The following is a 72,089-nucleotide window of genomic DNA, read 5'->3' as shown; positions in this document are numbered from 1 at the left end:
GAAACCCAAAATCACTTCTCTTCATATGCTTGGCTTCATAAGACAAAGATTAGGGTTTAGGGGTAGATATATACATGTTTTGGGAGGTTTTTGAAATTTCCATGTTTGAAACCCAAATCCACTTCTCTTCATCCTTGACGTCTTCATAAGACAAAAGTATAGGGTTATATATATATGCATGGGTAGATACATGCTTTTTTCTGGTTTGAATATGTATAGACCTTGTTTAAAATTATCAACTTAATTGAATGCTTACTATATATATGACATAAGAAGGCTATATATGTGCTTTGTTTTTTCATTTTTTCATTTTTTCCTGATTTTTTATGCCCATTTGAATCTTGGTCAAATCCTAGGTTTGATCAAGATTTAAACAAGCAGTTTAAAAAATGAAAATGAAAAGGTAAGCCTGGATCCTTTTTAATTAGTCACTGTAAAATGAAGCTTTTGGGAGGTTTGTGAAATTTCCATGTTTGAAACCCAAAAGCACTTCTCTTCATGCTTGACTTCATAAGACAGAGTTTAGGGTTAGGGGTGTAGATACATGATTTGTCTGGTTTGAATATGTACAAATCTTATTTATCAACTTTTGAATGCATGCATGCTACTCTCTCAAAGAAAAACTTTTGAATGCTTACTATATGACATAAGAAGACTATATGCTTTTAAAATTCAAACATATGGTAAGCATTCTTATGTCATATAGTAAGCATTCAAGTTGATAAACAAGCAAGGTTTGGACATATTCAAACCAGACAAATCATGTATCTACCCCTAACCCCTAATTAAATTGTCTTATGAAGTCTAGCATGAAGAGAAGTGGTTTTGGGTTTCAAACATGGAAATTTCAAAAACCTCCCAAAAACTTCATTTTAGAGTGACTAAGAAGGATATACAAGCTTCCCTTTTCATTTTCATGTTTTAAACTTGTTTCAATCTTGGTCAAACCTCTAGGATTTGACCAAAAGATTCAAATGGGCATGGAAATTCATAAAAAATCAAAAGAATGAAAAAACAAAGGACATAACATTCTTATGTCATATATATATAGTAAGCATTCAAGTTGATAAACAAGGCCTAGACATATTCAAACCAGAAAATCATGTATATATCTACCCCTAACCCTAAACTCTGTCTTATGAAGTCAAGCATGCATGAAGAGAAGTGGTTTTGGTTTCAAACATGGAAATTTCGAAAAACCCTCCCAAGAGCTACATTTTGGAGTGAGTAAGAAGGATATATAGATGCTTAATTTTTCATATTCATGATTTAAACTTGTTTAAACCATGTTCAAACCTAGGATTTGACCAAGATTCAAATGGGCATAAAATTTTAAAAAAATCAAAAAATAAAAAACAAGTCACATAGTATTCTTATGTCATATAGTAAGCATTCAATTAAGTTGATAAACAAGGTCTAGACATATTCAAACCAGGAAAATCATGCATCTACCCCTAACCCTAGCTAAACTCTGTCTTATGAAGTCAAGCATGCATGAAGAGAAGTGGTTTTTGGTTTCAAACGTTTAAGCCAAAAGCCCCTTTTCAAATATTTCAAACTTATTCAAATTTGGTTCAAATATGAAAGACATACAAGTTATAGCACACATAGTGCATACATTTTCACACATACTGCACTAGATGCTAACCCTATAGTTTGAGGCCATTTGGGTGACCTAGGTCGAAAAATTCTTGGATTAGAATCGTGTTGTTCGAACCCGTAGTTGGATTTTTTGAACCCTTGATCTGTAGAACTGGGCAAAACCCTAGTTTAACCTATTTAATTACAGATTCATATATCGATTTTTCTACGAGTACTACCTTTTTATTACTCCACTATGCAGCACATGGGTGTTTGTCTGGCCGAGTGAAACTCGGAGGAAGAGGGATCACTCGGAAGGAGAGAAGAAGGGAGAGCATTATGGTGTCTCCCCTTTTCGGGTGATGATGTTGACTTTTGTGCAGGGTTTGTCGCTGAGCAGGAGGTGCGAGCGAGCGAGCGAGCGAGTCGAGCGAGGCCGAGAATGAGAGAGATTTGTTTTTTTGTGAGAGGGACAACGGAAGGATCCAGAAGGACCCACAGACTTCCAATACGCATCCTGATGCGTCTTCTCTTGACAAAGAAGATGGCTGGGAGTTTGCGTACCTATTGCACGTGACTTGTGCTCACTGAAGTGTGGGACCTCAAGCGTGGGCACCACACGTAAGTGACAGACCTGTTGGTGTAAAAACTCGGTTGATTATAATAGTGCATTAGAACAAAGTTTCCTATGGATTCAAGGGTAGGAAATCCAAGTTAACTCATTTACATGTTAAACTTGTCTAAATCTTGGTCAAACCTAGGATTTGACCAAGATTCAAATAAGCGAAAAATAAAAAAAAAGAAAAATGAAAAATCAAATCACATAGTCTTCTTATGTCATATAGTAAGCATTAAAGTTGATAAACAAGGTCTAGACATATTAAACCAGACAAATCATGTATCTATACCCCTAACCCCTAAACTCTGTCTTATGAAGTCAAGCATGTGAAGAGAAGTGGTTTTGGGTTTCAAACATGGAAATTTCAAAAACCTCCCAAAAACTACATTTTAGAGTGACTAAGAAGGATACATGCTCCCTTTTCATATTCATGTTTTAAGCTTGTTTAAATTATCTTGGTCAAACCTAGGATTTGACAAGATTCAAATGGGCATCAAAATTGAAAAAAAGTCAGAAAAAAGAAAACCAAAGCAAATAGTTTTCTTATGTGATATAGTATGCATTAAAGTTGATAAACAAGGTCTAGACATATTCAAACTAGACAAATCATGTATCTATACCCCCTAACCCCTGAACTCTGTCTTATGAAGTCAAGCATATGAAGAGAAGTGGTTTTGGGTTTCAAACATGGAAATTTGAAAAACCTCCCAAAAACTTCATTTTAGAGTGACAAAGAAGGATACATGCTTCCCTTTTCATATTCATGTTTTAAGCTTGTTTAAATTATCTCGGTCAAACCTAGGATTTGACAAGATTCAAATGGGCATCAAAATTGAAAAAAATCAGGAAAAAGAAAAACCAAAGCAAATAGTTTTCTTATGTCATATAGTAAGCCAATTAAGTTGATAAACAAGGTCTAGACATATTCAAACTAGACAAATCATGTATCTATACACCCTAACCCCTAAACTCCGTCTTATGAAGTCAAGCATATGAAGAGAAGTGGTTTTGCTCCCAAAAGCTTCATTTTAGAGTGACTAAGAAGGATCCATGCTTACCTTTGCATTTTCATATTTTAATCTTGTTTAAATCATTATCAAGCCTAGGATTTGACCAAGATACAAATGGGTGGGCACAAAATTCAAAAAAATCAGAATAATGAAAAACAAAAGCACGTAGTCTTCTTATGTCATATCGTATGCATTCAAGTTAAACGAGGTCTAGGTATATCCAAACCAGACAAATCATGTATCTACCCCTGTTGATCTTATGAAGTCTAGCATGAAGAGAAGTCGTTTTGGGTTTCAAACATGGAAATTTCAAGAACATCCCAAAAGCTTCATTTTAGAGTGACTAAGAAGGATACATGCTTCCCTTTTCATTTTCATGTTTTAAACTTGTTTAAATCTTGGTCAAACCTAAGATTTGACCAAGATTCAAATATATGAGCATAAAATTCAAAAAAAACAAAAAAATGAAAACCAAGGCACGTAGTCTTCTTATGTCATATAGTAAGCAATCAATTAAGTTGATAAACAAGGTCTAGACATATTCAAACCAGGAAATCATGTATCTACCCCTAACCCTAGCTAAACTCTGTCTTATGAAGTCAAGCATGCATGAAGAGAAGTGGTTTTTGGTTTCAAACGTTTAATCCAAAAGGTAAGCATGGATCCTCCTTAGTCACTGTAAAATGAAGCTTTTGGGAGGTTTGTGAAATTTCCATGTTTGAAACCCAAAACCACTTAAGACAGAGTTTATGGTTAGGTGTAGATACATGATTTTTCTTGTTTGAATATGTCTAGACCTTGTTTATCAACTTGAATTTTTTACTATATGATATAAGAAGGCTATATATATGTGCTTTGGTTTTTCATTTTTTGATTTCTTTCGATTTTTTTATGCCTATTTAAATCTTGGTCAAATCCTAGGTTTAAAAAAGTTTAAAACATGAAAATGAAACGGTAAGCATGAATCCTTCCTTACTCACTCTAAAATGAAGGTACTTGAAAATTTTATGTTTGAAACCCAAAACCCCAGTTCTCTTCATATGTTTGACTTCATAAGACAGAGTTTAGGGTTAGGGGTAGATATGATACATGATATTTCTGCTTTGAATATGTCTAGACCTTGTTTATCAACTTGAATGCTTACTATATGACATAAGAAGGCTATATATGTGCTTTGGTTTTTCATTTTTTTTGAATTTTTCTGAATTTTTACTCCCATTTGACCAAGGTTAAAACAAGTTTAAAACAAGGCAATGAAAAGGTAAGCATGGATCCTTCTTAGTCACTCTAAAATGAAGCTTTTGGGAGGTTTTTGAAATTTCCATGTTTGAAACCCAAAATCACTTCTCTTCATGCTTGACTTCATAAGGCAGAGTTTAGGGTTAGGGGGTAGATACATGATTTGTTTGGTTTGAATATGTGTAGACCTTGTTTATCAACTTGAATGCTTACTATATGACATCAAAAGACTATGTTCTTTGGTTTTTTTCCGTTTTTTTTTGAATTGTTATACCCATTTGAATCTTGGTCAAATCCTAGGTTTGACCAAGATTTAAACAAGTTAAGAAATTGAAAATGAAAAAGGTAAGCCTGGATCCTTCTTAGTCACTGTAGAATGAAGCTTTTGGGAGGTTTGTGAAATTTCCATGTTTGAAACCCAAAACCAGTTCTCTTCATATGTTTGACTTCATAAGACAGAGTTTTTATCAACTCCAAAGGTTTACTATATGACATAAGAAGGCTATATATGTGCTTTGGTTTTTCATTTTTTGATTTTTTCTGAATTTTTATGCCCATTTAAATCTTGGTCAAATCCTAGGTTTGACCAAGGTTTAAACAAGTTTAAAACATGAAAAGAAAAGGTAAGAATGGATCCTTCTTAGTCATTCTAAAATGAATGAAGCTTTTGGGATGTTCTCACAAATCGATCTAGTCTAGTACATGACTTTGATAAATTTTAATTAAGAAGCAGCAACTTAACAATAATTACCCAAAATCTAACAAATGGTTCGACAACAACCTGGACGTTACGCTAAAATGAAGCTGAAAACAACGAACAAAGACTTTTGTAGTATCACTCGGTACTCCGTACTTGCTCCGAATAATCCCCATTGCTTCACTACTACAAGCAGTACCGTACTACCCTGCTCGCATTCATTGTTTCCCGACTATTCGTGAGCTTTGGACGTCCATCGAGTTGTACTCCGATGAAGTACAAGATCGCTAGCTCGATTAATGGCGTGCTATAAAATTCTATACTAGCCGACAGATGTCCATTCCTCGGGTTGCGCGCCAGATCCTTCGAAGAGAAGGTAGCCGCTCTGTCCCGTTGATTTACGGTGGACGGACAGGATACTCCGGACCGCTCTCGATTCATTTGCTTCGCTCCCGCGTCCGACCCTTCGCGGGATCGAGATCCGATGACTTCACTAAGAGAAGTCACCATGCGACTTACACACGTGAGCCATTCGATCAAGATCCAACGCTCACGGTTGATCCAAATTTCGAACTTAAACTAAACTAATATTTTAAATGGACTGGAACTTTCCGAGAATACGTCTTAATGTAAAGTTTTTCTGTTTTTTAAGCTACATAAATTTTAATTTCAAATTTTAGATCGACCATGTTCGTTGGATCTTAACACGATGGCTCGTATAGGTAAAGTTCATCGTAACTTCGTTGGGTAAAGTCATCGGATCTCAGTTCGCAAAGAGCCCCTCTCGGCCGTTGATTTAGGATGGGCGGACCAGGTTGCTCGAAGCGAGGCGGTAGACGGTTGTCTGGTTTTAATAGGGGGAGTACTTCTTCCATCCCCTTCTTGCTTCACTTCCGGTCTCCTTCCACTTCCGGCGATGCCTCCGAAGTCAAGGCCACCATCTCGCTTGAAGAAGCACCATCTAGTGTTGACCAAGGACGCGGAGAGTTCCCGCGGCGGTCTATCCGAGATGCTGGCCGCGAGAAAGGGCCCGCCGAAAATGAAGGCCCTGCTTCGCGCTCGTCTCGAACGGCGCGTGGTGCGGTCGAAGATTCCTGGTTGGTTTCCATCGCCATGTTTCTTGATTCTTCCTGGCCGGAGGTCCCAACTCTTTATTCCGTATTAATCCTTTTTATACATATCTCGGTGCCCCACGACGCACCACGACATCTTCTCGTGACGACTTCAACCCCTGTCTCCTGCGCTTAGAGGTTACCACTGATTGGACATTTTCGTCTTCCTCTCGTCACTTTGTTTCGATCGATGATATTGCCATGCAGAAGCATCGGCGTGTTTCGTAGATGAGCTTAAAACTCTCGTGGAACTCGCCTCCAACTTTCGCGATGATGTCGATACTTTGAAGGACGAGGTCACCGGCCGGGGCAAGCTGCATGATGTGAGCGTTCCATCAAGTGAGGAAGCGAACTCTGTCATCAAGAAGCTCAAGGGCGAGAATTTGATGCTTAAGATCGAGTGCGGCTTTCTTCGCGAAGAAAATGTCGAGCTATCAAACAGGTGCGTTCAAGCTCTCAACGGGAGCCTCAACACCCAACATGATGCGGTGAAGAAGATGATGGATGACAGCATCTTGAAGAAAAACAATATGGTGGAGGACACGCGCGGGATGATCGATCCAATCCAGGCACCGCAGAAGGAAGTCGATGCGCTCCGAGTCCAGCCACCTTTGCGTAGGTCGCCGAGGCGCCCTCGCGCAGGTCACTGAGGAGCGCACGTCGCCGAGTAGGCTGGGGGATAAGGAATTCCAACGAGAGAAGCGGAATCACCACCTGTACGTCCTGATGGAGGGCCACTCCGCCAAGTAGGTTGGGGGAGAGAAACACTGCCTCTCATTGTTCTTTAGCTAGTCCTCCGATCCATATTACTTGATGTTAAAATGGATGTATCTACAACTGAAATATGTCTAGATACATATATTTTAGTATCACAAAGTAAGTATCAACGTTTATATTGCCCAAGTCTTATTATCCATCCCTAAGGTGGGTCGCTTTTGTAACTATCGATTGCGATTCGACTCTTCTGCATCGAAAGATTTTTAGAGTGACTAAGAATGATTCATGCTTAGCTTTCCATTTTCATGTATTAAACTTGTTTAAATCTTGCTCAAACCTAGGATTTGACCAAGATTCAAATGGGTTTAACAATTAAAAAATCAGAAAAATGAAAAACCAAAGCACATAGTATTCTTATGTCATATAGTAAGCATTCAAGTTGATAAACAAGGTCTAGACATATTCAAACCACACAAAACATGTATCTACCCCTAACCCCAAACTCTGTCTTATGAAGTTAAGTATGAGGAGAAGTGATTTTGGGTTTCAAACATGGAAATTTCACAAACCTCCCAAAAGCTTCATTTTAGAGTGACTAAGAAGGATCAATGCTTACCTTTTCATTGCCATGTTTTAAACTTGTTTTAACCTTGGTCAAACCTAGGATTTGACCAAGATTCAAACGGGCGTAAAAATTCAAAAAAAAATAAAAAAATGAAAAACCAAAGCACATATATAGCCTTCTTATGTCATATAGTAAGCATTCAAGTTGATAAACAAGGTCTAGACATATTCAAACCAGAAATATCATGTATCATATCTACCCCTAACCCTAAACTCTCTCTTATGAAGTCAAATATATGAAGAGAACTGGGGTTTTGTGTTTCAAACATAAAAATTTCAAGTACCTTCATTTTAGAGTGACTAAGAAAGGATTCATGCTTACCTTTTCATTGTCATGTTTTAAACTTGATTAAACCTTGGTCAAACCTAGGATTTGTCCAATATTTAAATGGGCATAAAAATGAAAAAAATGGAAAACCAAAGCACATATATAGCCTTCTTATGTCATAAGCATTCAAGTTGATAAACAAGGTCTAGACATATTCAAACAAGAAAAATCATGTATCTACACCTAACCAAAAACTCTGTCTTAAGTGGTTTTGGGTTTCAAACATGGAAATTTCAAGAACATCCCAAAAGCTTCATTTTAGACTGACTAAGAAGGATACGCACTTCCCATTTCATTTTCATGTTTTAAACTTGTTTAAATCTTGGTCAAACCTAGGATTTGACCAAGATTCAAATAAGTAAAAACATGAAAATGAAAAGGTAAGCATCGATCCTTATTAGTCGCTCTAAAATGAAGCTTTTGGGAGGTTTTTGAAATTTTCATGTTTGAAACCCAAAATCTCTTCTCTTCATGCATGCTTGACTTCATAAGACATAGTTTAGGGTTCGGGGTAGATACATGATTTTTCTGGTTTGAACATGTCTAGACCTTGTTTATCAATTTGAATGCTTACTATATGACATAAGAAGGCTATGTGCTTTGGTTTTTCATTCTTACGATTTTTTTCTTAATTTTTATGCCCATTCGAATCTTGGTCAAATCCCAGGTTTGACCAAGATTTAAACAAGTTTAAAACATGACAATGAAAATGTAATCAATCCTGGATCCTTCATAATTAATAAGTTAGTCTAATTAAAATGAAGCTTTTGGGAGGTTTTTGAAATTTTCGTGTTTGAAACCAAAAACCACTTCTCTTCATGCTTGACTTCATAAGATAGAGTTTAGGGTTAGGGGTAGATACATGATTTGTATTATTTGAATTGTCTAGACCTTATTTATCATCTTTTAAATGCTTACTATATATATGACATAAGAAGACTATGTGCTTTAGTTTTTCATTTTTCTGATTTTTTTAATTTTATGCCCATTTGAATCTTGGTCAAATCCTAGGTTTGACAATGATTTAAACAAGTTTAAAATATGAAAATGAAAAGATAAGCATGGATCCTTCTTAGTCACTCTAAAATAAAGCTTTTGGGTGGTTTTTGAAATTTCCATGTTTGAAACCCAAAAGCACTTCTCTTCATGCTTGACTACATAAGACAGAGTTTAGGGTTAGGGGTAGACACATGATTTTTCTTGTTTGAATATGTCTAGACCTTGTTTATCAACTTTAATGCTTACTATATGACATAAGAAAACTACGTGCTTTGTTTTTTCATTTTTCTGTTTTTTTTTGAAATTTTGATGCACATTTGAATCTTGGTAAAATCCTAGGTTTGACCAAGATTTAAACAAGTATATAACATGAAAATGAAAAGGGAAGCATGTATCCTTCTTAGTCACTGTAAAATGAATTTTTTGGGAGTTTTTTGAAATTTCCATGTTTGAAACCCAAAACCATGCACTTCTCTTCATGCTTGACTTCATAAGATAGAGTTTAGGGGTTTGCGGATAGATACATGATTTGTCTAGTTTGAATAAGTCTAGACCTTGTTTATCAACTTTAATGCTTACTATATGACATAAGAAGACTATGTGCTTTGGTTTTTCATTTTTCTATTTTATGCCCATTTGAATCTTGGTCAAATCCTAGATTTAACCAGGATTTAAACAAGTTTAAAACATGAAAATGAAAAGGTAAGCCTTGATCCTTCTTAGTCACACTAAAATGAAGCTTTTAGGATGTTCTTGAAATTTCCATGTTTGAACCCAAAACGACTTCTCTTCATGCTAGACTTCATAAGACAGAGTTTAGGGGTTAGCGGGTAGATACATGATTTGTCTAGTTTGAATAAGACTAGACCTTGTTTATCAACTTTAATGCTTACTATATGACATAAGAAGACTATGTGCATTGGTTTTTCATTTTTCTATATTTTTATTTTATGCCCATTTGAATCTTGGTCAAACCTATATTTGACCAGGATTTAAACAAGTTTAAAACATGAAAATGAAAAGCTAAGCCTTGATCCTTCTTAGTCACACTAAAATGAAGCTTTTGGGATGTTCTTGAAATTTCCATGTTTGAAACCCAAAACGACTTCTCTTCATGCTAGACTTCATAAGACAGAGTTTAAGGTTTAGGGGTATAGATACATGATTTGTCTGGTTTAAATATGTATAGACCTTGTTTATCACCTTTAATGCTTACTATATGACATAAGAAGACTATGTGCTTTGGTTTTTCATTTTTCTGTTTTTTTTAATTTTGATGCCCATTTGAATCTTGGTCAAATCCTAGGTTTGACCAAGATTTAAACAAGTTTAAAACATGAAAATGAAAAGGGAAGCATGTATCATTCTTAGTCACTCTAAAATGAAGTTTTTGGGAGGTTTTTGAAATTTCCATGTTTGAAACCCAAAACCACTTCTCTTCATGCTTGACTTCATAAGACAGAGTTTAGGGGTTAGGGGTAGATACATGATTTGTATGGTTTGAATATGTCTAGACCTTGTTTATCACCTTTAATGCTTACTATATGACATAAGAAGACTATGTGCTTTGGTTTTTCAGTTTTCTGATTTTTTTTAATTTTCTGCCCATTTGAATCTTGGTCAAATCCTAGGTTTGACCAAGATTTAAACAAGTTTAAAACATGAAAATGAAAAGGGAAGCATGTATCATTCTTAGTCACTCTAAAATGAAGTTTTTGGGAGGTTTTTGAAATTTTCATGTTTGAAACCCAAAACCACTTCTCTTCATGCTTGACTTCATAAGACAGAGTTTAGGGTTAGGGGTAGATACATGATTTGTATGGTTTGAATATGTCTAGACCTTGTTTATCACCTTTAATGCCTACTATATGACATAAGAAGACTATGTGCTTTGGTTTTTCATTTTTCTCTGTTTTTTTTTTTTATTTTCATTTTGAATCTTGGTCAAATCCTAGGTTTGACCAATATTTAGACAAGTTTAACACGTGAAAACGAATCGATAATCCCATTTGTTGACTCATTTAACTAGTTAATCCCATTTGTTGACTCTCTGTTGACCAGGCACTTGAGGTAAAACTGAGTATATTGCACTAGCCGTATTAGTACTCAATGGGAAAACCGAGCACACAAAAAATGCTACGATATAAGACTCGAGAGTATATCTAAATTTCCGAGGGTTAGACTCGAGTACGCGTGTTGCGGTGCGAAGTGGAAGACGTGCAATTGTTGACGGCATCGACGCGAGTCGCGGTGCGAAGTCGAAGACGTGCAATCGTGGACGCGTGTCGCGTTGCGAAGCCCAAGACGTGCGGACGTTAAATGGTGGACGCGTAGGACGCGGGTCACATTAACCACCCTCGCCTTTATAGACGCCTCCTCGCACTCTCTCTGTCTCTCTCACTAGCTGATGCAACGCCTCCTCTCACGTCCCATCATCATCTTCTCCAAAGAGAAAAACCCTCTCCCTCTCTGTCGGCGAGATGATGTGCAAGGAGAATGCGAATCCCATCGTCCATGACGCCGTCGGCTCCAAGCGCGACGCCTCCCTCTTCGATGCCGTCCCCTCAACGGCCGTCGCCGCCGCCGGTGGCGGTCGGATCCCGCCGGGATGGGACCCCTATGAGGAGGTGCCGTACATCCCGCCTCCGAACCCCTACGACACTCGCATGGACGACCCATGGAACGAGGTAACTATGGTTTGCTCCCTTTTTTGTTCCCCATTCCTCTTTGAACCCTATTTTTGCTGGTTCCCTAGTAACTATTAGTGCCGATCTGTAGATGGATGAGTATTGGGTTAATATTTGCGCCGATTTTATTCCATTTTGCTTTGACCCCTTCTTGATTTCGTCAAAGATTTGGAGTTCGGCCGTTCGGTTAATTTATGCAAGTAATAATGAGATCTCAATCAGTTAATTTATGCAAGTAATCATGGGATCTCAATCAGTTATTTTATGCACGAGTCAAAAGATATAAACCGTTTAATTTTGCAAATAATCTGGAATCTGTTCAAATTCAGATCTGAATCTGTTTCTTTGCCTATGATGAATCGTTGGGCACAAATTTTTACAGAGTGGGTTCAGCGAACCATTGCTGTGTACAAATCTGTTGTGCATGAGCTTTGGTTCGCTAACACCATCCTGTAGACATATAATCGTCTCCACTCTAACCGAGGCTGGCTCTGCTTTTCCTTACTTTGTTATCATGCACGTTAGACATCGTTGCAACTCCTTCACTCAAGTTCCGATTTGATATGGATCAGGTGTACGGCAGCGACGTCGGTAGCGACGACGAGGACCATCACACCAAGACTCGCCAGTGCTGCGGAGGCTGCAGGTCGGCCAAGATCGTCTCCTACCTCGACGTCGCCAAGGGTGTCTACAGGTGCCCCTTCTGCACTAGGAGACTCGGCGGCACTGACTTCAACTGCCTCCTCACGCATGCCGAGAACATCGGCAACATCTTCCCCAAGGTCGGCGCGTCGGTGAACCCCTACTCCTTCCGCGCCAAGCACAAGGCGCTCGGCATGCACCTCCGCAGCGTCCAGCGGGTGGAGATCTCCGCCGGGCGCATGCCTCCACTCAAGCCCAAGGCTCCCAAGGGGAGCAACAAGTGGAGGCAGAGGCAGATGGGGTCGGCGGAGTCCCGGACGTGTCTTTGCTGCTGCAAAGCAGCTTCTATTTTGTTGTTAGCTAGGGATCCCTTGTTGTTATGTTGTTAGTATGATGATGTTGTGAAGAACCTCGAACCTGTTACTATGTTGGCTGCTGTGTATGCGGCTTATTATCTAGGGAGGGATCCCTATTCTACTATATTTTGTTGGCCCTACTATGTTTTCTAGATTTACTATGACTGTGAATTTGGCGTACATTACCCTGGAGATTTGCTTCTAGATTTAACTACATACATATGGACCAGAGGGAGTACTAGATTTGCTGCCATATTGGGCAAACAACGAGGGCCAAAAGGCACAAATAATTGAAGAAAGACATAAATGCAAGCTTCTCTAGATTTGATACTAATTTGGTTAATAAAGACAAAGAGACAGAGGGGGAAAAGGTGCTCTTAAAAATGCCAATTCGCGCCGAGAGAGACAGAACCCAGCTCCTGCTCACGTACAACCAAACGCGGTCTCGTCTCGTCCCACGCGGTCCCTTTCTACTAGCCCCACACGTCAGCACGGAACGGTCAACTAAACCGGAATCCTCCCGTCGAGCTCCTTCTGCGGGTTACAAATAAGGGCTTGGCGAAAACTGAGGAAAAACATAAGGCAATCTTATTGACTAATATAGCTGCTTATAATTAATAAAAGGATTAGCTACAACGTGCTCGGTTGCCCATTTATTAAGGTATAAGGACTGCGTGAGAGAAAGTAATCGCTAGTTTCCTCATTTTGCCCCTGCATGCTCGCACGATTAAAGCTCCTTCCGCACGCGCTGGACTCCTCGTTTCCTTAAACCTCCTCGTTTCTCGGGATAGACCAACAGCTTTTTCAGGATCTTGGTTTTTTTTGACAATCAATACCACATATATTCATAGCAACAAATAGTACATGGTAGAGATACATGAACTGACTCCAACGATTACAAAATAAAGTCTAAAAGATAGAAACAAATCTTCGAGGTCTTCAATTTTTTTCTTCTTCCAGAACATAATCTTGTACTTTTCTGAAGGCAGCCAAAAATAGATAACTAACCATAGACCTGTAGATACCGATGAAAGTTCTCCCATGATTTTTTGAGCCGCAATGCCAAAGCTGCGTGCACGCACGCAACCATTAAAGCAGTCATACAACATCGGCAAGAGTACCAACACCAGTATATCAGGGAATAATAACCGACTAGCTTTGTCATCGTCGATGGAGAGCCGAGAGTACGAATCACCATTGTCGAGGACGTAGCAGCCGGGACAAAAACTGCGAGGATAATCCTCCCCACGGCAACAAAGACAAAAGATCCAAAATCGATCTGGCGAAGCAAGATCCAAAGGCCCATACCTAGAAAATTGTGATCGTTCAAGACCACCATTGACGCCGGGAAGAAGATCTCGTCGCCGAACGAAAGGCCGAAGATCACTTATTGCAGACGATGCCATCTCCATTGAGGGGAAACCAACAAGAAGGCGGCTACCAAAATCCTAACATAATCTAATATAATCTAATGAAAACAATACTTTTATTCGAAACTCCACGCATAGATCGGGTTCCCCACTCCTCCTGACGCCGGCGAAGCCAACCGGAGGAGGGGGAACCAATCTATGGAGGAGGAAGAACTGGAGGCGGCTAGGGTTGAGGCGGCGGCTTCAGGATCTTGGGTTAATGTGGCCAGGTTTCGACTTTCGACTAGTGGAAACGGGAAAGCAGGTGCAAATAAGGGAGATAACTGAACCACAACCACCCGCGCCTTAAGCATCGAGTAATATCGGGAAAAAATGCGCCTTTTGGCTATGATTACGATTTGACAAGGGCTCCCATCAGTATGGGGTGAACAACCCCTCCCATCAGTATATCAGAGGAATTTGACAAGGGCTACATGACGACTAGATACATCACCAAAAAAGGTGATGCATGTCTCCTTCACCAAAACAGCTGAAACAAGTACATGAACGCAAGTACACCACCATAATAATACTACTACATTAACACAAGTACGAGTAATAAAGTAAGAGTACTACTCCCTCTAATCTAATTTAAACCAAAATAAAACTTAAACTTCATCCTAAATTTGAACTAGTGCCTCGTCCTCGTTCTTCGCTCATTTTCGATCCAAGACGGCGCGAGTGCCGTAGTGCATGGCACGGAACTCTTCATCGGTGGCATGCCATGGGCATGTCACCGGATGCATGATTTTTTTCGCAATGTTTTAAATTTGAATTTAGGCCGCATGTCACACGGTGACATGCAAAAGGTGCATGTCACCTGGTGGCGTAGGCGACTGGACGCCGCGTGGCCAGCCGCTGCCTCGTCGCCGCCTCGGTTTCCACGCGGGAGACCATTAAACGCCGACGACCAACCTTCCCGCGTCACGGTTAGCGACTATGACTATAAGGGCAAAACGCTAAACTCTCTCGTTCCATTCACTTTCTTCCTCTCTCCACCTAACAAACATTTGTTCGTCGCTCTCTCCTCCAGCAATGTCTTCAAAATTCAGGTCGTCGGCGGTCAAGTACGCGGAGAAAAAACGCCGGCTCGAAATTTCGAGAGACGCTTCCAGAAACCAAGTGGGCTCGCCGTCGCCGCCGAAACGCGTCCGTGCTGTGCTCACCGGGTTAGTTTCCTTCGCCATGTACTTTCGTTTCTTTCGTCGCTCTCTCCTCCAGCAATTAATGTGTTCAAACTTCAGGTCGCCGGCGGTCAAGTACGCGGATAAAAAACGCCGGCTCGAAATTTCGAGAGATGGTTCCAGAAACCAAGTGGGCTCACCGTCGCCGCCGCTGCCGCCGTCGCCGAAACGCGTCCGTGCTGTGCTCACCGGGTTAGTTTCCTTCGCCATGTACTTTCGTTTCTTCTTGTCCGGGCTCAAGCTCTTTAAGAGTCTCTATGGTTATACATCTTAAAGGGTTGGAAGTTCCAACGACGCCCGTACTGCACCAACTTCCACGACCAAGGAATCATCGTCGTCCGATGATTTCAACCCGGCCCTACCCCGGCGAAATGAGGTAACACCAAGCACTGTGTAGTTATCTTCTTCTTCTTCTTCTTCTTCTTCTTCTTCTTCCTTTGCGCTTACTTGCTACCGATGATTTCGCCCTGAAGGAAGCGGCACCGACTATCGACACCACTGTCGCCATCTTGATGGAAAAAAACGAGGAGCTCAGCTTAGAGTGTGATCGCCTCCGAGACGATTTGGCTGCCAAGAAGAAGAATTCGAAAACTCTTGTGGAGCTCATTTGCAGCCTTCGCAATGAGCGCGATATGTTGAAGAACGAGCTGATTAAGCGAGAAAGAGAGGAACATTGCATCAGCGGAGAAAGCCGACAGCATACTCAAGACTGTGTGCCTCGAAAGAGACAAGTCTGATATAGAGTACAAAATCCTTCTTCGGGATAAAGTACAGCTCCAAAAGTTGAACCTTGAATATCTCGACAACGCCATCCTTGCCCTTCTCGAGAGGCAGAAGGCACAAGATAAGTTGATGCACCTGATATTGGAGAGCTGCAGTGAAAGAGAAGAGACATTGAAAGAAGTGAGCAGTTTGGTGGGATACATGAGTGACGTCGGGCGAACTTCGCAGAATTCGCCCCGGCTGAGCTCAAATTCCAGCGGAACCAGCTTTCAGCAATGCATGTTATGCGCACCTACAACTTCTACTCATTGATTAGAGGTCGCACGACATGGCATTTTCCCTCGAAATAGTAGTCTTTATTACTAATAGTTGTACTACTTAATATGTACCTTTTTGTAAAATAATTTCTTACATGTATTAGAAACTACCCCTCTCGTTTCGGATGCACCGGGATATTGTCATCCGGCCCTCTTCTGGACAAACCCCCTCGGGAAGGACGGTATATTTTGCACATTTCGCTACTAGTACTTCTAATTCCATCGCTTATTTTTCTAATCCGTTAAATCGTTAATTGGATGACCAACTGATGGAAGCTGCGATAGATTAGACCAACAAGTGGTGAATTGTGCAAAAGATATGTCCGTGTTTTATGCAAAAGAGTGATATGGGGATCTGGTGGAATCTTGAATTTCCTCTTCAGTGGTAGGCATGCTTCACTTATATAGCTGGAGTACATTGCGGACCTGGTGCATTTCGTCGCATGCCGATCAGCTATTTTTGCTTATCCGGGAAGAAAAGGTAGTACTAGCCTTTTACGTGAGATGTCTTTCGGTGCTACGGAGTTGTGCATTCCTTTGCTTGCTTTGTCTGTCGGTGACTTTGCCAAGCTGACTTTGCCATGACTTTGGGTGACTGATATGTGGACCACAGTTGTAAGTGACTCAAAGTCACTGACTTTGGGGACTCCTGAATGCTTCGTATATTTCTGACGGTTTCTGAATTATGTACTCCGTACAACTTTTGTAATATTGGTCAAACTAGTTTTGACCAGGGTTTGTGTAGGATGGTTTTTTTTTGGTTGGTCCAAATGGTGTTGTGTGGTCCAAATGTGATGTATCATCACACCACCATGTGCCCCCCGCCCCCCACCCCACCCCTAGGTTTTGGTAATGCCATTCTGATACATGCTTCTTAGAAGGAGTACATTTTTTCCGTTAGGGCATGACAATTTTGAAAAATTCAAAAAAAATGGGAAGACAGAATGGTAACATCATTTTCCATGTGATGATGCACCCATGTGCCAAATTTTGGTTCATTTTAAGAATGTAAGGTGACAAATTACTCGAGGAAGCTAGTTGGAGTAGACGGGCATGATCGGATTGGCATAGGGGATTTACTTTTTGAAGGATGTTATTTTTCATAGACAATATCTGACACAAAAAATAAAATGTTAAGGTCTCATATTATTCTGAATGATTTTTAATTACTTATGACGTTTGGAAGTATTGGTATACATGAGTCCCACATGAAGTTAAATGGTCCCAAAAAAAAGTTTCGTACACGTCTCCCAGAAAGTGGAAAGTCGAGTACATGCATGACTTCACGCGTCCACTACTGGATACAGAGAGTCAGAGGCTATAACATAATCGGCCTCATCATCTCTCGCGAGCTCGTCCTCTCCACTCCCCCAACTTGCCTCCCCCACACTGTGAAAACCCCCCATCCACTCACCGCACCTCTGAGGCATCGACTTTCCCGTTTCCAACCGCACCAGCATGAAGATAGGTATTGCATACGAGGCGGAGCAATAGGCGACCGCCCACGCAGAGGATGCCTCTACGGTAGTGGCCGTCGCGGTGGGTGAGGCTTCACCGGGCACCCAGGCCGCTCGTCTCCTCTGCTTGTCGGATTCTTCGACCTCGGTCGAAATGGGCGTCCTGGCCGTCACGATGGGTGAGGCTTCACCGGGCACCCATGCCGCTCGTCTCCTCTGCTTGTCTGGTTCTTCGACCTCGGTCGAAACGGGCGTCCTGGCCGTCGAGCAGAAGGTGGATACCAATGTTGTTTATCCCGCCGAAGATGTGCACGGTGTTGCAGGCCACCACGGCGAGGTCTTCCTAGGCCCGATGCTGGACGCGAACCTCGACCCCTTCGACGATTTCGGCCCAAACGTTCAGTTCCAGGAGGATGTTGAGGGTGATGACGAGGAGGTACTTCTCTTTTACCGAAACTGTCCCAACCCTCTTTGTGTCATATTGCTGTTCACATGGTTTGCACGAGCCTGGTTCTTGATTGATTTGATATCCTACCTTGTTCTTGTAGATGTAATTGATTCTACGATTCGTAAGATCAGATTCTAGTTTAATTTCGACTAATCTGCCATGTAGTCATATAATCAATTTATGTGTTCATACTTAGTGGACTTGCAATTGTTGTGGCTTATGTTCATGGTTGTTCATCGGGTTTCTCATGATTTATTACGATTTCTTCTGCCATTTACTTGTTCTACACATTTAATTTTAGGGTTTCTAAGGTTTGATTATGTTAGTGGAGTATTTATTCGATCTGTCATAAAAAACCTGATTATGTAGTACTTAATAATTCATAGGAGTATTCTCGATGACATGGACAACAACAAGGTGCGCGGGGACCGGAAAAGCCGCTATGTTCTCAAGCGGGTGAAGGGTGGTGAAATTCGTTTACGCATGCGCGGGGAGCTATTTTGCCCATTATGTGGCAAATTTCTCTAGAAGGACATCCACAGCCTGATCCAACATGCGATGGGTGTAGGCCTAAGTACATAGGGGGAAACACCGCCACGCAACCAAGGCCAAGCACGCATCATATGGCCTCTTCCTCCAGAATTACGTCTTGCCTAGCTTGCTCCACGTCAACGCCCCTGCGCCTGGCCCTCATGCTCCTGGTCATGTTTAAAGTTCATATGTGTAATCTTAATCCCTTTGGAAGTTCAGCATTAAACTCTACTAGTACAACCGTGGTGGTCTTGTGATGTAGTACTCTTTTGATGCATTTGTGATGTAGTAGTACTTTTTTTGAAATGATATAGTACTATCTAAGAAAAGTACTCCCTCCGATTCACATTCATTTCACATCAAGAAATATGGATCAGAGCGAGGGAGTAAATTAAACATGGCATCTCGTGCATGAAGCTTGACATATCGATCAGGTTGGCTAGAATAGCAATACAATGCTGCTCATTAGGCAAATGCATGCCATGTACGATAGTATACATCCGATAAGAAGTCTATCTTGACATAAAAAAACTACTTTGGGGATGAGAGTCAATTGGGGCATCTACAATATAGAAAATCTTTCTCGTAGATGATTTTTGCTTAGATTATTTTAATCACATTACACGTGCCACTTTCCTTGTCTGCAAAACAAGTTCCAATAAAGGGAGAGGAAAGAAGAGGGTATTGTGGGCGAGATTGAACACCTTTTTTATGTGTTAAGCTGAGGCCTCGTTTAGATGAGGATTTCGACTTATGCCTAATAGCTCAACACACCCACAAATAATTCTGCTTGCGCGCACCACCGTTCATTAAAATAACAATATTAGCTCGCAAGATTAAGAACGAAGTGAATTTAAGTAACTTGGTAAGCTTTTCAAGCAATATATTCAGAGAAAGAGCACACATGTTCGGCTCAAAATAATCATAAGAGAAGAACAATAAATCTAAGGCACCACATGGATTCATACCTTGAGTCGACGCTGGCTCGTAGAAGGGCGGCCGCGCCTCGAGGATGCCGGGGACGTCTCCACCTCGGTCTCACATGTGACTGCTTATCGGCGGGTGGTGCGCCGCGCCATGTAGAAGATCTATCAAGAGAGGAGAGCCCGATGACGCTACCGACGCCTCAACCTTGATAGCACCGACCTGTTGCTCCGCACCGAGATGCGCCACGTGCAAGATTTAGCGGATGCATCAATTTTAGAGATATGTCATGATCATTGTAACAAATTTCAACGTGATGATGATTTGATCTTGTACTCGGCCTTGAACATAAGAACTAGTACAATCTCACATTTTTTTATCATTATCCTTTGCGAGATTTAGCGGATGCGCCAAATTCAGAGAAATATCATGATCATGGTAACACAATTTTCAATATAATGATGATTTGATGTTGCACTCGACCTTGAACATAAGTACTAGTACGGTCTCACAAATTTGTATCATTATACTTTGCAAGTTTTAGTGGATGTGCCCATTTTCAGAGGTAGATCATGATCATGGTAAGTTGGTAACAAATTTTCAACGTGATGATGATTTGATTTTGCACTCGGCCTTGAACAGAGGTACTAGTACGGTCTCACAATTTTTTATCATTATACTTGGACGGTGGCCAAATTCAAAATCTCATAGTGGCAAAACTTCCCGCCCACAAAATACAAAAATTTCACACGCTTCCAAATTCCCATTCTACCCCTGTGGAGATGGCAGCAAAGTCGGTTGGTGGGGGGGTCTGCCCGTCATTTTTTGGATCACCACCTCCCTAGCCCGGAAACCCTCCCAAAAAAATACATTTCCTTCAGACCACCCACCGGAACTTCCCAAGTCCCTCTCTCCCACCTCCACGACCACCGCACCGGAACATCCCCGCCGGACTTCCCTGGCCTACCCGAGCCCTCGCGATCCTCGTCATCCGGCTGCCTGCCGGAGCTGCTTCATCGACGCCGTCATCAACCGGACCGGATCATCCCCGCCGAACCTCGAAACCATATGCTCATCCAGCCAGTCTACCGCGATCGCTTCAGCTGCGGTATCGTCCACCACCGGAGCCGCTTCGCCGGATCCGTCGTCCACCGCATCGTATCTTGCTCACCGACACCGCTGTGCATGAACCGGATCCTTCACCGGCGCCTTGCATGATCTAAACTCTTCTACTGTCGCTTTTCTATTGCTTGCCTGCAAGTTCTTGTTTAATCTTGGGGGAACCTGTTTGTGCTAACGACGCGCCGTTACGTTTTTGCAGATGAGATGAGTAATCATGAAGTGTAATGGTCGTCTCTCCAACCCCAAGTAGCACATGTAGCGTACTTCATCACCGGATCTATCAACCCCAGGAAGATCTGCTGTGACTCCCACAGAGTGCTTCTCCTAATGTAAGTCCCTTGTTTTAGCGCCATGTTAAGGTTCGAGATGCTTGTTTGTCTGAAGCTCTTTTAGTTCATTCCTAGCTATGACCGTAACACGTTGCTATTTTCTACTTCATTGCTAACTTTAAGCGATTGAACATTTTGGTTTGCATTCCCTGCTCTGTAGATGTAGCCATCATAACTTCTATCTTGCTCAGTCGTTGTTACAAAAATTATAGGTATTATAGTAACATCCTGCTATTATTTAGTTCATGGCCAATTTTAAGTAATTGCACATGTTGGTTCGCATTCCCTGCTCTATAGCTTTTGGCATCGTAACTTCTATATTTGGTTTACATTCCCTGCTCTGTAGATCTAGCCATCATAACTTTATCTTGCTCAGTCGTTGTTACCAAAATTATGGCCTGCTACTACGTTGTTTGTGCCAATTTTTTACTCCATGAACATGTTGGCTTGCATTCCCTGTACTACAGGTGATGCCATTGTTTTGTATCTAGTTCATTGTAAGCTAACAAAGTAAGGACTTAGTTTGGCATGCTATCACTCGCTATCTAGCACTTTGTAGTACAAATAAACTTGTCATACTACTAGATAATAATTTTGCGTGCCATCTTGTTCTTCAAAAGCTGCATTATTGACTTGTTTCTCTGACTTGGCATGACGCTCAAATATGGAAAGCTGAACATATTGGTTTGCATTCCCTCTTATACAAGTTCACAGGTGATCCCACTATATTCTGTATCTGGTCCATCCTAAGCTCCAGCATTAACTATCCTCTATGTGTTGCTCATTACAAGTTTATATCCCGAAACATCTTGATTTGCATCCCCTTCACTATAAGTTCAGGAGTATTATTTAGTTCATGGCCAAAATGAAGTAATTGCACTTGGCACATGTTGGTTCACATTCCCTCCTCTTTAGCTTTTGCCATCGTAACATCTATTTTTGGTTTACATTCCCTGCTCTGTAGATGTAGCCATCATAACTTCATCTTGCTCAGTCGTTGTTACAAAATTTATAGCCTGCTACTATGTTGTTCATGCCAATTTTGTACTCCCTGAACATGTTGGTTTGCATGGGACTCGACAGTAGTAAGTCTATTTGTTTCATTCTAACATGCTCTGTTATATTGGCTGTTGGTATGCGGCATGCACTCTTTGTTTGCTTATTGTGCGCATTACAATGATCTTGTTATAACGACGAAATGATGAGTTCCAAATTCTTTGGCAAACAATATTGCAGTGTCTTTGCGTTTCCATTGTTGCTGTCTTAACTTGTAATGTCTTTGTTTCAGATATAGGTGCTGCATGGACAACTTAAAAGATTGCCGGATCGCTTCATTGTATTGCTAGGTTTAATTACCATTCAATTTCTCTGGGTTCTGTAATATTTTTTCAAAGCCTTGCAGCTGATGTAATATTTAGTTAGTTTTTATAGTTCTTTCGCGCATTTTTTCTTTGGTGCTTGTGGTAAGTGAGGCTATCCGACAGAAATCAATGCTGCGTAAATATTCTCAGTATCTAAATCACGAATTCCTATGCCTTAGACGGCCCAATTAAGCGAAATCACATACGTGCCGGCCCGCAAAATCCTAAAGAGCCTTTTACGCCGGCATATAAACAGCAACTAAACGGGCAGGCCCACTTACTTATTGGGCCAGCCCACTTGATTTACTGTGGACCCCACACTTTTATTGGGCCGGCCCACTTGCTTTAAGGTGGACCCCACCCACTACTAGGCCCACTAACTAGTTGGGCCAGCCCTATTGCTTTTGTGGTGGTCCCCACATACTAAACGGGCCGGCCCTTTAAGACGAAAGTGGGACCCACCTGTGTTTTTGGCCCGGCCCACTAGCGTGGTGGGCCGGCCCACTTGCTATATGGTGGACCCCACATACTAAATGGGCCGGACCCTTAACAGGAAAGTGGGACCCACCTGTGTTTTGGCCCGGCCCACTAGCATGTTGGGCCGGCCCACTTGCTATACGGTGGACCCCACATACTAAATGGGCCGGCCCTTTAACAGGAAAGTGGGACCCACCAGTGTTTTGGCCTGGCCCACTATCTTCTTGGGCCGGCCCACTTGCTATATGGTGGACCCCACATACTAAATGGGCCAGCCCTTTAACAGGAAAGTGGGACCCACCTGTGTTTTTGGCCCGGCCCACTATCTTGTTGGGCCGGCCCACTTGCTATATGGTGGACCCCACATACTAAATGGGCTGGCCCTTTAACAGAAAGTGGGACCCAGGTGCTTTTGGCCGACCATCGGCTTGTTGGGCCAGCCCATTTGATCAAATGTGGACCCCACGTACTAAATGGGCCGGCCCTTTAACAGGAAAGTGGGACCCACATGCTAATTGGGCCGGCCCAATAACTTCTTGGGCCGGCCCAGTTGCCTTAATGTGGACCCCACTTTGTAAATGGGCCGGCCCGATACCAGGAAAGTGGGTCCCACATGTCTTGTGGGCCGGCCCTTTTGCCTGTTGACCGGTCAAACGAGTGCATTCGGCCCAGCCCACATGCTTAGTGGGCCGGCCCATTAAAGTTTTGACCGATCAACTTTAGAGGTTAGGCCCGCCCACTTAACTAATGGACCAGCCCAACTATATAGTTGACCGGTCAAACTAAGTCACTGGCCCGGCCCAGAACTTAATGGGCCGGCCCGCTTAAGACGTGGCAGCCTCGTGTGGGCCTACCATCTACCACGGGGTTTCAGCCGTTAACGCCGTGCTTGCGATTAACGGCGTCTGCCACGTGTCAGTTTGCATGACGTCAGCAGTCAACGGGCTCCCTGAAACACTTGGGCAACGGTCCGATTTTCCGTGGCGGAAGGGCGCCCAAGCGCGACGGACCGAAAAAATCGTCGTAGGACTTTGCCTGACGCAGTTTCCACAACAGAACCCATATCGTCGGGTTAGGCCCATAGGCGACGAAAAATACCCCTTAGCGGACGATTTTAAGACGTTGTCTATCAGAACTTTTCTTGTAGTGCGCCCGCCCGGCGAGGAAGGGAGGAAAGGGCCGCGCCACCAGGTTCCAGTGCAGCACCGCCGCCCCCATCACCGCCCGCCCGACGAAGCTGTGTCGAAGAAGGGATGAGAGGGCCGCGCCCCCATTGTCCGCCAGGTGCCGGGGTCACCCCCCCAGTGCGGAGGCGGGCCTCCATACCACCGCACCAGGGGACCACGCGCGGAACCCCGCCACCCCCATCACCGGCCGCGCCAGGCTTCACCGGCGGCAGCCTCATGGGACGGCGAGGAGGGGGGAGGGGAAGGCGGCGGCGGGGAAGGTTAGGGTTTCCGCCCCGAGTCGCCCTGGAGGAGATGACCCGAGCGGTCTTATTTGTACATGAGAGTGTAGGGATTCGTAGCATAGAAAACAAAAAAATTCCTACCGCAAGAACGCAATCCAAACCAAGATGCAATCTAGAAGATGGTAGCAACGAGGGGATGAACGAGACTAACCCTTGAAGAGTTCCAAAGCCTACGAGAGTAGACTCTCGTTGCTGCGGTAGACGATCACTTGCCGCTTTCAAAAGCGCGTAGAAGATCTTGACGGTGCCACAATCGGGCAGCACCTCCGTACTCGGTCACACGTTCGGTGTTGATGACGACGTCCTTCTCCCCGTTCCAGCGGGCAGCAGAAGTAGTAGATCCTCCTCGGAATCCCGGCAGCACGACGGCATGGTGACGGTGGTGGTGGAGAACTCCGGCAGGGCTTCGCCTATGCGCTGCGGGAGTATTATGTGGAGGAGGAGAGGCTAGGGTTTGGGGAGAGGGGGTGGCTAGGGCGCCGGCCATGGGCAGCCCTAGGTGGTGCGGCCAAGAGTGGCTGCCCCCCTCCCTCTCCTCCTCATTATATAGGTGGAAATCCCCAAGAGTTGTAGTCCAAGTCTTCGAATAAGACCCCAACAACAAAACCTCCCATAGGTGGGAAACCTACTCAAGGGGGGAGTCCTACCCAAGGTGGGACTCCCACCTTTCCCTTAGGTGGGGTGGCCGGCCACCTATGGTGGAGTCCACCTGGGACTCCACCCCTTAGGGTTTGGCTGGCCATGCAAGGTGGAGTCCTTCCATGGTGATTTCTTCCGGACTTTTCTAGAACCTTCTAGAACCTGCCATAAATGCACCGGATCATTTCCAAACTTGGAATATGACTTCCTATATATGAATCTTATTCTCCGGACCATTCCGGACCTCCTCGTGATGTCCTAGATCCCATCCGAGACTCCGAACAAAACTTCGAACTCCATTCCATATTCCATATCTACTTAAACGACATCAAACCTTAAGTGTGTCACCCTACGGTTCGCGAACTATGTAGACATGGTTGAGACTTCTCTCCGACCAATAACCAATAGCGGGATCTAGATATCCATAATGGCTCCCACATATTCAACGATGACTTTAGTGATCGAATGAACCATTCACATACGATACCAATTCCCTTTGTCACGCGATATTTTACTTGTCCGAGGTTTGATCATCGGTATCACTCTATACCTTGTTCAACCTCGTCTCCTGACAAGTACTCTTTACTCGTACCGTGGTATGTGGTCTCTTATGAACCATTCATATGCTTGCAAGCTATTAGACGACATTCCACCGAGAGGGCCCAGAGTATATCTATCCGTCATCGGGATGGACAAATCCCACTGTTGATCCATATGCCTCAACTCATACTTTTCGGATACTTAATCCCACCTTTATAACCACCCATTTATGCAGTGGCGTTTGATGTAATCAAAGTACCTTTATGATATAAGTGATTTACATGATCTCATGGTCGAAAGGACTAGGTAACTATGTATCGAAAGCTTATAGCAAATAACTTAATGACGTGATCTTATGCTACGCTTAATTGGGTGTGTCCATTACATCATTCATATAATGACATAACCTTGTTATTAATAACATCCAATGTTCATGATCACGAAACCATGATCATCTATTAATCAACAAGCTAGTTTATACAAGAGGCTTACTAGGGACTCCTTGTTGTTTACATAACACACATGTATCAATGTTTCGGTTAATACAATTATAGCATGGTATGTAAACATTATCATAAACTCAAAGATATTATAATAACCATTTTATTATTGCCTCTTGGGCATATCTCCAACAGTCTCCCACTTGCACTAGAGTCAATAATCTAGTTTACATTTATAAAGATATAACACCTTGGCCTTCCGGTACTTTATCATGTTTTGCTTACAGGAGAGGTTTTATTCAATGGATCTGACATGCTCAGAAACGTATGTATTTTGTAATTCATTTGCGTCTTAACGCATCACTCATTTCCAAATGAGTCGGCATTAATATGTTTGGTCTTCTGGTGGAACCTTAATTCCGCGGTCTGAAATATGTCACTAATATTGTCACACACAATATAGCTTCAAAGTTCTGACTCTGTCGGAACTACACCAAGTTCTCAAAGAACCTCTTGACTTATCATCCTATGTCATTGTCAAAACAATGACATACTCTGCCTTCTTTTGTAGAATCCGTCACAATATTTAGAACTCTTCTAAATCTAGCATAGACAACTTCTATCTCATTGTGCTACCTTTTAAATAACACTTAGCCTAATTCGAGATTTGAATTTTATTTTTATATGTGATCAAACTAATATCGGTGCAACACTTTACAGCGATTTGTTTGTCATTACCCCATACAAAACTATATATATATATATCCTTAGTTCTTCTAAAGTACTCAAGGATATTCTTACTGTCGTCCAATGATCATCATATGAATCATTCTGCTATATGCTCATAACACTTTATAGCACAGGACATCTGATTGTGTACATATTATTTGTGATCTATAATCACTCATGTGTTTTCACTCATTGAGTGTCAGATACACTCAAGTCTTGTTAAACTTTCACATGACAAGAATATTTTCTTAATTTTTCTATATTGAACTATTTCAATATCTATTTTATGTACTTTGACTTAAACTTATTATGTGTTTCAATCTATCTTTATAGATATTGACACAAAATTTGTTCCAGTCCATATCCTTTCATTAAAGTTAATTCTCAATGAAACCTTTTAATCAAGTATATAATTACATTATTTATAACCAACTATATGTCATCTACATAAAGTATTATAAATATGTCTCAGCGCTCCCACTTAATTTCTTGCAAATGCAAGCCTCTTCATCGTCTCTGATGAAATCAAAACTCTTTGACTATTTCATCTGGTGAAGATTCCAACTCCGTGCTACTCACTTCATCCAATTGAAGTTTGTATACCTATCTAGTATTCCACGGACCAACAAAACTCTTGGTTGTATCTTGTATACACCTTTAATACACACTTCTGATAAGTAATGTATTTTGCCATCCTACTAGCATATCTCATAAAAGAAATATGTAGTGATTACTAGAATAATCCACATAGACTATAAGCATTGCTACGGAAGATCTAATCTTATCGTAGTCAACTCTTTGAACTTTGTCGTAAACAACTTTTCAACAGGTCAAGCTTTTTCAAGGATACTCCATCCAAGTCCATCAATTTTATAGATCCATTTACTTTCAAAAAGTATTCATCTATTTTGGATTTCATGGCGTATAGCCATTTTAACGGAGTCAGTGCCCATCATAACTTCTTTGTTTGTAGTTGATTTATCATTGTTCAAAATCAATCCTTTGTCCACAAATCATTTATTTGATCACAAAGTAAACCATACCTACAAGGTTCAATATGTATTTCGATCTCCATGGCTAAAACACTTTGTAGTCATGGGAGCCATGATTGTCGTGACCGCTTCCGGAACCAATTTCCGATGCTGCGCTACTCTGATCATTATGCTCAGGTTCATAAACCTTATCAAGTTCTATTGTCCTCCCACTCAAATATTTCGCTAGAAAACAATTTCTTGGAAATAAGCAAGTAACATTAACAAACACTTTTGTCGTTTACTTCATAGTGGAAAGAATTTCCAATCAATTCTTTGGGATAACCAACAAAGACATTCATCCGATTTTGGTTGTAAACTCTTTAGACCAAAATTTAAAGAAAGGACTATTAGGGTTTATACCCATGCCATAACTTGTATGGTGTCATTTCAACGGATCATGATGATGCTCTATTTAGTGTGAAAGCGGTAGTCTCTAAAGCATAATCCACAAAAATATAATGGCATTAATATTTTATCTCATCATTGACCCAACAAGGTTTGGATACATCTCTTGGATACTTCATCATCACTATGATACTTCAAGAAATGTGAGTTGTAGAACAATTTCATAACTCTCTTAGATGTTCGCTAAAACTCGTAATTTAAATATTTCCACTATGATCCAATCATAGATATTTGACTTTTCTATTACGATGATTTCCACTTCATGCTGAAATTTATTTGAATCCATCCAAATGTTTCAAACTTCTTCCTTATCGAATATATCCACATATATATACTCAATTCATTGTTTGAAATTTTCATGAAGTAAAAGAATCTCCCGCACACAACTATGCCCAGTGAACCATATACATCATCATGTATGTTTCCACTAAGTTAGTTGCCCGTTCAAATCTTGGCCTATGAACGGTATTTTAGTCATTTCTTTTAGAAGAGATTTGCAAGCGCCAAATGATTCATAAATCAAATGACTCCAATAATCCATTTGCATGGAGTTTCTTCATGCGTTCCTTTCCAACATGACCTAAATGGCGGTTCCACAAATAAGTGGAATTCAAATCATTTGCCTTACGGCATTTTAGCGTCAGTGTTATGTATGTGTGTTTCACCATTAAAATGTATAATAACTTATCCATCGTACATGGAGTAATGTCATAATTTGAAAAACTCATTGTTTCTATTTGACAAGAGCAAAATAACAATTATTAAGTTCTTTATTATAAATTCTAAGGGCTAGATAGAATGCCAACGATGAACATAATAACACTTTATTTTTGTTCCAGATGTGCATTCCTATCATATTCCTTGTCAGTCACTAAGGCCATTGTATTCTTGTATTGTGTTATTTTGTATGACACTTCATACCAACCAATATGGTACAAATACCCAAGAATTTCATTGTGTGACCAAACGAGGAATACATCCATAACATGTATATCATTTATATACACATGAGCTAGACTTTCTAGTCTTTTCTTTTCTTTCTGCCAAAATATCTTTTGTAATTTCTCTTTTAGCTTTCCTCATTATTCAGAAAACATTTCTTCTACAATAACTTCTAGGTTAGTTGGTCAAATACCAATAACCTTGAGGTTCTTATTTTGAAGTTGATCATCATATGACAAGTGTTTCAGATTTCACTATTAGTAACTTTGTAATATGATGAACAATTTCACTCATAATTTTATCCATCAATTCATGACAACTTTCTGAGACCATGTCTGCACATGCTAGGCTCATAAAGTTTAACCTTAGTATTCGTATGTGCAAATCTGGCTTGCACCCGTTGTATGCACACGTAGAATCTATGACACCCGATCATCACGTGATGCTTCGAAACTACGAGTCATAGCAACGGTGCATACTAAGGACGATTACTTCATGGATATGCGAATATTGTTAGTGCCCCAATAGTTGGAGGATTGGGACGCCTTGCGTCTTCAACCTTCGTACATTCCCATAAAACTTATGAGTTTATGTAGTCTCACCAAATTATATTCTATCATCTTACAATAAGGTCTTAAATATCACATATATCTCATACCTTGATTATTTCTGAAAACTAAATTTTCAGCTCCTTACTTTTCAAACAGACTTGAACTTCAAGTTTCACGGAGACAAGATGACTTTAGGTACTAATTGAAACCATAGCTCTTTGAATCAACAATGTGAGGTTTACTAAAAGTTTGCAATAGGACTTAATCATTTCTTGATTCATTAACAATACAGTACCAGTCCGTAAAGTTTATTGTCAGATTTTAACAGTATTTCAATCTCAACAACAAGACTAGCGCTTGGTAGAAAAACGGATGCCAATACTACAAATTAATTCAAAATACTACTCAGACTATGTTTATGATAATTAGTTCATGTTTTAATCTAATTACTAATGAACTCCCACTTAATACAACATCCCTCATAGTTGTTAAGTGGTACACGATCCAAATCCACTACACCAAAACCGATCATCACGTGAGATGATGTAGCTTCAATGGTGAACATCAACATGTTGATCATATCATCCATATGACTCGTGTTCAACCTTTCAGTTTCCGTTGTCCCGAGGCCATGTCTGTACATGCTAGGCTCGTCAAGCAAACCCAAGTATTCCGCGTGTGCAACATGGCTTACACCCGTTGTTTGTGAACGTTGAGTCTATCACATCCGATCATCACGAGATGCTTCAAAACGACGAACTGTTGCAACGGTGCATACGAGGGGAGAACACTTTATTATCTTGATATTAATGTGAGGGATCATCTTATAATGCTACCGCCGCGTTCTAAGCAAAATAAGATGCATAAAGGATTAACATCACATGCAATTCATATGTGATATGATATGGCCCTTTAGTCTTTGCGCCTTCGATCTTCATCTCCAAAGCACGGACATGATCTCCATCATCAACGAGCATGATCTCCATCATCGTCGGCGTAGCGTCAAGGTCCATGGTGCCGTCTTCATGGTTGTTCACCTCATGTAGCAACTATTACAACTACTTTGAAATACTACTCAACATGAAAATTAAAGACAACCATAAGGCTCCTGCCGGTTGCCACAATACAATAATGATCATCTCATACATATTCATCATCACATCATGGCCATATCACATCACCAAACCCTGCAAAAACAAGTTAGACGTCTCTAATTTGGTTTGCATATTTTACGTGGTTTAGGGTTTTCGACTAAGATCTAATCTACCTACGAACATGAACCACAACGGTGATACTAGTATTGTCAATAGAAAGAGTAAATTGAATCTTCACTACGGTGGGAGAGACAGACACCCGCAAAGCCACTTATGCAATACAAGTTGCATGTCGAACGTGGAGCAAGTCTCATGAACGCGATCATGTAAAGTTAGCCCGAGCCGCTTCATCCCACCATGCCACAAAGATGCAAAGTACTCGAACTAAAGAAAACATAAGCATCAACGCCCACAAAACAATTGTGTTCTACTCGTGCAACCATCTATGCATAGACACGGCTCTGATACCACTGTAGGGATTCGTAGCATAGAAAACAAAAATTTTCCTACCGCAAGAACGCAATCCAAGCCAAGATGCAATCTAGAAGATGGTAGCAACGAGGGGATGAACAAGACTAACCCTTGAAGAGTTCCAAAGCCTACGAGAGTAGACTCTCGTTGCTGCGGTAGACGATCACTTGCCGCTTTCAAAAGCGCGTAGAAGATCTTGACGGTGCCACAATCGGGCAGCACCTCCGTACTCGGTCACACGTTCGGTGTTGATGACGACGTCCTTCTCCCCGTTCCAGCGGGCAGCAGAAGTAGTAGATCCTCCTCGGAATCCCGGCAGCACGACGACGTGGTGACGGTGGTGGTGGAGAACTCCGGCAGGGCTTCGCCTATGCGCTGCGGGAGTATTATGTGGAGGAGGAGAGGCTAGGGTTTGGGGAGAGGGGGTGGCTAGGGCGCCGGCCATGGGCAGCCCTAGGTGGTGCGGCCAAGAGTGGCTGCCCCCCTCCCTCTCCTCCTCATTATATAGGTGGAAATCCCCAAGAGTTTTAGTCCAAGTCTTCGAATAAGACCCCAACAACAAAACCTCCCATAGGTGGGAAACCTACTCAAGGGGGGAGTCCTACCCAAGTTGGGACTCCCACCTTTCCCTTAGGTGGGGTGGCCGGCCACCTATGGTGGAGTCCACCTGGGACTCCACCCCTTAGGGTTTGGCTGGCCATGCAAGGCGGGACTCCACTTTCCATGGTGATTTCTTCCGGACTTTTCTAGAACCTTCTAGAACCTGCCATAAATGAACCGGATCATTTCCAAACTTGGAATATGACTTCCTATATATGGATCTTATTCTTCGGACCATTCCGGACCTCCTCGTGATGTCCTGGATCCCATCCGAGACTCCGAACAAAACTTCAAACTCCATTCCATATTCCATATCTACTTAAACGACATCAAACCTTAAGTGTGTCACCCTACGGTTCGCGAACTATGTAGACATGGTTGAGACTTCTCTCCGACCAATAACCAATAGCGGGATCTGGAGATCCATAATGGCTCCCACATATTCAACGATGACTTTAGTGATCGAATGAACCATTCACATACGATACCAATTCCCTTTGTCACGCGATATTTTACTTGTCCGAGGTTTGATCAACGGTATCACTCTATACCTTGTTCAACCTCGTCTCCTGACAAGTACTCTTTACTCGTACCGTGGTATGTGGTCTCTTATGAACCATTCATATGCTTGCAAGCTATTAGACGATGATACGTCTCCGACGTATCGATAATTTCTTATGTTCCATGCCACATTATTGATGATATCTACATGTTTTATGCACACTTTATGTCATATTCGTGCATTTTCTAGAACTAACCTATTAACAAGATGCCGAAGTGCCGATTCTTTGTTTTCTGTTGTTTTTGGTTTCAGAAATCCTAGTAAGGAAATATTCTCGGAATTGGACGAAATCAACGCCCAGGGTCCTATTTTGCCACGAAGCTTCCAGAAGACCGAAGAGTCAACGAAGTGGGGCCACGAGGTGGCCAGGAGGGCAGGCGGCGCGGCCCCACCCTTGGCCGCGCCGCCCTGTCTCCCTGGGCCCTCGCGTCGCCCCGACCTACCCTTCCGCCTACTTAAAGCCTTCGTCGCGAAACCCCCGATCGAGAGCCACGATACGGAAAACCTTCCAGAGACGCCGCCGCCGCCAATCCCATCTCGGGGGATTCAGGAGATCACCTCCGGCACCCTGCCGGAGAGGGGAATCATCTCCCGGAGGACTCTACGCCGCCATGGTCGCCTCCGGAGTGATGTGTGAGTAGTTCACCCCTGGACTATGGGTCCATAGCAGTAGCTAGATGGTTGTCTTCTCCTCATTGTGCTTAATTGTCGGGTCTTGTGAGCTGCCGAACATGATCAAGATCATCTATCTGTAATTCTATATGTTGTGTTTGTTGGGATCCGATGAATAGAGAATACCATGTTATGTTGATTATCAATTTATATCTATGTGTTGTTTATGATCTTGCATGCTCTCCGTTATTAGTAGAGGCTCTGGCCAAGTTTTTACTCTTAACTCCAAGAGGGGGTATTTATGCTCGATAGTGGGTTCATGTCTCCGTGAATCTGGGGAAGTGACAGAAATCTCTAAGATTATGGATGTGCTGTTGCCACTAGGGATAAAACATTGATACTATGTCCGAGGATGTAGTTATTGATTACATTACGCACAATACTTAATGCAATTGTCTGTTGTTAGCAACTTAATACTGGAGGGGGTTCGGATGATAACCTGAAGGTGGACTTTTTAGGCATAGATGCATGCTGGATAGCGGTCTATGTACTTTGTCGTAATGCCCAATTAAATCTCACTATACTCATCATAATATGTATGTGCATGGTCATGCCCTCTTTATTTGTCAATTGCCCAACTGTAATTTGTTCACCCAACATGCTGTTTATCTTATGGGAGAGACACCTCTAGTGAACTGTGGACCCCGGTCCAATTCTCTATACTGAAATACAATCTCTTGCCAATCTTTGTTCTCTTGTTTTTATGCAAACAATCATCTTCCACACTATACATCTAATCCTTTGTTACAGCAAGCCAGTGAGATTGACAACCTCGCTGTTTCGTTGGGGCAAAGTACTTGGTTTGTGTTGTGCAGGTTCCACGTTGGCGCCGGAATCCCTGGTGTTGCGCCGCACTACATCTCGCCGCCATCAACCTTCAACGTGCTTCTTGGCTCCTACTGGTTCGATTAAACCTTGGTTTCATACTGAGGGAAAACTTGCCGCTGTACGCATCACACCTTCCTCTTGGGGTTCCCAACGGTCGCGTGCTGTACGCGTATCAAGACTGTTTTCTGGCGCCGTTGCCGGGGATCTGAAGAAAAGTTACATCACAAAGATCTCTGACTCCCACGTCAACTACACGCCATCAACTGTTTTCTGGCGCCGTTGCCGGGGAGGTCAAGACACGCTGCAAGGGGAGTCTCCACATCCCAATCTCTTTACTTTGTTTTTGTCTTGCTTAGTTTTATTTACTACTTTGTTTGCTGCACTAAATCAAAATACAAAAAAATTAGTTGCTAGTTTTACTTTATTTGCTATCTTGTTTGCTAAATTAAAAACACAAAAAAATTAGTTACTCGCATTTACTTTATCTAGTTTGCTTTATTTACTGTTGCTAAAATGGGTACTTCTGAAAATACTAAGTTGCGTGACTTCACAACCACAAATAATAATGATTTCTTATGCACACCTATTGCTCCACCTGCTACTACAGCAGAATTCTTTGAAATTAAACCTGCTTTACTAAATCTTGTTATGCGAGAGCAATTTTCTAGTGTTAGTTCTGATGATGCTGCTGCCCATCTCAATAATTTTGTTGAACTATGTGAAATGCAAAAGTATAAAGATGTAGATGGTGACATTATAAAATTAAAATTGTTCCCTTTCTCATTAAGAGGAAGAGCTAAAGATTGGTTGCTATCTCTGCCTAAGAATAGTATTGATTCATGGACTAAATGCAAGGATGCTTTTATTGGTAGATATTATCCCCCTGCTAAAATTATATCTTTGAGGAGTAGCATAATGAATTTTAAACAATTGGATACTGAGCATGTTGCACAAGCATGGGAAAGAATGAAATCTTTGGTTAAAAATTGCCCAACCCATGGACTGACTACTTGGATGATCATCCAAACCTTTTATGCAGGACTGAATTTTTCTTCGCGGAACCTATTGGATTCAGCTGCTGGAGGTACCTTTATGTCCATCACTCTTGGTGAGGCAACAAAGCTTCTTGATAATATGATGATCAATTACTCTGAATGGCACACGGAAAGAGCTCCACAAGGTAAGAAGGTAAATTCTGTCGAAGAAACCTCTTCCTTGAGTGATAAGATTGATGCTATTATGTCTATGCTTGTGAATGATAGGACTAATGTTGATCCTAATAATGTTCCGTTAGCTTTATTGGTTGCTCAAGAAGAACATGTTGATGTAAACTTCATTAAAAATAATAATTTCAACAACAATGCTTACCGGAACAATTCTAGTAACAACTATAGGCCATATCCTTATAATAATGGCAACGGCTATGGTAATTCTTATGGGAATTCTTACAACAATAATAGGAACACACCCCCTGGACTTGAAGCCATGCTTAAAGAATTTATTAGTACACAAACTGCTTTTAACAAATCTGTTGAAGAAAAGCTTGGGAAAATTGATATACTTGTTTCTAAAGTTGATAGTCTTGCTGCTGATGTTGATCTTTTGAAATCGAAAGTTATGCCTAATGAAAATCATCATAATAAAATTACTACTACAGCAAATGCCATACAAGTTAGAATTAATGAGAATATAAGATTGATGGCCGAATTGCGTGCTAGGTGGGAAAGAGAAGAAAAAGAAAAAGAAGATAATATAGCTAAAGTTTGGACTATTACCACCACTAGTAATGCTAATGCTACACATGTTGCTGCACCTCCTACTATTAATGGTAAAATAATTGGTGTTGGCAATGTTTCCACTTCAAATGCAAAGCGCGAGAAACTGCCTCGAAATCGCTAAAATCTGAAATCGCTCGTGATAAAACTGCTGAAATTTTTTCCAACATTGGGGATGATGATCCCATTGCTTTAGATTATAATGGTTTGAATTTTGATGATTGCCACATCTCTGAAGTTATAAAGTTCTTCAAAAACTTGCTAAGAGTCCTAATGCTAGTGCTATAAACTTGGCTTTCACAAAACACATTACAAATGCTCTCATAAAAGCTAGAGAAGAGAAATTAGAATGCGAAGCTTCTATTCCTAGAAAGCTAGAGGATGGTTGGGAGCCCATCATTAAGATGAAGGTCAATGATTTTGATTGTAATGCTTTATGTGATCTTGGTGCAAGTATTTCTGTTATGCCTAAGAAAATCTATAATATGCTTAACTTGCCACCATTGAAAAATTGTTATTTGGATGTTAATCTTGCTGATCATTCTACAAAGAAACCTTTGGGGAAAGTTGATAATGTTCGCATTACCGTTAACAATAACCTTGTCCCCGTTGATTTTGTTGTCTTGGATATTGAATGCAATGCATCTTGTCCCATCATATTGGGAAGACCTTTTCTTCGAACTGTTGGTGCTATCATTGATATGAAGGAAGGTAATATTAAATATCAATTTCCTCTCAAGAAAGGTATGGAACACTTCCCTAGAAAGAGAATGAAGTTACCTTATGATTCTATTATTAGAACAAATTATGATGTTGACACTTCGTCTCTTGATAACACTTGATACACACTTTCTGCGCCTAGCTGAAAGGCGTTAAAGAAAAGCGCTTATGGGAGACAACCCATGTTTTTACTACAGTACTTTGTTTTTATTTTGAGTCTTGGAAGTTGTTTACTACTGTAGCAACCTCTCCTTATCTTAGTTTAGTGTTTTGTTGTGCCAAGTAAAGTCGTTGATAGTAAGGTTCATACTAGATTTGGATTACTGCGCAGAAACAGATTTCTTTGCTGTCACGAATCTGGGCCAAATTCTCTGTAGGTAACTCAGAAAATTATGCCAATTTACGTGAGTGATCCTCAGATATGTACGCAACTTTCATTCAATTTGAGCATTTTCATTTGAGCAAGTTTGGTGCCTCAATAAAATTCGTCAATACGAACTGTTCTGTTTTGACAGATTCTACCTTTTATTTCGCATTGCCTGTTTTGTTATGTTCGATGGATATTTCGATTCCATTGACTTTCAGTAGCTTTGTGCAATGTCCAGAAGTGTTAAGAATGATTATATCACCTCTGAACATGTATATTTTGATTGTGCACTAACTCTCTAATGAGTTGTTTTGAGTTTGGTGTGGAGGAAGTTTTCAAGGATCAAGAGAGGGAGATGATACAACATGATCAAGGAGAGTGAAAGCTCTAAGCTTGGGGATGCCCCGGTTGTTCACCTCTGCATATATCAAGAAGACTCAAGCGTCTAAGCTTGGGGATGCCCAAGGCATCCCCTTCTTCATCGACAACATTATCAGGTTCCTCCCCTGAAACTATATTTTTATTCCGTCACATCTTATGTGCTTTGCTTGGAGCGTCGGTTTATTTTGTTTGAATAAAATGGATCCTAGCATTTTTTGTGTGGGAGAGAGACACGCTCCGCTGTTGCATATGGACAAGTATGTCCTTAGGCTTTACTCATAATATTCATGGCGAAGTTTCTTCTTCGTTAAATTGTTGTATGGTTGGAAACGGGAAATGTTGCTTGTGGTAGTATATAATTAAATACTTATAGAACATTGAGTTTTGATAACTTGTTTCTTTGCAAATGTTTTGAGGTATTTAGATGGTAAGGCTTGCTGGATAAATAAGTTAAAATTAGTAGTGGATTGTTGTCTTTAAGCTTGTGCCGTACTACAAACTCTATTTAAATAGTTGAAGGCGTAGTTGGACTTGATAGCTTTCCATGTCTGAGAGTTCATCGTAATAACTAAGTTGTGCTGAAGGTCGAGGGAGCTAGCGGGGTACTTGTGCCACCGTGAACGGCTCTCCTTGGAGTAAATTTTAATCATGCTCTTAATGATGAACCTGCTAGTTGTTTGCAATAAGCTTGTGAGTTCTTTTTGACTAATGTTAAGCTACGGTTTTTGGCACTTCCACCATCTAAATTTGCTAGCCTCTTCGGTACTGTGCATTGCCTTTTGCTCACATTGAGAATTGTGCATACTTCGCCGGTACATCCAAACCCGTGGGGGAACTTTCTCTTGTTCTCCTACACATAAGCCCATACATCTCCTCAAAACAGCCACCATACCTACCTACCACAGCATTTCCATAGCTGTTCCGAGATATATTGCCATGCAACATCCATTTTACATTACATGCCATGTTGTCATTTATTATTTATATATTGCTTTGCATGATCATATACAGCTGATGTGTGGTTTACCCATGTTACGCTAGATCATTGCACATCCTGCTACACTGGCAGAGGCATACATTTTCATACATCATGTTTCATTCATTATGAGTTATTTGTACCAAAAAGTGTGTTGTCATATTAGGATGTTGCCCCTAAAAATGAAAAGAGCCGTGGAGGCCATCAAAAAGAAAAGAAAAAAAAGAAGAAAGAAAGAAAGAAAAAAAATGAAAAGAAAGAAAAAAAGAAGAAAAAAGAAAAAAGAAAAAAAAAGAGAATAAAGAAAAAGGGGGCAGCATTACTATCTTTTATCCACACTTGTGCTCATGTTTTAGCACCCGCATTATTCATAGTCATTATTTGTGCTCATGTTTAGCACCTACATTCATATGAGAGAGTTTTCATGTTTTACTAGTATAACTATGTGGGAAATTTACACTATAGAACTTGGGTTGTATATTCCAATGATGAGCCTCCTCAAAAGTGCTCTAGGTCTTCGTGAGCAACAATGTTGGATGCACCTCCACTAGTTCCATTGGAGAGCTTTCATACACATATAGCTCTATGTGCATCCGTTGCATGGCAATCACTACTCCTTGCATAGCATCGATCATAAGGCTTCCTCTTGTCTAATGGTCATTTACAGATTTGCAAGCCTTTCTTTCATTTGGCCTTCCAAACCCCCATTAACGTTCTTTATGCCGTAACATCCTGGTGCTAATACCAAATGCTTGCGCTCACCGGTTGAGTAGACTTCGAAACAGTTGATTCATGACGTTCATGTTTATGTTTACTTGACTGAATCCTTCTTATGTTGTGAAAATTTACTTGATGCTTGGAATGAAGGATAGAACTTCTATGCTGAATACTTAATACATCTTTAATGAACTTTGTACGGTTGCATGTCTTTAAAGCAATACTTCATGAAAACTTCTAGCTTGTCTAACTCTTGCATTATCATCTCTTATATCAATATAGACACTTGCTTTGAATGATTTGATCTCAGCTCATATGCTTTACAATAGTATGATCAAGGTTATGATGGCATGTCACTCCAGAAATTATCTTTGTTTATCGTTTATCTGCTCGGGACGAGCAGAAACTAAGCTTGGGGATGCTGATACGTCTCCGACGTATCGATAATTTCTTATGTTCCATGCCACATTATTGATGATATCTACATGTTTTATGCACACTTTATGTCATATTCGTGCATTTTCTGGAACTAACCTATTAACAAGATGCCGAAGTGCCGATTCTTTGTCATTGTTTTTGGTTTCAGAAATCCTACTAAGGAAATATTCTCGGAATTGGACGAAATCAACGCCCAGGGTCCTATTTTGCCACGAAGCTTCCAGAAGACCGAAGAGTCAACGAAGTGGGGCCACGAGGTGGCCAGGAGGGCAGGCGGCTCGGCCCCACCCTTGGCCGCGCCGCCCTGTCTCCTGGGCCCCTCGCGTCGCCCCCTGACCTACCCTTCCGCCTACTTAAAGCCTTCGTCGCGAAACCCCCAGTACCGAGAGCCACGATACGGAAAACCTTCCAGAGACGCCGCCGCCGCCAATCCCATCTCGGGGGATTCAGGAGATCGCCTCCGGCACCCTGCCGGAGAGGCGAATCATCTCCCGGAGGACTCTACGCCGCCATGGTCGCCTCCGGAGTGATGTGTGAGTAGTTCACCCCTAGACTATGGGTCCATAGCAGTAGCTAGATGATTGTCTTCTCCTCATTGTGCTTAATTGTCGGGTCTTGTGAGCTGCCGAACATGATCAAGATCATCTATCTGTAATTCTATATGTTGTGTTTGTTGGGATCCGATGAATAGAGAATACCATGTTATGTTGATTATCAATTTATATCTATGTGTTGTTTATGATCTTGCATGCTCTCCGTTATTAGTAGAGGCTCTGGCCAAGTTTTTACTCTTAACTCCAAGAGGGGGTATTTATGCTCGATAGTGGGTTGATGTCTCCGTGAATCTGGGGAAGTGACAGAAATCTCTAAGATTATGGATGTGCTGTTGCCACTAGGGATAAAACATTGATGCTATGTCTGAGGATGTAGTTATTGATTACATTACGCGCAATACTTAATGCAATTGTCTGTTGTTAGCAACTTAATACTGGAGGGGGTTCGGATGATAACCTGAAGGTGGACTTTTTAGGCATAGATGCATGCTGGATAGCGGTCTATGTACTTTGTCGTAATGCCCAATTAAATCTCACTATACTCATCATAATATGTATGTGCATGGTCATGTCCTCTTTATTTGTCAATTGCCCAACTGTAATTTGTTCACCCAACATGCTGTTTATCTTATGGGAGAGACACCTCTAGTGAACTGTGGACCCCAGTCCAATTCTCTATACTGAAATACAATCTACTGCAATCTTGTTCTCTTTTGTTTCTGCAAACAATCATCTTCCACACTATACATCTAATCCTTTGTTACAGCAAGCCAGTGAGATTGACAACCTCGCTGTTTCGTTGGGGCAAAGTACTTGGTTTGTGTTGTGCAGGTTCCACGTTGGCGCCGGAATCCCTGGTGTTGCGCCGCACTACATCTCGCCGCCATCAACCTTCAACGTGCTTCTTGGCTCCTACTGGTTCGATTAAACCTTGGTTTCATACTGAGTGAAAACTTGCCGCTGTACGCATCACACCTTCCTCTTGGGGTTCCCAACGGTCGCGTGCTGTACGCGTATCAGACGACATTCCACCGAGAGGGCCCAGAGTATATCTATCCGTCATCGGGATGGACAAATCCCACTGTTGATCCATATGCCTCAACTCATACTTTTCGGATACTTAATCCCACCTTTATAACCACCCATTTACGCAGTGGCATTTGATGTAATCAAAGTACCTTTCCGATATAAGTGATTTACATGATCTCATGGTCGAAAGGACTAGGTAACTATGTATCGAAAGCTTATAGCAAATAACTTAATGACGTGATCTTATGCTACGCTTAATTGGGTGTGTCCATTACATCATTCATATAATGACATAACCTTGTTATTAATAACATCCAATGTTCATGATCACGAAACCATGATCATCTATTAATCAACAAGCTAGTTTATACAAGAGGCTTACTAGGGACTCCTTGTTGTTTACATAACACACATGTATCAATGTTTCGGTTAATACAATTATAGCATGGTATGTAAACATTATCATAAACTCAAAGATATTATAATAACCATTTTATTATTGCCTCTTGGGCATATCTCCAACAGAGAGGTGCCTAGTTTGGCACATGTCTAGTACACGAGAGGTGCTTAAAAAAGGTCCAATTTTGTAAGCACTTCTTTGAACACCTTCCTTGTACATGCCCATGGTGAGGGTGTCGCTGAGGGCATCTCCAACCACGCGACCCAAATGGACGCGCTGGGCCGTCCGGTTTGGGCCGTTTGGGTGGCCAAGCGGACACGCGGACAGCGGCCCGCCTCCGCGTCCGCGTGTCCGTTTGGATCGCGCGCTGCGCCCAACGCGCGGACGCAACACATAATCAAGGAAATAGAAAAACATTTGAAAAAATGCGATTTTAAATGAAATTTCATTGAACATATGCCCTATTTTGGAAAAATTTGTACATAGCCCTATTTTGGGCAAATAAAACTAACAAAAGAAGCCCCTATATGGGCTTTTAAATTTAAACTAATATAAAAAAACCCTCTATTAGGGTTTGGTCGGCGGCGCGGTGGCCGCCGGTGCGCCGCCTAGCCCCTGTGGGCGTCGTCGGCGACGTCGTCGTCGTGGACGACGTCCCCGGGCGGCGACGCGCTGTTGTGGCTGGACCGCGCCGGGACTCCGGCCACGGAGACCATAGGGCCTCCTCCCAGGCCGAGTGGGGGCCGGAGCCACCCGAGGCTGCGGCGGCGCACGGAGCGGCCGCCTCCTCCCCGAGGCGCCGTTGCGTCTCTGCCAGCGCGGCGCCTGGCCTCCCCGGCGCCGCCGCTGCTCCACACGGCGCCTGTCCTCCTGCCGCCGCTGCTCTGGCGGCGCTCCTCGTCGGCGCGGCGCCTGGCCTCCTCCCGCCGCGCCGCCTCCTCCTCCTCCCGTCGCGCACGGCGGGCTGGGCGTAGAGCTCCCAGCCTCCGCCTCCTCGACCTCCCGCCGGGCCGCCTCCTCCATCTCGGAGGTGCGAATGGCCGCATGGAGGTGCGGCCATTTCGCCTCCTCCTCCGCCGCCGAGATCATCATCGCGGCGCGGAGGTCTGGGTCCTCCTCCGAGGACTCGAGCTTTGGCTCGAGCAGGAGAGGCGGCGGTTGCGGCAATGCCGCACCGCCGCGGGCGGCCTCTCCGATGTGGAGGCCGCCTCGGTTTCTTCCCGCAGCCCGCAGCGCCGACGGGCGACGGTGGCTGCTGCTCGCCTCGTCGTCGTTGGCGAACCGTCGCTTGGCCATGGCGGCGGTTTCGCTACGGGGAGTGGAGTGGGGACTGGAGTGGAGGGCCAGATCCCCTCCAGTCCCCATTTAATAGACTCCCTGGTCACCGACAGGTGGGCCCCAGGGAGACGAGGCGACCAGCGCCCGGACGCGAGCGGACGGCGCGTGCCATCCGCGGCCACGCAAACCTAGCCCAGATTTTGGCCGGGTTTGCGTCGTTCCGGACGCCGCGGCCGTCCGCTTTTGCGGTGCGTCCCCGCGCTGGGCCGCATTTTTGTCCGGCTCGACCCATCCGGACGCGCGGGCGCGGTTTGGGTCGCGCGGTTGGAGATGCCCTGATAGGGTTGTCGTGCACGGGGATCCGAAGGTTTCTTTATATCATTCTGCTCTCCAAGTTGCTTGTGCAAATGGCTTGGAAAGTTCATGTGTATATTTTATCTTTATCGAAAAAAATGTGTATATTTTATGCACATGAAGTATCTAAAAATGGAGTGAAATATATTGATCAATGTGTTTCTAGGATAATGCATAGTATTTCGCAAGAAAGTTACTCTCTTACACCAAGACTTTCTCGACAAATTGATATGTTAAGACGATGGTATTTTTTCATGGTACATTTATGGTTTCAAATTTGATTTCATTGATCGGCTAACTATTTCTCCAACTATTATATTAACTGATTTTCTTTTGTGGGAGCTGATATGAATTGTTTCTTGCAGATTTTTGTATCTATGTTTTTGCAGGCTTCATGTTTGATCCTTCTAACCCACGAGCGAACTTTAAATTCAGAGGATAGAATCGCTTGCCAAAAGTGAAAAACGACATTTGTGGCATGTAACAAAAAAGGTACTAAATAAATACGGTATTACCGTGCGACTTTATACCTTTTGTGGAAAAAAACGAAAAGCTTTTATATAGCGTCACGTCTCTTCTTCCTTCCCCCCCCCATAACATACGCCATCGCGCAGAGGCCACTGCGCTCGCTCGCACGCTCGCTTGCTTTCCTCGCCGTCTCCCTCCCACCCCTCGATTCCCCGGCGTCGTCAGCGATGGGCGGCGCGGCGGCGGCCAGGTGGATCCAGCGGCTGAGCGCGGCCAGGATCTCGACGGAGGCGCTGCAGCGGGGCCAGAGCCGCGTCATCGACGCCTCCCTCACCCTCATCCGCGAGCGCGCCAAGCTCAAGGTCACCCCCTTGTTTTCGTACATCTCTCCTCCCTATCTGCCGCCGCCACCGTGCTGTAAATTCCATTTCTTTCTGCATATTCCATTCCGTTCCACTCGATCCGATTCGAATTGCATGCGTGTCACTCACTGACGAGATGGAATGGAAGACGAGCTACAAAGACACGTCTTTTCTGGGGTGGAGAATCAGTGTCGGTGTCAGCGCAAACGAATCACCCCATGTTCTCTTAATAAATGTGCTCTAATTATTAATTTATTATTTCGCATTACCTGCTGAGATTGCCAGCTCTTATTCTCTCACAGCATGTGATTGCAAGGATATTAGTATTATGTACCAATGTGTTGAAGCATGTGATTGTGAATAGATACTCCCAATAATAGTGCAGAAAGAAACAGTGGGGGACACTCGTATCATCTGCTCTGGAATGGGGGGAAAGACACACGCTCATACAGTTCCCACATCAGGAACAACTGGATTGGACTGTTTTCAGGCTTTCAGCATTAGGAGATACAGTCTGCTACATTTCCTTTGAGTGTTCCGCTACCTTGTAATGAAGTGTTTTCAGGGACTGTTTGTGACTGATGTAGTCTTGTAAGAGATTAAACACAACTGCTGTATTTGTATTGAGACTAGGACACGGGGTAAGATGTATCATCAAAGGTGATCACCTGCAGACTGGCTTGCTCAAGCTTGTCTAAGCTGGAATCTGAGGTGCTCTTTCTTTGAAACGGCTAACAAATTAGTGGTATATGTCATGTACCATGCGACATATGAAGAAAGGGAGTAGGCAACAAATTATATTTTCCTTGTCTTCCTTTAGGAGTGCTTAATTTTTCCATATCTACAATTAAAACTGCAGGCTCATATTTCATTGTAACAACAATCATACATACCCTACCATTGATCGAAGGGAACAGTGAAATTTCTGACCAGGTTCTGCATTCTAGGATGTAGCATTACTTTCAGTTATATAACACCTGTGCCAATTCTACTACTCCTGATTTTGCTTATACTTGGACTCAGGGAGAGCTGCTGCGTGCTATGGGTGGCGTAAAAGCTTCTGCATCTCTCCTAGGAGTACCACTAGGGCACAACTCATCGTTTCTGCAGGGGCCTGCATTTGCTCCTCCCCGCATAAGAGAGGCCATTTGGTGTGGAAGCACCAATTCTAGCACCGAAGAAGGTATACTTAGCATCATCGAAATGCTTAGTAGGTATGTTGGATGTAAGAAATGTTATTCGGAAATCATGCCTTTCGTGCTATGCAGGCAAGGAATTAAATGACCCAAGAGTGCTAACAGATGTTGGTGATGTCCCTATACAAGAGATTCGTGACTGCGGTGTTGAAGATGACAGATTAATGAATGTAATCAGCGAGTCTGTCAAAACAGTCATGGAGGAAGTAAGTATATTATCCCACAATGATTGATTCAGGAACTTATTTCAGAAAAACCAAGGCATCTTATTTCTGAATCCAATGAAATTTGAAGTTTGCAACAATTGTTTACATAAACTAGCCAGGGACTTGCTACAACAATGCTGAAAGCTATTTAAGCAGAATAATATTTGAACGTTATTTTCACATATTTAACAACAGTGGCACACCGTTGTATAGGATCCTCTTCGGCCGTTGGTATTAGGAGGCGATCACTCAATATCTTATCCAGTTGTTAGGGCTGTGTCCGAAAAGCTTGGTGGACCTGTTGACATTCTTCATCTTGACGCACATCCAGATATCTATGATTGTTTTGAAGGGAACACTTACTCACATGCTTCCTCCTTCGCAAGAATAATGGAAGGAGGTTATGCTAGGAGACTTCTACAGGTAATCCTAATTGTTCATCATGTCTTAGTTCTGCATTTCACATGAGCCATTCGGCTACTACTCAAAGAAGATATTAAGTTTAAACATGATGGTGTTGTAACCACTCTTTGTAAAAACAAATTATGAGGACTTAGCATCAGTTGGCTATGAATGTTGAAGTACGGGCTACAGGATATCTACTACATTGGGACTGTTAAAAGAATCTTTTTTCCCTGTCCATTAGTGTAAGGGACCAGTGAGATATCCTGGACTAACCTCTTTCTGTTCACAATTGCCAAGTGGACAAATAACAGGAATTTTCAGAACATGGATATTCCGGATCCCGCATGAACATAAATTAAAAAAATACTAAATGAAATCAGAAAAATACAAAAACTTTTTTGTGAAAAGAAATAATTTTGCATGTAGAGGATGTATGCAAAGTATGTACGTGCCAAGTTTGAAACTTAAATTCGAAAGTATGTAACTTGGGTAAAAAAGACAAAGTACCAGATGAATAGTATAAGTATTGGGATTTCACTGTGCAAGTTGCATATTTCTCTTTCTAGTGGAGGCCACATATGTACATATTTTTCCTTGAAAATTGGTAAGCATGAGTATCAAGCGCTCAAGGCCATATGTACGTGCATGATTTATGTCAAAATTTTCTAAGACTTATAAATACGAATTTTGGTCTGTTTGAAAATCGGGATCATGAGTACCTATGAACCAGACACATATTTTTGAGTGGACAAACCTGGTTTTATCTGGCTTCTGTATCTTTACGTTTACATTGTATCTGATGGATTTCAGGTTGGACTTAGATCAATTACTAAAGAAGGACGTGAACAAGGGAAGAGATTTGGTGTGGAACAGTATGAGATGCGTACCTTCTCCAAAGATCGGGAGAAGCTTGAGAATCTGGTAACATGTGAACCACATCATTGCATGTTTGTTTTACTTTATCAGTTGTTCATTTTAACATGAGGACAGTTGATATATGTGTTATATGGTGCTGTTCTGCCTATCAGGTCTTCAGTTCGTAATTATTAATTTTGCCTGACATTCAGAAATCACAATATACCATTCATCCGTCTTAACTCAAAACTCATGCGGCAGCCCTGTTTGCCCCTGGACCTCCTTTAATTTTCAGATTGCTTTATAACCAAAGTAATGAAAACTTGCAACCAACCTTGTTTATTCTTATTGTTTTTTCAGAAACTTGGGGAAGGTGTAAAGGGAGTGTACGTCTCTGTCGACGTGGACTGCCTCGACCCGGCATTCGCTCCTGGTGTCTCTCACATCGAGCCGGGAGGCCTCTCGTTCCGTGACGTGCTCAACATCCTCCAGAATCTGCAAGGCGACGTTGTGGCGGCAGATGTGGTGGAGTTCAACCCACAGCGTGACACAGTGGATGGGATGACGGCTATGGTCGCCGCGAAGCTGGTCCGGGAGCTCAGCGCCAAGATCTCCAAGTGAGGGTCTGTGAGGCAGCCATAGAATTTTCCAGGCTTGTTGGTCGTCAATCTTGTTTCATATATGTATGTATGTATCAGTCGTGTCACATTTTGTTATGTGACTTAACTTCTATAAATAATGATAAAGTCTTGCGGCCAAAATGTTGCAAAACTTGCCTTTATTTGGCGCTGTGTGCTCTCACTGTTCTTGTTGGTAGAATGCCATAGTGTTTTTTTTTGATAAATAGAAAAAATCATAGTCAAAGGTTATGTATTGGTCTGTTTCAACAAAAAGTTGTACGGAGTAGACCCTAAGAAAAGTTGTTGAGACAACGTTGTGAAGTTGTTAGTTGTTGAGAATATTTACTGCTTCTTTCCAGCAGAAGGAAAGAGCAACAGAAATCACCTGAGAGCAGAACAACTATGGGATCGACCGGCGGCGATCGGGCCATCCTCCCGACCGTCCTGCTCTTCCGTCGGCCGGACGGAGCCTTCTCCGCCGCGCTGCGCGAGCGCTACCGCATCCTCGACTTCCGCGCGTCCGGCGAGACCCTCCCGGCCTTCCTGGCGGCGGCCGCGGCCGCGGCGGAGCCGGAGCCCCCGCGCGCCGCGGTCGTCGTGGGCGGCGGCTCCGTGCTCGTGGACGTCTCGTTCCTCGACGCCGTACCATCCCTCCGCTGCGTCGTCAGCACGGGCGCCGGCGTCGACCACATCGACCTCGCCGAGTGCGCGCGCCGCGGCGTCGCCGTCGGCAACTCCGGCGAGGTCTACTCCACCGACGTCGCCGACTACGCCGTCGGCCTGCTGATCGACGTGCTCCGGCAGGTGTCGGTGGCGGAGCGGTACGTGCGGCGTGGGTCCTGGCCGGTGCTGGGCGACTATCCTCTCGGATCCAAGGTTCTATTCCCGATTTCCTGGATTGTTCTGTGCTTACTAAATTAACTCGCTTCAGTTCAAGTTTCCTGACTGCGCAAGCAAATCCGATTATTTGATCACAGCCAGATTATGTGATGCGCTCTTTGGGAGTGACTATTATGTTAGTAGGAAAGAGTGATTGTGAGGAATGTGGAGACTGCTCCATTTCTCTTATGATAAATGATCTTGTGGTAGCAGTAGCACAACTACATGATTGTGAGAATGATTGTTCTGAAAGCGATGCTGATTTAGTAACATTTAATTAATTCGGCAAAATGAACTATTCGTCTCCCTTTCCATGATTTCGGCACGCAAAGTAATAAAATAATGTGCAATTGTACCCAGGTCATCTCAGAAAATCTGTGAAGGGAACTTCCTTTTGCAAGATTCTCAAATATATCAAATTAACCATGTGGCTATTCACACGTCTACAACATTACCCTTGCTTGTACTCATCATATCTCAACATGTAGTTCCATTGGTATGGAATAAAACAAGCATTGTTTTCTGAAGGTTAACATAGTATCACAGACCCAACAGTTTAGCTGTCCTGTTCTCCATTGCCTATCAACCCAAATCCACTATTTTATGCAACTACATAGATCTGTAACATATCATCATTAGTCCATGAACCAATATGTCAACGACGGAAGTTTAATTTTTTACATAATGAACAGCTTCTATCCAAATTCTGCTTGCAAATGCACTCGTTGCAGACTCTGAATAGAATGATTTAGGAAAGCATGATTGATGGCTATCCTCTTTTGTCATTCTTACATTTAAGAAACTCTACATGGAACTTGAGGGAAATTACCTGTAAATAGAGGAAGGGTCAGGGTAGGGGGAACGTCTGTACAAGTTTAATTAGCAAATGTAATGCTACAAGCGTCATGCAAGTCTATCGGTTGGAGTATGCAATACACAAACTCCTAGTCATATATATACTTAAGCGGGATTAACCGACACATCAGTCCTTGTATGAATTGACGGTTGCATTCTTCTCTATGTCAGAAATTCTCTGTTCTATAATTGGAGGTTTGATTCATCTTATTTAGATCTTGTAGTCTGCACCTATTTTTAGTGCTACCCCGTAATTTCATATGTTGGATTAATTGCATCCACAGTTTGCGCACTTCTTATACTCTAGTCATACAATAATTTCCACCATATTTGGTTATGGCACAAGACATCTATCTTCTTCCTTTCGCAGTAAAGATTAAATGAACTTTTGTTGGTCTCAGCTTGGTGGCAAGCGTGTTGGCATCATCGGCTTGGGGAACATTGGCTCACGGATTGCAAAGAGACTTGAAGCTTTTGGCTGTGTCATCCACTACAACTCCAGAAAACCAAAGGATTCAGTCTCTTACAAGTACTTCCCAAATGTCCACAACCTTGCTGCTGAATCCGACATTCTCATTGTCGCGTGCGCGCTAACCAAGGCGACGTGGCACATTGTGAACAAGGATGTGCTGGAGGCCCTCGGAAAGGATGGTGTGATCATCAACGTCGGGCGAGGAGCACACGTTGATGAGGCGGAACTGCTCGTGGCACTCAAGGAAGGAAAGATCGCAGGCGCGGGGCTTGACGTCTACGAGCACGAACCCAAGGTGCCGGCGGAGCTGTTCTCCATGGACAATGTGGTTCTGACGGCCCATGCGGCGGTGTTCACGGAGGAGTCCAGGTCGGACCTATGGGCATATACCATCGGCAATCTTGAAGCCTTCTTCTCTGGTCAGCCATTGCTCTCTCCAGTGCATGCTGATTCTCTAGGTTAGTGAGTGCAAGTCAGGTCACTCAAATCAGATCTGTTGAAAGTTGGGTTGGATTTGTAACATTGTTGCTCTTCCGGAGAGAACATCTCAATAATATACATCATTATCATGGTTCCAGTTATGTTCATTTGCAGATATGTAAACCTAGGAAATAAACCAAATAATACGAATATATGATTAACGCTACACAAGCTTCCTGGTAACTTTCAGAACTACTAAATCTATGGAAGTGAACCAGATGCTTAGAAATATTATTTGTAGCAACTAACCCCGGAGAGGCACATTACACTTGTACAGCTCTTAGTCTTTGGCAGTTAATAAGCTAGAACCAGGAAATGGAATAGTAGAGACAGTGGCAAAATCTAATCGAAAAAACCAGGAGCTAGCTATCTTGTCCAACACTAGCCAAATTTATTTACTGAAACTAGGAAACACCATGCAACAGCACATTGATTATTATTCTGGGATACAGTCAACAGCTAGTTTTGTTGTCGTGGAACTAAATACAGCTACAACCAAGTTTTTCTATGTGCTTGTTACTCTTCTCAGAGGAAGAACAGACAATTTGGCCCTACAAATTGCTGCTTAGGCTCACTTTGGTCCCTTAAATTTTCAACCGTCGATCATTTGCTATTCTCGCCCTTCGTATGTACTTTTTTTTTTTTTTGAGAAACCACATCATATCATTAGTTAAACCTTGGAGAGTACAACAAACGTGGCCAAATCTGGAAAGATCCAGAAAAAGAGCATACACAGGAAACTTGCACAAAGACCCCAATAAAAAGATAAAATTACAAAGAAAGCCCTACAGGTCCTTGAACACATCCAGATCAAGTCCAGTCGCCGCCGCCGGCGGCACTGCCGCCGGAGAAGAAGACGGACAGACCTCACTCCCAACTCAGAGGAGATACCATCGGAGTCAAGCTCCTTTGTGGACCTCAAAAGCCGTCCGCTGCAAGCAGCAGAACCCTCATCTTTGGGGCTCGTCGGCCGGGGAGGAACCCCGTCACTCCTCAGAGCATGGCACCGCCGCATCCCATCGAAAGCATCGAGGAAGAGCGCCAGAACCACAACCTTCAAGCCTCGCGACCCGCTCCAGTGCAGCACCCCTCTGGACGAAGCCGGCGCACGCCGCCGACCAACTCCAAGACGCTTCCCACCTGATTCCCGACAGGATCCGGAGCCAATCCACCACGGGAGCAGCAGATCAGGGGGAACAAAATACCTCCGCGACCTCGCCGTAGCTGCACCGACGCCGTCGCCAGGTAGACAAGCTCGCGCGCCTTGACAGAGAATCAAGACCACGAGCACTTTATTCGCCGCCGCCGATACATCGACGGCACGCACACCTAATCCACACCTATTTACACGCCGAGGTCGAAGATCCGAGGTTCCCCCCCTCTCCCGCCGCCGAAGCGGCCGACGGAGAGAAAGGGAACCCGCGGCCTCGCCGGCGGTAAGCGGGGGAAAGTGTTTCGCCTCCGGGTCGCCTCCCTTAGTACTGTAGAGATAAGGGAGATGAGAAGGGGGCAAGTGGGCACGTCATCTTTCGTATGTACTTCAGTCCAAATCAACAAGCATGCCAATTGTCAAAACTTTTTGTTGAGGTGGAAGTTTATAGCTCGGTCGCTCGGTACGGTATCGAATATTATTTTGCCGTCACTTTTCTGTTAGCAATATCCTTTTGCCTGACACTCCCTTTGTCTCATCGTCTGGCACAAGCCGAAGGAATGGACTATATTTTCAGTATACGAATAAATGATTTATCATAAATAATGTTTTTCAAGAGTTATAAATTATGTATTTGTTCCACCCACCTTTTGCCAGTATTCTTCAAACTGAATGTTAATCCGTTCGAGGCAAACGCCAAACAGACGCAAATCAACAGATTTGGACTGCATATATGTGGGACATGAACAAACAATTTGACGTGATGTAGTACAAATTGCCGCAAGTCCCTAGCTAAACAGAACACCCAGATCAGGGAGAAGACATTCCACGAAAAGTACAAATGATTCAGCACCAGCAAACTAAACAAGAAACAATATCTTCCTATGTGTGTGGGTGGTGTTGTGTTGTACCGAACCTTATGCTGTGTGGCTTTATCTATAAAGCTGGGCCGATGGGCCTTCTATTTAAAAAAAAATGGGTATTTTACTCTACAGTCAGATTTTTTTTCTATAGCCCAAAAAAGAACGAGTTTTCTACCGAAATTTTGCACGGTTATACGGACCATCTATACATATTCCCAAAGAACTTTGAATTTTTTTTTGCAAATCAAAAAGTATACTTTTCAATTTTTTCAACAGAAGGGCACCATGCACCAGTGAGCGAGTGCTCCAAATCACAGAGCATATCTGAATGAGGAACTTTTCCCAGCTTTCAACTGGTCAAGCATGGCATCGGCCGGCTGCATGCCGGCCATCTTGCTCTGCCGCCGGCCTGAAGCGTCCTTCTCCGCCGCGCTTCGCGAGCGCTTCCGCGTTCTCGACTTCCTCGCGTCCGGCGAGCCCCTCCCTACCTTCCTCGCGGCGGCCGCGGCCGCGCCGGAGCCCCCGCGCGCTGCAGTCGTGACGGGCGGCTGCTCCGTGCGCGTTGACGCCTGGTTCCTCGACGCCGCCCCCTCCATCCGATGCGTCGTCAGCACGGGCGCCGGCGTCGACCACATCGACCTCGCCGAGTGCGCGCGCCGCGGCGTCGCCGTCGGCAACTCCGGGGATGTCTACTCCACCGACGTTGCCGACTACGCCGTCGGCTTGCTGCTCGACGTGCTCCGGCAGCTTTCGGCGGCGGGGCGGTACGTCCGGCGCGGGTCCTGGCCGGTGCAGGGCGACTACCCTCTCGGATCCAAGGTCCGGTACTCCTTGTTTGTTTACTTAGCACATTCCTTTAGTTTATTTTTCTTGTTTCTGATTGTTGAACTATTTGTAGGCAAGATTATATTACTAGGAATATGATTGAGAGAAATTTAGAGACAATAAAGTACTACTGTTTTTGATCCAATAACTTATATTGGTAAATGATCTGTTAAGAGAAGCACATCTCTAACTGGATCCTCATTTAGGAACATTTGCCTTATGATATGTTAATTCGACAACATCAACTGTTACATTGGAATTATCCTTATCCATGAGGCAACGGCATAATGTGCAACTATATCCAAGTCACCTCATAAAATTACCTCCTTTTACCATCAATTGCTGAAGGATCAAAGAAGCTTTGTCTTTGAGGAGTTTACATATTGCTATTCATATTTGTAAAATATCTCCCTCCCTTGCTTGTACTCATCATATCTCAAGATGTAATTAGGTAGGTAGGGTTTCACTCAAGCATCATTCTGAGCTTAAACAGCACATTCACAAAGCTAGCGGTTGAGGATGGGTCTTTCTAGTTAGTCCCCAACTCCCCATGTGTCTGTTCACACCCTAATATTTGCAATACCTATTAACCCAAATCCATTTCTTTATGCAACTATATAGATCTCTCGGATCCAAGGTCTGGTACTCGTTGACATTGTGGCTTCTTCTATTGTTTGCTTTGCTAAATACTCCGGAGTACTAAATTTCTACAACAAAGTAACTCGGCGTGATTCTATTGTTAGCTTCGACATTCCTTTAGTTTATTTTTTTTTCTGATTGTTGAATTTTTTTAGGCAAGATTATATTACCAGTAAATGATTGAGAGGAATTTGGATACAGTATACTGTATTTGACTCACTAATTGATCGCTAAATGATTGAGAGGAATTTGGAGACAGTATACTGTATTTGATTCACTAATTGATCGCTAAATGATCGAACTGGAAGGGGTCCTTAATCTTTGTTGAGTTTACACATAGCTGTTCAGACTTCTAAAATATCTCCCTCCCTTGCTTGTACTCATCATATCTGAAGATGTGATTAGGTAGGGAGGGTCTAAATCAAGCATCATTCTGAGCTTAAACAGCACCGTCACAAAGCTAGGGGTTGAGGATGGGTCTTTCTAGTTAGTCCCCACGCTTGTCTGTTGACACCCTAATATTTGCAATACCTTTTAACCCAAACCCATTGCTTTATGCAACTATATAGACCTGTAACATATCATAGACAGTACATAAACCAATATATCAACAACGGCAGTTTAATTTTGTGAAGCGAACAGCTTCTATCCAAATTTGCTGTTTGCAAATGTACTTGTTGCAGACTCTGAATAGAATGATACCAGAAAGCGGTGGCAGCAGGATCATTGCTGGTTAACCTCTTCTATCATTATTCCATTTAAGAAGCTCAGGATGGAAATTGAGGGCAATTACCTGCAGATAGAGGAAATGTCACGTTAGAGTGAATCTCTGTTCAGGTTTAATTATCAATTGTGTTGCTACAAGCGTCATACAAGTATAAGGAATCGAGTTTAAATTTCACAAATTCCTCGTTATATACAAGTCTGGAAATAACCAGCAAATCGAGGGTCGATCTTTATAATATATTAAAGGTTAAAAATCCTCTTTTTTTTCTTCTTTTCATTAGAGGTGCTATTGATCTTATTCAGTTTTTTCTTACAGTCTGTACCTAGCCCATTATTCTGTATGTTTGAATGATTGCATTCACAGTCTGCCAACTAATTTATACTCTAGTCGTCCAATAAATTGCATCATTTGGTAATGAACAAAGACATTATTCTTTGTTCTGCAATACAAATTTATAATTTATTTGTTTCATTGGTCTCAGCTTGGTGGCAAGCGTGTTGGCATCATTGGCTTGGGAAACATTGGCTCTCGGGTTGCAAAGAGGCTTGAAGCTTTTGGCTGTGTCATCCAGTACAACTCGAGAAAACCGAAGGATTCAGTCCCCTACAAGTACTTCCCAAACGTTCACGATCTTGCTGTAGAATCCGACATGCTCATTGTCGCATGCGCGCTGAATAAGGAGACCCGGCATATTGTGAACAAGAATGTGCTGGAGGCCCTTGGAAAGAGCGGTGTGATCGTCAACATTGGGCGAGGATCGAACATCGATGAGGAGGAACTGGTCTTGGCACTCAAGGAGGGCAAGATCGCAGGCGCAGGCCTTGACGTCTTCGAGCATGAACCCAAGGTGCCGGCAGAGCTGTTCTCCATGGACAATGTGGTTTTATCACGCCACATAGCGGTGTTTACGAAGGAGTCCAGGTCGGATCTCCACGCGCACACCATCGGCAATCTTGAAGCTTTCTTCTCCGGTCAGCCATTGCTCTCTCCAGTGCAAGCTGATTCTGTAGTGCAGTGAATGCAATTCAGGCCACTCAAAGTAGCTTGCATTTTAATGTTGTTGCTACCACATTGAGTTCTTGCACTCTTCCTCAGAGAGCAGTGCACAATATACTCTCCGTCGTAATAAATTTTTATATTATGGAACGGATTGAGTACATCATTATCATGTTTTTAGTCATGATCACTTGCAGATATCTAAACCTACCTTGTGTGGTTGCACAGAAAGAGCAATGAACAGATTGTGTGGTTGCAAAGAAAGAGCAATGAATCAAATAATATGAATCTTAAATTTGAAAACCTTCATAACTAGATCTCTGGAAGTTGAACCATATTCTTTAAGAAAATATTTGTAGCAACTAGCCCAGGAGAGACCCATCACACTGCTACAGCTCTTAGTCTTGGGCAATTAAGAAGCTAGATCAGTAAAGGAGTAGTTGAGAGAACGACAAAACCTCATGGGAAAAACCTGGAGCTAGCTATGTTGTCCAACACTGAAATTAGAAACAAAGATTTTTATTTTATTTTTCACCAATGGCAACAGAACATTGATTATTATCACGGAGTACTGTCAACAGCTAGTTGTGTAGTCGTGGAAGTGAATACAGGTATAATCAGGTAATTCAATATACTTGTTACTATTCTACAAAGGAAAAAAATAAGGACAATTTGACCCTACAAATTACTACTTAGGCTCACTTTGGTCCCTTAACTTTTGAACCATGGACCATTTTCTTACTCCGACCTTCGTAGTTCAGTGCAAGTTAAAAAGTGTGTCAACTGTCAAGTAAACTCGTTGAGATGGAACTTTAGAACTTGGTTGATGAGCATATTTTCCAATCAGTTTTCTTTTAGCAATAATTTCCTTTTTCTTGGCAAAACGAAGGGCCCAATTATTTTTCATAACGATAAATTCCATTTTATATAATCTGATTTGCGCCCTACTTTCATTAATATTTTTGAAACAGAATGGTAATCACGTGGATGAACATTGTGAACCGGTCGAGGCAAACGCCAAAGAGATGCAAAACAACAAATTACTATGTGGGACAGGAACAAACAATGTGACACGATGTGGTACAAAATTGCCACAAGTCCCCAGCTAAACAGAACACCCAGATCAGGGAGAAGACATTCCACGAAAAGTACAAATGATTCAGCACCAGCAAACTAAACAAGAAACAATATCTCTGCTTTTCACACGGTCCTTGAATTTGACGATATGTTTAATTAATTAAGGCTAATACCATTTCCCCACAAAGATGCTAACCCCTTTCTCCCTCTAGATCTCCTTTCTTGACAACTAAAGAAAATGTACCGCTGGTACTGATGAGATAGTTAATACACTGCTGCGGATCGATTCTAGTACACCGGTTCAAAAGCGAGTATGTTAATTTAGTTGCCCTGGTACTAATGTTGACAGTATCTCCATCTGCCTCATTTGTCCCTACCACAAGGTACTGCTGCTGCACATTATGATGTCCAATGCTGGCCGTTGAGATCTACATTCAAAACGATCTAATTGCATTCAGGCTGAAGCATATGCCGTCCCATCGGCAAAAAATAATTATGTCGACATTCTTGACGATGTGAACAAGTTAAAAAGAACATACTTTTCGGGTCCAAAGTATTGGTTGTTTTAGTATTTTCAGCTTCATCTATAAAATTGATATCTTCTTACAATTTCAGCTCGGAATGCAGCTTCAAAGCCTATGAATTTCCTTATTTTACGCCAAATTAGTCAAAAAATAGTCTTATAAGCTTAGTGCATATTGTATTTGAGAGGAAAAGAGAAATTATTTGATATTAGAGTCCACCTACATCTAAATCAACATTTTTTTTTATGTTAACATGATTTTGAAAGGTCCAACTTTATCTTAGTGAAAAGTGCAACTTCAGCTGACTCAAAAGCATGGACAAAAATAGTGCTCTATTTTAGAATTAGTAGCATATCTGGAGAGTCCACGGATTTTTTTGTTTTGCTCGCTATGGCACTATTTACGAAATAGCATGCTATATCGCACTCAAACTTCATGGTGTGAAGAAGTGAGCCTAGCTTACTTGGTTAGGAAGTGGATCTACAACCCAACCAGATTTAATTCCCAAGGATGAAGTTTTGGATTCTTATTATTATTTCAAAAATATTAATTTGGTTTCTTTTCCGAATAAAAAAATTACATCGACAATGGTGATCCTATGCTATGTTATTGCCCAATGAGATGTTTGATGTTAGGCTTCTAGAAAATTGGCTGTTTTTGATGAAAGGAGTATATTTTTGGACTATATCATTTATTTTACTAAACTAGAGTTGTACTCTCTGGAAATCAGTTTGGGCAAAAGGAAAACTATAGATGATTTAGGAATTAGGAAAATCATCGAGTACATTACCAATTTGCTAGGCATTTGTGTGAGACTTTTAAATTGCATGCATTTTGAAACCGAGGCACAACACAATTTCTTCGTAACTAATACTCTCATACTAATTTTCAATATTTGCGAAAAGTTCGAAAGGCGGTAGTAAAAAGATATATGTTGTTGCTAAAATTACATGGATGATCCATATATATACACCCCAAATGCCCAAGTAAAAAAAGGAAAAAAGTAAAATGTGGCAGAAGACAAACTGTGGTCATGTTCTACCAGGAGTAGTAAACACCAACAGGGATTTGAATGCACCCTTCCTGACACCTGTCGTCATCAAGGCCGTTGAACAGGGATCTGACGGTCCACAGTGGCGGTCGGTTGGTACCGCTCTGCCCACTGCATGGGTGTCAGCGCCCCCGCTGTTTCCGTTGGGATCAGCCGACGTCACCCGGCGTCACCTGCATGGCCGCCCCAACGGCCGGCTACCTCGATGCACGTGACGGCGACCACGACCAGGACGACGGGAGAGATTCCCGGAGGAGCGCGTCCAGGACCCACTCCGCCACGTCGTCGGCCACGTCGCCGGCCTCCTCCGCCACCGCCGGCTGGTGTACCAGCCCGCGCACGCTCCCGGCCGCTCGGAGGTCGGCCTCCACCAGCGCGTCGATGTCGCCCACCACCCTGCAGTCCGCCGCCGGGAAGGACCTCACCTTCTCCCACACCTTCTCCAGCAGCGCCGGCCCGTGCAGCCTAGGTGCGGAGGCGCCGTCGGGGAGGAGGAGGTCCGCGAGGATTTCTTGCGTGAGGTGGAAGATGAGCTTCCGGTTCCAGCGGTGCCGCAGTGCGCCGAGTTTGGGGCTGTCGTCCGTCGGGAGGTCCAGCTCCAGCAGGTGGAACACGATCGGGTCCACTGGCGATGACGGAGAATGGCCCTTGAATGACCGGGGAGACGGCAACGGCGTTGTGCGCATGAACCCGCCCCGCTCCAGCACGGAACGCAGGTAGCCGTACTCGGGGTTCTCCTCCAGCGGCACCGGCGCTGTAGACGACGACGATGTGGAGGCGACGCCGGGTTGGTTGCGCTGGTTGTGACGGTGGCCGACGGAAAAGCTCACGGGCGCGGCGGGGGCGGGACACGGTGGTGCCGCTACCGGAGACACCTGTTGGATTGTTGCTGCACTTGTGGCACCGGGCTTCTTGATCCGCGTGGCGAAGCGCTCGCACCCGTCCGGAGGTCTCTTGCACTTGACGGCCTGCGGCGACAGCGGCGCCGCTCTGACCGGTGCCGGATGGTCCGGTGGCGGCGGCGGGGGCGGCGGCCGCGACGGCTTCGCGCGCAGCGGCGGCGGAGGCGGCGGAAGCCTCGGGGCGTGTGGCAGCTGCTCGACTTGCGCTCTCGCCGACAGCGGCGCGGTCGGCTTGACCGCTGCCTGGACTTGGACGAGCACCATCCGCTTGTCTTCCACCACCACCACCGGGCTGACGTTCTCCTTGTTGCTCGCCGTGGAAGAAGGCTGCTTCTTGGACTTGTTGCGGTTGGTGACGGTCTCCTTGGCCTGCCTGACGATCTCGCGCGCGTGCTCCTTGGCGTCCCGCCGCCGGTGCCCGGCGTCTCGGTCCTTCCTATCCTTCTGCTTGGAGGAGGAGGTGGGGGAGGAGGGCATGGACATGTACTGCGCGGCCCGGTCGAGCACGCTCTCCTTGAGCACCTGCAGCGACAGCCTCGGGCGGTCCACCACGTCCCACGCCGAAGCCGACCGCGCCGACGACGCCGACGCGCGCGGCGTGTCGGGCAGCGACCGCGCCTCGCTGGCGCCGACGTTGCAGCTCAGGCTCCGCAGCGGCTGCCGGTTCATGGACTCCGGGATGACCCGCTTCTTCTTCTCCTTGACGGCCGCGACCGTTCTGGGGTTGCTCTTCTTGAGGCTTGGCGAGGGAGAGGGCTCCGGGAGGCCGTCGATGCCCATGAGGCGCGCGACGAGGCTGGGCGTGCGCGGGGTCCCGGCCTCGGAGGACGGCGCCGTGGCCCTGCTCCCCGTGCTCCGCCGCCCCGCCACCGCCAGCGCGTCGAAGGCCGGTAGCACCTGCACCCCGATCTGGATGTCGCGGAGCTCGTCGCCCTCCAGCTCCAGGCTGTTCCTCGGCGCCTCCAGGCCCCCTGCATTTCAAGAATCGCATATTCCAAATGAAACCACCGAGGTATATGGACGGGCTCTGCCGTGACAACCGTTCCGGCAGCATTGGCAATTGCAATTAGAGTTATCAATAGATTACTGTACCTTTCTTGTGGCTGGCTGGAGATGAAGAAGAATTGAGGTGGTGGGAATTGGATAGGACGGCGGCGGCGTGGAGGTCGGAGGAGGGAGGGCGGCCGACGCAGCCGGCGCCGGGGGCGAAGATGAGGTGCACCATGGACATGCATCCGGGGCTGTTGGCGATGGCGTCGGCCGGGAGGCCCCTGGGCGTGGCCGGCACGGAGCGGCTGCGCGAGTACCAATGCTGCTTCTTCATCTGGACTGACTGAGCTGAAACTGACGAGCTATGTATGCTCTCCCTACTCCTGTAGCTAGATTGATGGTGGGAAGAGTTCGAGCAACGAGCTGTTGCTGCTGCAGCTGGGAAGGAACAGAGTAGTGAGAGTGAGAGTGAGAGTGGCTCGAGTTTGAAGCTTGAGCTAGTGGCTGTCAGGTGTGGAGTAGTTAAGCTCAGCTAGTGGCCGGGGAGTGACGCTCGCAGAGCAGGCAGTACTAGTGAGTGATACCAGGAGGCCGGGAAATCCGGATCCCCAGCCAGCCGCTCTGCGGAATATTCAGTGGGAGGGAAAATCGATTTCAGAGCAGGAGAATAGCAGGCAGCGAGAGGAAATTTCGAAGATGCATCGGGTGATGGGACTGAGTGAAGTGGACGGATCGGGCTGGGGAATTGTTCGTCCGTCCTTTGCCGCCGGAGACAGTGTTACAGGGGAAAGTTGTTATCATGCAGGCTGATGCTGATGCTGATTGGGATTCCACCTGGTGGTAGTAGAGCGCGTCTTTCAGAACCCCCATGCCATGCACGCACCTACTGGACTGTCGCCCTCCATCCATCGGTTGAGATGCATTAGTATACTCCCATTTGTTTTCAAAAAACGGATCTTCCTACGGCTACCCCCTTGGTGGGCCCACGTGTTTTAAATTTGGTGGTATACCCTTCCCAGCTCGTGCACGCGTCCATGTTCAAATCTTTGTTTGAACACTACTTATATCGATCTATCTCAAGCATAGATCTTTGTTCCGAATTTACCATTTCAAAAAATGAAATTACTGTTCAAAAAAAATTACGAAAAAAATCATCCTGGTAACAGCGGTTACAATTTCAAAAAACCAACCACTTTACCGTAGGATTTTTAGAATTTTTTTTACTTCAGCGCTATAACATAACAAATCATGAAACCGACGTGTTGGATCCCGTTGTCAGGATGACGTGACTTGTACATGTTGTAGGGCCTTCGTACATTATAAATCCTAAATTTATGGGCCTCATTTCATTCTTCCCCACGTGACGTGCTCGTCAGCTAGGACGCACCATCGTCACCGTCCCAACCACAGGCCGGGGAGGAGGGGGTTGAGGGCAGTCTACCTACTGCAGGGAAACGAGGGCGGCGCCGTTGTTGGAGGCCCACATGACACCGGAGAAGGAGGACATGTAGAGGTTGGGGACTGTTACCAACGACTCCCGCAACAACATTGGTGGCCTCTTGCCGGTCGGGGAGGAGAAGGGGCACCGCTGTCTATAAGTAGAACTTTAAATTTCGAACTTGTTAATAGCTAAGATTAATAACTAAGATCTGAGATTTTATGGTTTCCTATACTATCCTATTTTGTATGTATTTTCAAGGCCTAAACCTTCATGTAATACATGCAACTTCGCATCTACCAGATTTGGCAACAGTTTACCAACAATATTTCTGCCGCAAAGCCAGCAAACACTCCCCAGCCGGTCAGGAGAGAAGGGGCGGCGTTGTTTCGCTTCAGACAAGGAGAGCAGGGCGCATCGATCAAAGAGGAGTCGAGGCAGCGAGCCCACGTGGCCGGGCGCCGTCGAAAGGGTGTTTGTCGGGGTAGGGAGCAGGGGAGGCGCTAGTGTGAGAAGTGGGGGTACGTGGCGCTCTTGTCAGCCGTCGACACCCATTCTTTCTTATCTTGCCTCCTCCACCGCCGAGCTGATACCCTCATGGCCTCGCCTCCACTTTCTACCCCGCCTGGCACTCTCCTCCCCCAACGGGACAATAGAAGGAGCGAACAAAGCTACGAGGCACATGTTACCCCTGATTTACAAGAACTGTGCATTTCTAAGAGACTAGTACAAATGCCCGTGCGTTGCCACGGGTACTCAAATTTCATTTCTCAATGCATATATATAATTCACAACTCACTATGAAAATTCAAAACAATTCAGGGATATCATCATGTACTACATCATGATAATATTGAACGCAATAATAAGACAACATTATTGTGCATCTGCGCGATTCCAAGTTCTAGCCTTTTTTGTTACTCTTCTGCAGTAAGTCCCACACCTGTGCTCTGGACCGTCATAACTGTCAACTCAACAATCTCTCATTTGAATTTATTATTATTTGAAAAAATGTGGGTGCTACAAACACAAGTATGACTGAAGGAATACTTTTTTCTAATTAGTCTAAATAACACTTTGATATTCTTAAATATCCGGAGACAATCCTAAGTCATGGGCTTCTGCGTTAAACATACAAAAATAGATTAGCAAATCTTCAATAATGGCTGGTGTAAAAAACACTATCGCCAGACCGGTGGTGTATGTGCTAATTTTTTTTATGGAACGATGTATCCTCATAAGAGTTGGAGGGTATTTATTAAGCAAGAATTAAATTTACCTTTCATGCATGAATCTGATTGATGTCACTCTTCATAATATTATAAGAAAGGTATGTAAACTTGTGAAAGGTATCTTAGAATACTCAAATACACGATGATGATCTTGTTTACGACAATATAATGATATATTGTGTACCACTTGAAACAACACTTATGCTCTCTAGCTTTGCTATGTGTGTTGCTAAACTTCCTATGCTCGGACCATGGATAGACTCAGGAGCGAGTATGTGTGGAAAAAAAGGTATTGCATTGCGTCATTTTTCTTCCTTTTTTGTTTCTTTTGGTCACTTTTGGAGTTTCTTTGTCTTTTGTGTCTCTTTCTAAACATAGTCCACTTTGTACTTTTTTTTCCTTTTTTTGTTTCTTTTGATCTCTTTTGGAGTTTCTTTGTCTTTTGTGTCTCTTTCTAAACATAGTCCACTTTGTACTCAAGATAATATGTGTGACTAATACAAGGAAGCCGCGTGACAATAATTGCCACCAAAGAAAAATAGAGTTGCTATAAAATCTTATTATTTACAAATTACACGATCCTAACACTTATTTTGACGTGTGAAAACTGAGTAGAATTAATCGGACCAGGGGCGCTACTTGAGGAAACCTGAAAATGTAAGTAAGTCCACGCATGCATTCTTGAACAATATATGGTCTTGCTATCTGCAGCTGATTACTCATATCTTCCTTTTCTCTGCATGCATCCAACCAGAATTTTCGAGATGGCGGTCTCTAGGGAATTTTTCAACACATTCAAAATCAAAATCCATGTAGAAAGAAAAAATTTCAGAACCAAATGGTGAAATTCAAGGTCGGCATGCCAGAATGGTGTATTGGTGTTTACTGTTGTACAGAAGACAATAATTTGGTGGTGTTTCATTGTACAAGAATCCCAAGTCAAACATGAATTAGATCTCACCCAAAAGGACGGTATTACATTAGTCATATTAAACAAAAATAAATGAGCCACAAGTGATAACTGATGGAAATAAAAAAATATGGGGATGAATTAAAAGGCAGTACCCCACATGATTACTATAATTTGTTTAAGAAAATTAATAATAAAATTGTACATCACTTGTAGAAAAGATCTAGGAATATACCAAATTATTAGAAATATTTAAGAAAAGAAATATGAGATGCTTCACATTGACGCAAGCATATGCTAGAAAAACAGAGGCGGCATCGGCGTCCTCGACATGCACCAACGCCATCCTTGGATTTTACATCATCGGCTCTGCATTTTCTCGAGCAAGAAAAAGTTGCGGTCTAGCACCTGATGGATGACGCCATGATGGCCTCAGATAGAATCTGTCATGATAACACATAAGTCTTAGAATACACATTGTCTTGCTGGTGGGCCTGATGTGTTTCATGGATCTGTTCGTTTATCAGCCTGCAATCTGCAGTATGTTATGCTAGCTTATCTCTTGTTAATGTACCATGAAAATACAGAAATATATATGTTGTTGTTTCCTTTTGTTAAGTTTTTATATCAAGTTGCAACATGGAGTCTCATGAAATAGTTAGATCTCAGCTGATAACAAATCAATTTAAGAATTTCATAGTGGACAAAATTAAAGCGATGGCGGTAATCAACAAAGTGAGATCATGTACCATCTGCTCCCAAACTTCCAGGCTTCAGCAATGGCCCCGGACATCTGAAATGTATGCGGCCGGTAGTCATTAGGATAACACAAGCACGTCATTTGGGTAGTCTGAAGGGTGCTTCTTTATGCTATCCAATAGCGATGCTGCTGCTCATGAAGGTTGGCATTTGATCATAAACACCTATGAAGGCTTCAAGAGCCCTTGTTTTGGAATCCTCATGTCCACTTGAATGGCTTGTTGAATCTGCACAGAATGAATCGATAATTTAAACGATCGTATATGACAATGCATTACACGGACTAACATTCATATGACGGCTATATTACCTCATGTCTCACATTGTTCCTAAGTCCACTCTCTTCAGTATAGCCCCACCAGCCATTCCATGAACCGAACCTGGAGATTGGGATCCCTCGTTTTTCGTCAAAGCTTGATCTCATCAGCCGGCCTGTACTTGGTTGACTTGTTGGATGTCGAGTCATGGTCACTCACATCGCCTGCAAGTTTTCAACTCAGTATTCTAAGCAAACCTGTATACCTAAATTTGTTAGAACATTTCTTACCTTGATCAAAATAATCCTTCCTTCAGTTATAGCCATTTCCCAGGCTATGTGATTTTCTCTGTACAAAACAACTGTATCTACCGCGATACTACAGATTCCATACACCTGACCACATGCATCCTCACCTTGAAGAGTGTCATTCCAATATCATAGTTTAATGCAGATCATCTTCTATGATAATTCAGACTGCAGCTTTGATCTTCTTTGGAGTATATGATGCATGAAAAACGATGGAAAGATGCACAGCATATGCTAGTCCCATGAACTTCCGTTAGTTCCATGCATATTTCTGAAACTTGAGGTTCTTCTTTACTACAATATTAACCGGTTTGCTAAGTGATAAACACAGCATATGCTAGTCCCATATAGATAATCAAAATATGTGAAACCAATTCAAAAATGCTCCAGATTTGCTGAATACTAATACACCTTAACACTATCACTTGACTCCACATAAGAAGATGCAGTACAACATACTGAATGACACAAGACTGTAATGTATGTGTGAACAAACTGTAGAGCAAAATGAACCGATGAGATTTAATTTAAGATCCAAGTAAGTAATGTCTCTAGATAGGATAATAGATACAACTTTCATAACGAGAACAATCACAAGAATCGTCATTAACTACTGCTCTAGCACAAGATGTAACGATTTTAGAAGAAATGCATATGCGCTGCAATGACCAAGATCAATTTCAGCATAGGATAGACATTGAGCAACAAAATATTTTTTAAGGCCAGCTACCTTGGGCGTTTGGGAGGTGCTGGAGTCAGTGGAGATGCATGTCTGCCAGAGCGGTCCTCTTGCCATGCCTTCTGCCAGAGCAAGTCGACGATGTCGAAATTCGAATCCTTGTGCAGTGATCCTTGGAATATATTATTAATCATTTTTTTTGTAAAAGGATCATGCTAATAATATATTCCAAAACTCAATAAACTTTCACCCTTGCTAGTTTTAACATTAAGGAAAATGAGGTTTAATGTAATTCATCTCTTCACTACTGAACGCCCACTTTCTGCTAGCCTTGATTGCTACCATCCACAAATTTTCAATGAATTTTGAAATCTTGGTGGGAAATACTCACGCCGAATCATCGTGCTCGTTACAAAAATCACACCATCAGAAGCAGAAAACCAAATTAATTCCCTTCATATAATCAAAGAAAAACTTCAGGTTACTGCATATGCGTTCAGTGGGCTCTTTCATTGGCGGTCTTGGTAGATTCTACATCCTGAAAAAGGATACTGAAGTAACGTTGAACTTGAACAAAGTTGCAAATTTCGGTTACAAGAAAACATGGTCTTATACTGAACTTTAATGAAGAACTTGATGTTTTTTCAGTTAACCTTAATGTGGCACACCATCGTGACCATGCTCATTGCTCTAGTAGCAAAGTGAGAAGGGAATAATGAACGGAGCTTTAATCACATGTATTTAGCAACGCGGCAGTTGTTGAACACTATATCGCAACCTGGGCATAAATATTTAAGTTACTTTTACACTAAATAAGAGAGTACATATCACCTCTTGTACATAATTTACAGGCATATACCTTAATCACATGTGCCTATTTTTGACAAAATATTCAGGATAGTTTATTTGCTAGCGAATGGCAATAAAGAATGCACCCATGTCTTTTTACAAGTATAACAAAACACCAGCATAACAATTATTAGTTTTCAGGTCATGAAAACAGACACGATTATATGTTTTCAGGTCGGTGCTCTTTTCTTTGAAAAGACAAACACCAGCACTAAATCTATCATATTGTTACTTATGTTTGTAAAGCAATAGAAATGATAGCCATTGTTGATGCACCTAGACAATTTGGGTTAAATTAAACAATGCCAGATTTGTAGCTACAGGTTTGCCAACTAACATTACTTTGCTGCAACATGTAGTAGTGAATAGTAAATAATAATTCAGATAGATGAACTATTTTGCTGCAATGCTTCTAATGCATTTCCCTTGTGTATATAGGCCTAATGACTCTAATTTTTTTTATCTATTTCAAGGTTGGCTGGGCTTTACTACATTTGCTGTGTTTATGAGCGCCAACCATAAAAGCCGCACTTTAAAAAATTTTAGTATCTATCTCTTGGTAAGTTTATATATTTTAGTTACTAATTTAAGGCTTATTGGATTAGGATTAGTGCACTTACCAAATATTATGAACCTAGTATATCAGTAGTAGCAAAACCCTTCCCAAGAATGGTCTCATCTTCCTATCCTAAGTTGCCAAGAAACAAAAAAAAGGAAAAAAGTGAACAATATTTTGGTCACAAGGTAATGTTATAAAATGCAGTACCTCATTAGCAATGGTCCATTGCATCTGAAGAGGAAGCTTCACCAGGTGATCAAACTTCGTTCCAATTACGATTGGAAAGGCACGTTTGCAAAGAAGTTTAAAACAAAATTATGTTCAGTACAGTATCAAGCAACATAAAGAGATTCAGTATCACCATCAACTAATCCGTTATACTGCGCGTCAGCTAGCTCGAACATGGTACTGATGCTATTGCTATTACTGATTGTTGCCACTGGTTTACTATGCTGAAAGACCTAAAACCAGTCACTCTAGCCGTATCAAAAATCGTTGCTTGTCCTCATTGCAGAATCTCTCCAAGAAACATCATTTGCATATAAAGTATAACAAAAGGATTTGGTGCTAGAGTAGATGTATTATTGATCATCTACCAGCAATCGTATCAAGCTAGTAGGTAGAGTTCAGTATATGTTGCTAAACCAGGTTACTAAAATCATACAAGTCACCTTAAATAATATAAACATTCAAAAAATCTGACGGGGTGTGACTCACCTCATGGTCGTCATCCAAGTCTTCGTCATACTGATCGTTCCCAGGTTACAAGCTTCATATATGATATTCAGCGTCTTTGCCCTTTGTTTGGAGATATCAAGTTTAGGAAGATTAGAAGAGAAACCAACCGAGTAGCTCACGAGTTAGCGAGATATAGTCGTGTTGAAATATGTGATGGGGTGTTGTTAGGATCTGCTCCTTCCTGCGTGTTGGACTTGATTCTAAAAGATTGTAATATGTACTATGCTTGCTCTAAATTAATATAACTACCCATTTTTTTAAAAAGGTATTCTTCATTCTCTCTCGTGTCCTTAGATTCATCATCTTCTTTTGGTTCCTTATCCTTGGCAAAAACTAAATAATGGGAGGCATCAGTTGATAGAGATCCAACTTTATTTTGTCAAGTGAATTGATGATACAGATTCAATGAGCATAGCTGTAATTTCTAATTTATATATAGAAGTTCGTCCACATATTTCTTTCTCTTTTCCACTTTGAGTAACATTAATTTATGGATCGTCAAAATGAAGTCAATTTTTTAAATGTTTCACTAATCTCTGGATCCACCGCATTTTTTGTTTTGTGTTGAGCAAAATGACGGAGTAATTTCTCAAAGATGTCAATCCCCAGAACATGGTGCAGAATATAGTGGATTTGATCGATGCAGAGTCCACACATTGTTCCATCGAAAAATTCAGTAAAACTACAACAGCAACATTTTGAAGACATCATGAGAAAAGAACAGTGTTGCCCATCAAAATCAAAATGTTGCAACTGACAAAAGGACTAAAAGGAAGGATAGTTGGCCAGCCTCTAAGTTTCTCTACCCAATTTTTTTACCCCACTTTGAAAAGAAACTTAACGTTAAGCGATTCTGAAAACAATAACACGCTCTGACCTCTTCGTCCACTCGAGCGCCTCTAGGCCTAGATGGACTATCAATTGCGCTGATGCCGCCATCACATCATTACAGTCAAGATCCTCTAGTCCGGCCTCTTATTCAGTGTTGCTGCTGTTTCCGCCAGTAGGCACACTGCAACACTCTGAATCCCATCTCACACAACCTCTGTGTTCAACAAATGTTCCAAACTGCAGCGAAGGCACAAAACTCAGACATCACATGAGCCATATCATGAAGTGGATGAAATGGAGGGACTGGCCTGCAGGACTATTTAACACTTGCATGATTATAATGATTTACTGCACTATATCATGAGCGAACAAAAATCATAAAAATGCAATGTTAAATAGTGCAAATTAAATGTGGTATTCGACTGAGAACTGTTTGACATCTAGTGGTACACATATAATCTCGAATTTGTTAGTGAATAGACTTGCATTATTACTTTTTTATCCACATATTCTAGTTTTGCCTCACTGAGGAAGCGTGTTTTCTTGTTAGACTCGAGCAAGAAACTTAATGGTCACTGTCCTAGATTCACTCCATCAAAAAATAGAATCTTTGTGTATAGTAGCTTATTTTACAGAGAACTGATAGCTTACATCCATATGTTATCTTTTTCTCTTCGCCCCGGAATCAGACTATGCAAAGAAGATTTCTGAATGAATTTGAGCATATGTTAGAGCAACAAACTTTGGGTCATTTTTTTAGGTAAGTAGAGATAGAGATTGAGCGTAACAGACTCACATCTGCCGAACTGACAGCAACCGGTTGAACTCACCAGGCTGAGCTTGGCGTAGAAGAACAACTCGAAATAGACAAGAGCAGTGGGGAGGTAGACTTCCATGGACGCCGTGCACCAGATGGTGCATCGCCATCCCATCCATTGGGGCACTGCAAGGGGGCGGAGTCTTCTCCTTGAGTAGCTGCTATGGCTACCCAACTACGGATCGAAGCCGAGGACCACACCCGGGAGGATGCCACCACCTGCCCAGGACGCAACCCAACCGGACTCGACTCATCATATCCAGGGAGTCAGCCTCCTACCATTACCAATAACCCGGCCACCATGAACAAACTGAGATAAGGAAGATGCAGCCACACAAATCCTAGATCCAGTTTATTTGACGGGGAAACAGAAAAGAAATCTTACTCTACAACATCAGACCTCCGCACCGCCGCCTTCTGCTCTCTGACCCTCTATCTGCATTCGGCCGACGGGGCCTGCGCGGTCTTGGAGTTCTTCTGAGCGAAGGGTGTGGCCTCCACGGGACGAGGTGAAGGCGACTGCCGGCCAAGCATCGCACCTCAGAGCGTCTCGCGGTCCACGCCCCCAACGTCAGTTGCCGGCCTGACGGTGGACGTGATCGGCGCATGGCGGAGATGGGACCCAGATCAGCTGCGAGCGGTTGGTGGCGGTGGCGGTGGCAGCGGCAGATCTGGGATGGTTGGCGACGACGGTGGATGGGAGGCGGCGATGGCAGAGCCTAACCCTAGGAAGCTGCGACACTGGTTCTGTGGTTCATTTTTTTTAGAGAGGCAAGAAGATGAAGGCGATGTATTGTTGGGCTTGGCCCATTCGGTAGCTACAACGCGCGACGACGTAGTGGACGACCAAAAGGACGACGAAACGTATTGGCGGAATAAGGAACCAGTTTAGTCTTTTTAAGTAGTAGAGATAATAAAGGAGAGAGAAGACATGTTATGATCTAACTAGTGACCCCTCTGTTTCTTTTTCAAATAAAAACCCAAAACTAGAGACAATATTTCGTATGTACCCTTTGATAGTTTCCAGTGTGCCACGTTAGCCTGACAACGGGATCTACACGTCAGTTTCGGAAGAATCAATGTTTTTGTTCAAGTGTTAGCTCTCAAGTGGTGGTTTTTCAAAATCTTAACATAAGGTGCTGATTTTTTTGAAACCCTAGACACAAGCATGATTTGTTTTATATTTTTATTTTGAAAGAAATACCACCCCACTAATCATAATTTTTAGTGTGGTTTTAATTTAAATTTAATATAAACTCATGATAAAAAATATGAAATGAAGGTAATACTGCCACTATACGAACGGGGGAATACACCAGCTACTCCTTCCATGTAGAGAGCACGAGAGAACGGTCTATGCGCATGCATACATGCATGCATGCATGTGGACGAAAATTACCGAAAGTTGGCAGTCATGCATGCATTGCAGTAGGAGACAAGGAAAGGGAGAGTATGATGATAGTCCAAACTTGTTTCTTTATCTGGCTTCTTTCGGACACCCCCATAAGGTTAGCTTTGGGAGTCGGAAAGGATTGTATCCACCTCCACGTTCTACTCGTAGTGCATTTGCATTTCCATCACTTTTTGCAGGCTCTTTCTTTCTTGAAGGCGTTTTGGATTCATAACTTTTAAGACCGAGGAAGGTGACGGCACGACGGACGAAAGAGTGGTACTCCATATATTTTATTTAGGTCGCATTCTGAGTTTATATTTAAATTTATTTTTATAAAATTGATCAAATATTCTGGATGGAATTAAATGTATAAAAACAAAGAGACGTGGCGTTTCTGCTCCCATGTACATATGCTCTTATTTTGAAATGTATTTGAAACATATTTAAAAGTGTTTAAAAAAATTCAAAATAAAATATCGAATCTATATCTCCATATCCTACGTGCTAACAAAGCGGATTCGTGCAGCCCGTGTAAAAAAGACAAATTTTGGTGTTAAAGTAAGGTATTTCTGGAGATTTTTTTTTGTATATTTACACAGAGCACAAAAAATGTCGATTTTTAACAAAACTTTGTGTGCACACATAGAACATGTATATATACATGGCAAATTTTTTTCTTGATTTTGTAACAATTCAAAATTTATTGATTGATAAAGGGAGCATGTGCACCTTGATGCACCTGAGATCAGAAATGCATTTCCAAAAACAAAGTGGGTCCTAGAGAACAAACCAAGAAAATGGCACTCCGCTCCTCATGAATTTTCCTAAATGCATGTTGTCCATTCATCATGCATCTCTTACCAAGATCGAACCCATATATGTACTTATTAAATATTCAAAAATAAAGAAAAAGGAGGATCCCTCGCTTAGTGTGCATACTTATTGCGGTAATTAATCCCCATGCCACTGCGAGCAGCATATGCAGGCAGACAGAGGGCTTAATTACACCGAGACGCCAGCAGTTAACTGGAGTAATCCGCAATTACCGAGGTGATCAGCGGATAGGAGATTCGTGATGACGTTTTGAGACCTCATTGGCTGCACTGAAATTGATGCACTGTCCGAATCTTCCTGACATGCAGGCAGTGGCTGTACACTGCCGCCGTGACCACTTCTCTGGATCCCTCATCTTCTTCCTTATCCTTTCCAGAAGTAATCTTATTCAGTTTTAGTTTTTTCTTGTGCAGGTAAATATCTTGTCCCAAATTACAATGCATGTTGCCGTGTTGTTCCATTGTTCGTTTGCATCGCCAAGTAAATAAGTGGTGGAATTTGAAATAGGCTGCATGCATGCAGATAGTAAATTTAGTAATCGAACCGAAACCAGTGCTACTATAGTAGGAGTAGTACCTGCGGCAGATTAATCAATGTGGTCGCGCGTCGATTAATTAGATCTATCCGTCCGTGTAGCTGAAGACCGTAGTGAATCGCCGTGCAAGGTTTCAAAATTGAAATGCCATGAGACCATTGGTTGATTTGGTTCCATCCGCACATGCGTCCAGGATTTTGGCGAATCCATCGGCTGATTAACTAACCTTTGCAGGTGGTGTGAGATAACGTGACATGCTCCCCCGTTTTGCAATACTTTAAATCTAGGCCGACAATTTATTCTGAAATACTCTAGATTCTGAAAATGAAGCGGCACTCCTTTATCTATTGGATGCCACTTGATTGTTTACTTATTTAAGTAATACTAATAAATGCAGTAATAATTTATCTGGTTTTTGTTTTCTAGAATGTAGACTAAAATAGAACATAGAAAGTATACTAATAAAACTCATGATCAGATTACGAAAAATATTTGTAGCTAGAGAAAAAAATTAACCTCAAAATTTCAGGCTAGAATCATACAAATTT

At 42.8% G+C, this 72,089-nt stretch overlaps 4 protein-coding genes across 4 annotated transcripts; 3 read left to right on the top strand and 1 right to left on the bottom strand.

Annotated features, from left to right (window-relative positions):
* Positions 1-43,453: 43,453 nt before the first annotated feature.
* On the top strand, positions 43,454-47,133 carry LOC127330989 (arginase 1, mitochondrial). The gene is made up of 6 exons (XM_051357073.1): positions 43,454-43,690; positions 44,714-44,873; positions 44,959-45,092; positions 45,306-45,515; positions 46,308-46,418; positions 46,713-47,133. Exons 1-6 carry the CDS (start codon positions 43,556-43,558, stop codon positions 46,971-46,973), a joined length of 1,011 nt encoding a protein of 336 aa, XP_051213033.1. The 5' UTR covers positions 43,454-43,555; the 3' UTR covers positions 46,974-47,133.
* A 111-nt stretch (positions 47,134-47,244) lies between these two features.
* Positions 47,245-49,759, top strand: LOC127330990 (glyoxylate/hydroxypyruvate reductase HPR3). Its single transcript, XM_051357074.2, has 2 exons — positions 47,245-47,848; positions 49,108-49,759. Exons 1-2 carry the CDS (start codon positions 47,375-47,377, stop codon positions 49,639-49,641), a joined length of 1,008 nt encoding a protein of 335 aa, XP_051213034.1. The 5' UTR covers positions 47,245-47,374; the 3' UTR covers positions 49,642-49,759.
* A 2,214-nt stretch (positions 49,760-51,973) lies between these two features.
* On the top strand, positions 51,974-55,008 carry LOC127330991 (glyoxylate/hydroxypyruvate reductase HPR3). Its single transcript, XM_051357075.2, has 2 exons — positions 51,974-52,490; positions 54,344-55,008. Exons 1-2 carry the CDS (start codon positions 52,035-52,037, stop codon positions 54,878-54,880), a joined length of 993 nt encoding a protein of 330 aa, XP_051213035.1. The 5' UTR covers positions 51,974-52,034; the 3' UTR covers positions 54,881-55,008.
* A 2,371-nt stretch (positions 55,009-57,379) lies between these two features.
* LOC127330987 (uncharacterized) lies at positions 57,380-59,978 on the bottom strand. Its single transcript, XM_051357072.2, has 2 exons — positions 59,505-59,978; positions 57,380-59,383 (listed from the first exon to the last, which is right to left on the bottom strand). Exons 1-2 carry the CDS (start codon positions 59,734-59,736, stop codon positions 57,708-57,710), a joined length of 1,908 nt encoding a protein of 635 aa, XP_051213032.1. The 5' UTR covers positions 59,737-59,978; the 3' UTR covers positions 57,380-57,707.
* Positions 59,979-72,089: the final 12,111 nt, after the last annotated feature.

Source organism: Lolium perenne, chromosome 2, assembly GCF_019359855.2.
Source record: "Lolium perenne isolate Kyuss_39 chromosome 2, Kyuss_2.0, whole genome shotgun sequence".
Taxonomy (NCBI): domain Eukaryota; kingdom Viridiplantae; phylum Streptophyta; class Magnoliopsida; order Poales; family Poaceae; genus Lolium; species Lolium perenne.
The sequence above is the reverse complement of the archived record's forward strand: the minus strand, read 5'-3'. Positions and strand labels throughout refer to the sequence as shown.

Coding starts and splice junctions, on each gene's coding strand:
- LOC127330990 (XM_051357074.2), top strand. CDS start 47,375: ATGGGATCGACCGGCGGCGATCGGGCCATCCTCCCGACCGTCCTGCTC. Junction 47,849..49,107: donor ACTATCCTCTCGGATCCAAG/GTTCTATTCCCG, acceptor TGTTGGTCTCAG/CTTGGTGGCAAGCGTGTTGG.
- LOC127330991 (XM_051357075.2), top strand. CDS start 52,035: ATGGCATCGGCCGGCTGCATGCCGGCCATCTTGCTCTGCCGCCGGCCT. Junction 52,491..54,343: donor ACTACCCTCTCGGATCCAAG/GTCCGGTACTCC, acceptor CATTGGTCTCAG/CTTGGTGGCAAGCGTGTTGG.
- LOC127330987 (XM_051357072.2), bottom strand. CDS start 59,736: ATGAAGAAGCAGCATTGGTACTCGCGCAGCCGCTCCGTGCCGGCCACG. Junction 59,384..59,504: donor TCCAGCCAGCCACAAGAAAG/GTACAGTAATCT, acceptor CTTGAAATGCAG/GGGGCCTGGAGGCGCCGAGG.
- LOC127330989 (XM_051357073.1), top strand. CDS start 43,556: ATGGGCGGCGCGGCGGCGGCCAGGTGGATCCAGCGGCTGAGCGCGGCC. Junction 45,093..45,305: donor TCAAAACAGTCATGGAGGAA/GTAAGTATATTA, acceptor ACCGTTGTATAG/GATCCTCTTCGGCCGTTGGT. Junction 46,419..46,712: donor GGGAGAAGCTTGAGAATCTG/GTAACATGTGAA, acceptor TTGTTTTTTCAG/AAACTTGGGGAAGGTGTAAA.